The 72,089-nt window shown below is 38.6% G+C and overlaps 2 protein-coding genes across 9 annotated transcripts in view; one reads left to right on the forward strand and one right to left on the reverse strand.

The window, feature by feature from the left end:
* Positions 1-15,314: 15,314 nt before the first annotated feature.
* Positions 15,315-19,775, forward strand: LOC136880951 (queuine tRNA-ribosyltransferase accessory subunit 2). The gene has a single exon (XM_067153489.2). The coding sequence runs from the start codon at positions 15,656-15,658 to the stop codon at positions 16,970-16,972; it is 1,317 nt and encodes a 438-aa protein (XP_067009590.2). The 5' UTR covers positions 15,315-15,655; the 3' UTR covers positions 16,973-19,775.
* A 31,623-nt stretch (positions 19,776-51,398) lies between these two features.
* Positions 51,399-72,089, reverse strand: part of LOC136881241 (signal-induced proliferation-associated 1-like protein 2) — a 697,164-nt gene continuing 676,473 nt past the window's right edge. For 3 of the 8 annotated variants that reach the window (XM_068229254.1, XM_068229251.1, XM_067153984.2), the window contains exons 18-22: positions 69,729-69,879; positions 67,164-67,447; positions 65,330-65,622; positions 55,779-56,036; positions 51,401-52,470 (exon numbers count right to left, since the gene is read on the reverse strand). In XM_068229254.1, the coding sequence (XP_068085355.1) occupies positions 52,248-52,470; positions 55,779-56,036; positions 65,330-65,622; positions 67,164-67,447; positions 69,729-69,879 (1,209 nt within the window). In that variant the 3' untranslated portion in view covers positions 51,401-52,247. Of the gene's footprint in view, positions 52,471-55,778; positions 56,037-65,329; positions 65,623-67,163; positions 67,448-69,728; positions 69,880-72,089 lie in introns of all 8 variants that reach the window. The other 5 variants (XM_068229258.1, XM_068229256.1, XM_068229257.1 and 2 more) reach the window with 3 other exon arrangements.

Genomic DNA, 72,089 nt, shown 5'->3' on the forward strand with positions numbered 1-72,089 from the left:
TAGGACTTGTACAATGTCATTTTTGTTTTCATAGGTATTTACTTATTCCACAGCAGGTGTCTTACCTGGTGGTAAAATTGTGTTGCCTTATTGATTCGATTGTTCACCTCATGTTTTGCTAGGTTGTCATTTGATATAACGCTACCCAAGTATTTGAAAACTGGAACGCTGTCCAGTTGGGCTTCATTTAACATGACTATTGGCTCTGCTCCTTCCCCTTACACCGTTCTGGTCTTACTGATGTTTAAACCATATTTCTTAAACTCCTCATTCCATCTTTGCATTCTCTGTCCTAAATCCTCTTCTGAGTCACTCCAGACTGCAACATCATCTGCAAATGTGAAGGCTTTGCTATCTCCATGTTCTTTCCTTTTAATAGATTTCATTACTACATCCATCACAATAATAAACAGAAGTGGTGACAATGAGCTGTCCTGCTGCACTCCTCTCTTTGTTTCAAACCAGTCCGACAAACCACATCCTACTTGAATACAATTTCTATTCCCACTATACAACATTTTCACTTTGTCTATGAGGCTGTCTCGCACTTGAAGTTCTTTCATGCATTGCCAAATTCTTTCCCTTGGTACACTGTTGTAGGCTTTCTCAATGTCCAAAAATAATAGAAATAAAGGCTTGTTCTTCTCCCAGTATTTTTCCATTAGCATCCTAATTGCAAATATAAGGTCTGTAGTTGACCTTCCAGGTCTTAAACCATACTGCTCTTCTTCCAAAATATCTCTGATTCTGGTCTCTATTATTTTTTCCAATATTTTCAGGACATGAGACAGTAGTGTAATACCACGATAATTAGTACATTTTCGTTGGCTTCCTTTCTTGAACAGAGGTACAATGATGCCCATCTTCCAGTCCTCAGGAATAGTACACTCTATAACAAAAAAATGACGCACCGAGAAGGCGTTGTCCGTTTGTAAGGAAATTATGCATGCAAAGACATTTGGACCGAACATGCAAATGATTGAAGTTTTGTGTCCAATGAATGAATAGCGGGAGCCCCTGCGCATCCAAACAGCGCATGGATCAGGTGTACTTAAGGCTTGATTCTGAAGCGTATGCTCAAAGTAGCTATTGCATTCGAATGTGTTATCTTAACGTCGGCTGTAAGAATGCCACGCCAAAGGACTTGTGCTCATTACGAGCAGATGTCAGAGTTTGAAAGAGGTCGTGCGATCGGATTGAAAGAAGCTGGTTGGTCGAATCAAGCTGTCGCTGGACATTTGGGTTGAAGTGATGCGACAATCAGGCGATGCTGGCAAGCGTGGGTCAGCAACAGCAAGCATCAGCATCAGGACGGCAGTGATCGACCGGGGGCCTCAACAGCACAGGCAGACAGACCGATTGTCAGAACAGCTGTCACAGCACCGGAGCTATCGTTATCAACAATCCAGCATGTGACCCGCACAAATGTGTCCATCATGACCATCAACAGATGCCTGAGGGAGAGGAATTTGCGCTCACGCTGCCCGTTACGCCACTTACCACTCATGCCTGTTCACCGTTAAGCCAGATTACAGTGGTGCCACACTCGAGCAACATGGAACTGCGCTGACTGGGGATGTATAGTCTTTAGTGATTTGTCCCGTTTCCAATGGTGCCCTGACGACAACCGCAGACGTGTTTGGAGACGTCCAGGCCGGAGTGGGGATCCTGCCTTGACTATCGCATGCCACACAGCCCCATAACAGGAGGTGATGGTCTGAGTTGCCATCTCCTTTGATAGCCGGGCCCCTCTGGTAGTCATTCCTGGCACACTGACAACACAGCACTATGTTGATGACATTCTACGGCTGGTTGTGTTACCGTTCCTTCAGTGACATCCAGGCCTTACTTTCCAACAGGATAATGCCTGGTCGCACATGGCATGTGTTGCTATGAACTGTCTTCAAGCTTGCCCTATCCTTCCTTGGCCAGCTTGGTCGTCGGATCTCTCTCCCATAGAGCACATTTGGGACGTCATGGGAAGGCGATTGCGACCATCCCGGAATGTCGCCGATTTAGCCCCAACAGTTGGAGACCATTTGGCACGAAATTCTGCAGGACACCATCCGGGAACTGTATCAGTCTATGCCACGTCAAGTGACAGCTTGCATCCAGGCCAGGGGTGGACCAACACCTTATTGATGTCCTCAATTTGTAACGCTCTAACTCTGCAATAAATCATTCGATTGTTCTTCACTTTTGAACATTTGTGTTTCTATGTCTGTTCCTCACATCCACCAATTTTTATCACCATCAGACAATTCTTCCTGGTGTGTCATTTTTTTTGTTATACAGTGTATTTTCCTCCCATATCTTGTTGAGCCATCTGTAGAGCAACGATAAGATATCTGTAGAGCCATTGGATTCCTGGAATTCCTGCCACTTTCAGCATATATGCACTTAGTTCGTCTATGCCCACTGCCTTTCCTTTCTTCATGCTCTTGAGCGTATTTTCAACCTGAAGCTATGTAATTGGTGGTTCAGTTGTGGTTCCTCAACTTACGAGGGAACGGTACGAAGTCGGACGGCGAATTTTGATTTGATTTTTACATATTCGTGAAGGTCTTTTTAAGCTGAAACAGGTAGTGGAAGTCTAATTTTTCGCTGGTCTTTTTTAAGGGGGCATTTGGGGGCTCAAAGTTCGCGGTGCGCGCCCTGAATTGTACAGTATATGCTGGCACACGTCAGCACTCACGGCCAGCAGCTGCCCTGCCTTGCCTTCCCTCTCCACTCCTTCGGTTCTCCTCTGTCCCCTACCACATACGGCTGCCAACAGTTGAATATATGAGACGGCGAGTTCTATTCTATTCGGTCAAGTTCTCCACGGCTAATGGCTATTCTACAAACAGGAGATCGCATTGGATTCTTTACTTTGTTATGGCCGCTTGCAACATTATTGCAGCTCTTATTAATGCCTACGGTGTTAATATTCAGGAAGCTACAGGGCTTTCTGATGAAGAGCAAATCATGTATACACAAATAAATATAACGTTTGATGCAATTTTGGAGGGAAAATGCGAATTTATTCAGGAGGAAGAAGCCGTTTTCCTTGATTCAGAAGACGAAGATGGCGTTGAGGAGGGGACAATAACACCGAAAAAACGCAAACACGGAGATGAGTTTAACGAAGATAACAAGTCTTGTGATGGCCGACGAAGACTCTGTAAGTCAGTGGAAGATTATGATTCCGAATCATTGTTGGACATGTATCAAAAAATAAAGGAACGAGGACCTATGCACGCCGTACGGAAGTATAAGAAGACTCAGAGACAAATTTATGGAATCGTCAACCACATTGAACACAATGGAGAAATTAGGAAATGAGCGATGCTTCGAGCTTATGTGAAAGAAGAGTTCACCAAGGCAAGGATGCGTTGGAATGGCGTATGGCTTTTAGTGCCGGGAGTGTCCGAAGACATGTTCGGCTCGCCAGGTGCAGGTCTTTTGATTTGACTCCCGTAGGCGACCTGCGCGTCGTGATGAGGATGAAATGATGATGAAGACGACACATACACCCAGCCCCCGTGCCAGAGAAATTAACCAATGATGGTTAAAATTCCCGACCATGCCGGGAATCGAACCCGGCACCCCTGTGACCAAAGGCCAGCACGCTAACCATTTAGCCATGGAGGTTGGTTGGTGATTAACGTTTTAAGAGGAAGTACAACTAGGCAACCATCCTCTATGTAACACTAATCAGAGAGAAAAAATGGAAGGGGTCCGACAATTCGAAAAATGAAGGTATCGGCCAAAGGAAGACAAGGGCCACGAAGGGCGTGAAAATGAAAGACTCCCTAGCCCTCGCAAGCCTAATAGCGTCGGGGTCAGAAAAGAACAAGAGTTGACCAAGAGAGGTCAGATAGGAAAGATAAAAGTGAGGAGCCTGGCACAAGTAAGTGGAAGCAATGCCAGGACTCAGCTGAGGGCCCCGTGGTCGCCGGCCCACGCTCCAAAGTTCAGAGCCCCTGGAGCCCCCTTTAGTCGCCTCTTACGACAGGCAGGGGATACCGTGGGTGTTATTCTACCGCCCCCACCCACAATATACCACAATTTCATACTGTCTCATAAACGAATTTTCATTATTTGACTGATACAAAGTGTGACGGAAATGATTGTACCAATTTTTCGTTTATAAGGTGCGCACATTGCTGTCTTGTGTTTTGTTATTCACATTTTGTGTTAGATTTTCACTATCATGCCATGAACAATGGTCCAATGCCAGACTGTGTTAGAATCACTGCCTGCTTATACTGCCTGCTCATTCCATATTCAAATGTGTAACACGACCAGACGTACCCAGTTATCGCGTGAATACAGCTAGATAAGCATACAATCAAAATTTTAAATCTCAAATGAGCCCAAATCAACTTCACGAACAGAGCAGAACAAAATTTTAAATCTGAAAGTAACAGAAAAATTAAAGAATTGTATGCATAAAGTGGTACTCTAGAGAGTGATAGCTTCAGGACTTTTCGAGAAAGAGATTTCGACGAATAAGAAAACCTGTAAACTTTGTCTGTATGGTACTTCCCTACATTACTAAGTAGAGGTTTCACGAATTTGGCCACCACAGTTTCTGACACAAGTTCCTGGTGCTTATTGTTACTAACACACTTTAAAATCTTACAGTGGCACAAAGAGGGTAGAGCCGGGCTGAGTGGCTGACGGTTAAGGCGCTGGCCTTCTAACCCCAACTTGGCAGGTTCGATCCTGGCTCAGTCCGGTGGTATTTGAAGGTGCTCAAATACGACAGCCTCGTGTCGTTAGATTTACTGGCACGTAAAAGAACTCCTGCGGGACTAAATTCCGGCACCTCGGCGTCTCCGAAGACCGTAAAAGTAGTTAGTGGGACGTAAAACAAATAACATTATTATTATTATTTAAAGAAGGTAGAATATAGTTTTTTATAGTCTAGAGCAGACTTGCAGATTTCTTGCAGTACGGTAGAGCTGCCTCAACAAATTTCTGTAGCCCCATAATTAGGCCAATAAATCCTTGCTGGGGATAGCAAACGCCTCCTCTATCAGACTATCTGATTAAGTTCATCAATGGGGATGTATTAACTGAGGTGGAAACATTACTCTAGCACGTACTGCATTGTTTTTTCTTCGATTACATGCACTAAATAACCACACACTAATGCATGGGAAGCAGTTTCCAAAGTGACATACACTGACTAGGAGGCTCACGGACATCTTCCAGTAAATCAAGTACATACTCAGCGGGCATCACTGGTTCTGTTTCGTCAAGTCCGGGAGAGGATACTGACGCAGAAAATTTTGAATTTTGTTTGTGGACAACGTTAGCACCATCGGTGGACATTAAAATACGGGATTTCAAATTCTTTTTATGGAATTCTGAGTAGCCTGGGAGTCAGTCATGTCATTGCACCCTACTCCCATTCTTATAGAACTAAACATGGCTTCAACTGGATCTCCTGAAAAAGCCCGTGTCATGGAATGAAATACCACGGCATTCTGATTTCCCTTTCTTTGATTTGCAGAAAGGCATGCAGCAGTACACCATTTTCACTGTAAACAAATACAGTACTACTACTACTACCCTATTTCCCACTATTTCATTCCTACAGTTCAGGAGCCGGTTGGTGCTGCCATCTGCTGTGGGTATTTGTAAACGGAGTGTTTCATTTAGTGCCATGTTAAAATGTGGTAATGAGCAGGCAGTATAAGCAGCCATCGGATGCAGATCGAGCAGGCAGTGGTTAGAATAAAGTCATTTCCTGAACACTTTGAATGTTATGATGATGCAGATGATATTTGATTAGGTATTATTTGTATGTTTAGTAGTGATTTGTAAACAATTTTATTGTTTATTTATTCCATAATGAATTCATCTTTGTTAATAAAATGTCCCAACTAACGCCAGTCTTCACCTGCAATCCCCTGTTTACAACTTTAGGCAGCCGTATGTGGTGGGGGAGAGAAGAGAACCGAAGGAGTGGAGAGGGAAGGCGAGGCAAGACAGCCGCTGGCTGTGAGCGCTGACGTTTGCCGGCATGTACTGCACAATTCATTGCGCGCACTGCCAACTTTGAGCTCCCAAATGGCCCCTTAAAAAGGACCAGCGAAAAATTAGACTTCCACTACCTGTTTCAGCTTAAAAAGACCTTCACAAATATGTAAAAATCAAATCGAAATTCGCCGTCCGACTTCGTACAGTTCCCTCGTTAGCTCTCCTCTATCCGTTGTTATGTTTCCTGTATCTCCATTCAGCAACTTTTCAAAATAGATCCTGAGTTCCTGTTTAATTTCTCCCTCTTCTTGTGCCAGAGTTCCATCATCACGTTCTATTGCTTTTATGGTCTCTTGATCCCTTCGCTTGTTTTTCACTACTCTGTATAGCAATTTCCTATTTTCTCTACTGTCCTCTTCCAGTTTGTCTGCAAACTCATTCCATTTCTTCTCTTTTTCTTCCCTTACAATGTTCTTTACAGCATGTTTCTTGTTCCTGTATACTCCTTGGAATCTTTATATTTCTTGTTCCTTGCGTTCTTGTCCCTGTTTTTGTTTTTCCTTGTCCAGTGCCTTCTTTATTTGGTTTCTTTCTTTCATCGCTGTTTTCACTCTATCGTTCCACCATGGTGTCTCCTTTTTTCTTTTGATGGAACTTGTAACTCCACATAGGTTTTTGGCTTCTCCCACAAAGGTGTCTTTGAAAGCTTTCAACTCTTCGTTAACGTTGGTTACTTCACCCTTCGGCAGATTCTGTTGAATCCTTAGTCTGTATTCTTCCTTTATTTGGACTTCTTGCAACTTCCAAGTTTTAACCCTTGGTTTTTTCATAATAATTTTCTGCGTTTCATTAGTCTTATGTTTGAAGTCTACTACCAGCAATCTGTGGTCACTGTCCATGCTTTCATTAGAGATGACCTTTACATCTGTGATGTACCTGCCACCATCTTTATTCATTATTATACAGTCAATCAATGTTCTATACTGGCCATCCCAACTGTACCTTGTTACTCTGTGACTGATCTTTTTCTTTTTTTAAGAATATATTTTTGATTATAAGATCATTTCTTTTGCACAGATCTAATAGTTGTTCTCCTTCTGGGTTCTTTTGTCCAAATTCATGTGGACCAATGACGTTCTCGTACCCAAGTCTGTCTACCCCAACTTGCATGTTTAGATTGCCAATAATAATAATAATAATAATCATAATAATAATAATAATAATAATAATAATAATAATAATTGTACCGGGCGGTACACCTCCACGCCGCTAATTCAAAAGGTGCGCCAGTTGAAACCCCTCTGCTGGAGGAAGTCTGAACTTTATTGACGGTATTAATTTTCTACTTTCTCAGAAGATGTCACTACCTGTAAATTTTGGAGTTTTAGAACTGTGTCATTTTTGATGTGTTTTTGTTTTGCTTGAAGTAAGAAGTGTGAACTTTCTCTTCTAGAGGACACTACTGAAGAACTACAATAGTGCACCCTAGTGCAAAGAAAAAGAACTGTTCTTTGGAGAAAATTTTATTTCAAAAGTTTGTTCTTTGTTAAATTTCTTTTAGTCATTGGTTAAGTTGGCAATATTACCCCTTTCTTTCCCCTTGTTTTAAATCTAGCCAATCCCGAATTTCTGAAATTAATTTTCCACCAATAATGTGTTTCTTCTTCATCTTGTGTAGGGGTTTCTCTTTATTCTCCAATAAAGTGATTGTGGGCGGGTGTTCTCATTCCCCTAACGCCTAGAACCTTCCGCGAGAGTATATAAACTGCTGATTTTAGGGTCTCTGCGCCACTTCTGTTCCATCTTTCAGTGTGTAAAGTACATAGCAGGGGGCGGGAAGCGCCTCTTTCTTCAGCAGCGGTCAACAACAAGGTAATGGCCAATTAATAACTTCTTTCTTTGCTAGCTCAGCAGTTTAACTCTCGGGGCGGGTCCGAAGCTTTTTCCATTATGTAACCTTCCTTAAAATGTAAAGAAACTTGTATCTATTTCATCTTTTAAACTGCATATCGGGATAGAGAGTGCTTAACCCTCTCGAGCTCCCAATCATATTGTTTTGAGGTGAACTTATTTTTCTCAACCTATTCTTCGTTAATATAATGTAAATTGTTCTTTTCTGAAGTCACCTCTGTAGTATGGGATTAGCCCTTGCATTAACGGCCTAGTGCCAAGTAGGTTTTAAATAAAGTGTATTAGGAGTGCGGAGAGCCTCCTTTCAAGTTGGTATTTTAGAGGCCATATAATTAACCTTTTCTCACTTAATAGGCCTCAGTAGATTGGGTATTTTACCCCTGTGTTTATGTCTGTTGAGGACAGCTTGAAGGTGGAGTTTGGTGTGGCCTGGGAGAGGCTTAAATTTGAGAGCGAGTGGTTCTTTTCCGGAAACTGAGTCTTGTATGCCTCGAGGAGGCTTTACGGTGTAATTTGGAGCAAGTGCTCCAGGGTTTGATTGGGGTCTTCTGCCCCATTGTTGAAATTTGTATATCGTAAAGTTGGGCTAGTTGCTCAAGAATTGTGTTTTCAGGGCTCGAAGCCCAAATCCTGTAAATACTGTAATTGTACTTTGTTGTCTTGCTACTCCGTACCTGCCATTCTTGTTATTTCTGAATTTTGGAAAGAAAATATAACCTTGTTAAATTTTACATTTAACTTTAATTCCGTAGTTGGAGACCTATTCACACCCGCACCTTCTTTCACCTCTACCTACCACGGAAATCTCCGTAACAATAATAATAATAATAATAATAATAATAATAATAATAATAATAATAATAATAATAATATTTTCCTCATTAACTGTATCTTCCAGGTATTGCCGAAATTTCTCTTTGTCTTCCTCACTGCAGCCTGGCTGTGGGGCATATACTTGTATGACAGTGTACTTAGTGTTCTCCAGTTTCATGAACATTTTAATGATTCTATCACTCTTGCAGATAACTTCAGCTGTAGCATCAGTCCCTTCATTAATTAAGAATCCAACACCATTTTTCGCTACCTTCTCTTGTCCACTCCAGTACAATTTGTATCCTCCACGAAGTGTCTTACTTCCTATCCCTTTCCATTTGGTCTCACTTAATCCCAGTATTGATATTTTTCTTCTATCCATCATGTCTAGGAGTTCTTCTACCTTTCCAGTTAATAATAGAATGTTCATAGTTCCAATTCGGTATTTGAATCTCTTATTTATTTTGGGTTTCCTTTGTTTGTGGGTTACTGTAGTCACGTCCTAGTTCGTGAACCATGGGCAACGGCTGAGTGGCCTAGTAAGTGGTCCTGAGAGTCGGGATACCAGTTGCTATGGAATGGGAGTGGGCATCTCGGACATATTCTGAGTCCTGGCCCTCCTTGTGCTCAGGCGGCTAGGACTATACAATCCACCGGTGGTCCATAACCCGTTAGAGGAGAGATCCTCACTTGGACTATGTGCAAGTAGGGCAGCATCCTGCTTCATGAATCGACCGAGCTCAGAACATTTTAAGCAAGACTCGGACCTATGGGAGTAACGGAGTCCCACTCCTATTTGACAGGCGAGGGACTCCTTGGAAACAACTTGGTGAGCGAAATGGAATTCGATGGGGAGCTATCAATATTAATGGGGCTTATGGAAGAAAGAAAGTAGAACTGGTTGAGTCAGAAAAGAGGATGCATCTGGATGTGCTAGGAGTAAGTGATATTCGGGTAAGGGGAGATAACGAGGAAGAGATAGGAGATTATAAAGTGTACTTGACGGGTGTTAGAAAGGGAAGGGCAGAGTCTGGGGTAGGGCTCTTTATCAGGAATACCATTGCACGAAACATAGATTCTGTTAGGCACGTAAATGAGCGAATGATGTGGGTAGATTTGTCAGTTGGAGGAATTAGGACTAGAATTGTGTCCGTGTATTCACCATGTGAGGGTGCAGATGAGGATGAAGTTAACAAGTTTTATGAAGCATTGAGTGACATTGTAGTCAGGGTAAACAGCAAGGATAGAATAGTGCTAAAGGGCGATTTCAATGCGAGAGTTGGGAATAGAACTGAAGGATACGAAAGGGTGATTGGTAAATGTGGGGAAGATATGGAAGCTAATGGGAATGGGAAGCGTTTGCTGGACTTCTGTGCTAGTATGGGTTTAGCTGTTACGAATACATTCTTCAAGCATAAGGCTATTCACCGCTACACATGGGAGGCTAGGGTTACCAGATCCATAATAGACTATATCTTAACAGACTTTGAATTCAGGAAATCTGTTAGGAATGTACAAGTTTATTGCGGATTTTTCGATGATACAGACCACTATCTGATCTGTAGTGAACTAAGTATCTCTAGGCCTAAGGTAGAGAAAGTGAAATCTGTCTGCAAACGAATAAGGGTAGAAAATCTCCAGGATAAGGAAATTAGACGGAAGTACATGGATATGATTAGTGAGAAGTTTCGAACAGTAGACATTAAGCAGGTTCAGGATATAGAAAGTGAATGGGTGGCATACAGGGATGCTGTAGTAGAAACAGCAAGGGAATGCCTAGGAACAACTGTGTGTAAAGATGGGAAAAGGCAAACATCTTGGTGGAATGATGAAGTGAGAGCAGTTTGTAAACGTAAAAAGAAGGCTTATAAGAAATGGCTCCAAACAAGGGCCGAGGCAGATAGGGAGTTGTATGTAGATGAAAGAAACAGAGCAAAACAAATAATTGTTGAATCCAAAAAGAAGTCATGGGAAGATTTTGGTAACAACCTGGAAAGGCTAGGTTAAGCAGCAGGGATACCTTTTTGGACAGTAATAAAGAATCTTAGGAAGGGAGGGAAAAACGAAATGAACAGTGTTTTGAGTAATTCAGGTGAACTCATAATAGATCCCAGGGAATCACTGGAGAGGTGGAGGGAATATTTTGAACATCTTCTCAATGTAAAAGGAAATCATCCTGGTGGTGTTGTGAACAGCGAAACTCAAGGGGAGGAGGAAAATGATGTTGGTGAAATTATGCTTGAGGAAGTGGAAAGGATAGTAAATAAACTCCATTTTCATAAGGCAGCAGGAATAGATGAAATTAGACCTGAAATGGTGAAGTATAGTGGGAAGGCAGGGATGAAATGGCTTCATAGAGTAGTAAAATTAGCGTGGAGTGTTGGTAAGGTACCTTCAGATTGGGCAAAAGCAGTAATTGCCCCTATCTATAAGCAAGGGAACAGGAAGGATTGCAACAACTATCGAGGTATCTCATTGATTAGTATACCAGGCAAAGTATTCACTGGCATCTTGGAAGGGAGGGTGCGATCAGTCGTTGAAAGGAAGTTGGATGAAAACCAGTCAGGATCAGATTTTCAGTATGCGCCAGGTAATTGAAAAATGCTACGAGAGGAATAGGCAGTTGTGTTTATGTTTCGTAGATCTAGAGCAAGCATATGACAGGGTACCGAGGGAAAAGATGTTCGCCATAATGGGGGACTATGGAATTAAAGGCAGATTATTAAAAGCAATCAAAGGCATTTATGTTGACAATTGGGCTTCAGTGAGAATTGATGGCAGAATGAGTTCTTTGTTCAGGGTACTTACAGGGGTTAGACAAGGCTGTAATCTTTCACCTTTGCTGTTTGTAGTTTACATGGATCATCTGCTGAAAGGTATAAAATGGCAGGGAGGGATTCAATTAGGTGCAAATGTAGTAAGCAGTCTGGCCTATGCTGACGACTTGGTCTTAATGGCAGATTGTGCCGAAAGCCTGCAGTCTAATATCTTGGAACTTGAAAATAGGTGCAATGAGTATGGTATAAAAATTAGCCTCTCGAAGACTAAATTGATGTCAGTAGGTAAGAAATTCAACAGAACTGAATGTCACATTGGTGATACAATGCTAGAACAGGTCGATAATTTCAAGTATTTAGGTTGTGTGTTCTCCCAGGATGGTAATATAGTAAGTGAGATTGAATCAAGGTGCCGTAAAGCTAATGCAGTGAGCTCGCAGTGCGATCGACTGTATTCTGTAAGAAGGAAGTCAGCTCCCAGACGAAACTATCTTTACATCGGTCTGTTTTCAGACCACCTTTGCTTTACGGGAGCGAAAGCTGGGTGGACTCAGGATATCTTATTCATAAGTTAGAAGTTTCAGACATGAAAGTAGCAAGAATGATTGCTGGTACAAACAGGTGGGAACAATGGCAGGAGGGTACTCGGAATGAGGAGATAAAGGCTAATTTAGGAATGAACTCGATGGATGAAGCTGTACGCATAAACCGGCTTCGGTGGTGGGGTCACGTGAGGCGAATGGATGAGGATAGGTTACCTAGGAGAATAATGGACTCTGCTATGGAGGGTAAGAGAAGTAGAGGTAGACCAAGAACGATGGTTAGACTCGGTTTCTAATGATTTAAAGATAAGAGGTATAGAACTAAATGAGGCCACAACACTAGTTGCAAATCGAGGATTGTGGCGACGTTCAGTAAATTCACAGAGGCTTGCAGACTGAACGCTGAAAGGCATAACAGTCTATAATGATTATGTATGTATGTATGTATGTATGTATGTATGTTCAGAACATTGTATATCATCAGCCTTACGGTCATTATACTTTACAATTGTCTGAGAGGACGTGACAGTCCGGTCTATAATCATCTTTCCAAGGCTCTTTTTCTTATTGAAAGTGACTGTACTCAGTACTCTCCTGCTGACATGCTAGGCCTAACGCATAAGAGGATTTTCTTTCAGGGTTTAATCCCTTAGCCTTTGAGGATGCCTTCCTCGTCCTAAAAGGCAGTAAGTTCCATCTGTACACCCCCAGAAGAATGGGTTGCCTCTTCAGCCATCTCCATCGTACCGAAGTCCATCTTCTCCACCGTAGATGCCGTTGAGGTCTTCACCCTTAACCCAGGGCAAGGGCCCTCCATATTTATGACCCCTGGAGAGAGGGTGTCCCAGTATTCTAAAGCTCCCAAGAATTGGGCTAGCTGTTGGTTCGCGGGTTGTATTGGTTATTTCAAACCAGCCCTACATACTGTACGGACCCCCTATCCGCCACCTGGGGACGCGCTCTGCAGGGGTCAGGTTCCCCTGGTTACTTGTTGGAAGTTAACTTTTTTTTTTTGCTAGTTGTTTTACGTCGCACCGACACAGATAGGTCTTACGGCGACGATGGGACAGGAAAGAGCTAGGAGTGGGAAGGAAGTGGCCATGGCCTTAATTAAGGTACAGCCCCAGCATTTGCCTGGTGTGAAAATGGGAAACCATGGAAAACCATTTTCAGGGCTGCCGATAGTGGAGTTCGAACCTACTATCTCCCGAATACTGGATACTGGCCGCACTTAAGCGACTGGCCTGCTCTATGCCACTAGTTTAACACAGGAAGGCGCGACTACCAATATTTCTCCAAGTCGCCGTAAGAGTGCGGCAGTAGACGCACAATCTTCGCTGTCAGTGTGGGTGTAGCACTGTGTTATTGGTGCATGAATGTGTGTGAAAACCTGAGTTATTTCGTACAATGAGTAAACATGTCTGGTCACTTCCGTTCGTACAAGATATATTATTTATAGAACTGTGAAATGAATTAATCATGTTATGATTATAGATATTTCAAAAGTAATTTTAAGGTGTTGGTACTTATTTCTTTCCGTTCGTGCAAGGTATATTTTTCGTAGAACTGAAACTTCAGATTCTTTCCCAGAAATATTCAACTATTATGTACCATTTTGCCAATCTCGACAAGGTTGTTCGCAGCCAGAAAAGACAGACTCTATGAAAAACCTTCTAGAAGGGAATTAAGAGAAAAGCGGCTGTCGGCTCTATAAAGGCAAGGACCTAATAAAGGAAGTAATTGGATATCCTCAGATTACTCTCGCATCTGTGCCTTTACACCTTATTTCAGGTGATGGAGCCTCCGCGGCTCAGGTGGCAGCACACCGGCCTCTCACCGCTGAGTTCTGTGGTTCAAATCCCGGTCACTCCATGTGAGATTTGCGCTGGACAAAGCGGAGGCGGGACAGTTTTTCTCCGGATACTCCGGTTTTCCCTGTCATATTTCATTCCAGCAACATTCTCGAATATCATTTCATTTCATCTGTCATTCATTAATCATTGCCTGGAGGGGTGCGACAGGCTTCGGCAGCCAGCACAATTCCTATCCTCGCTGCTAGATGGGGCTTCATTCATTCAATTCCTGACCCGGTCGAATGACTGGTAACAGGCTGCGGATTTTTTTCCAGAAGGTGATTAAAGCCGTGGAGGATAGTGGATTCCTTGTGATAAGAAATGTGGCGGACAATCACAAAACATCTTCATGTTTAGACATTTTGGACAACCTCAGATATCCAGACGATAATACTCCAATCAAACTAGAAACAGGAAATCGAATCGTAATTTGCGGGTATTAGGTTCGTGTTGTTGAAGAGAGGATGGAGTGTGACATTTGTGTCAGCAACATCTCACTGCCTAGAGCTTCGGCACCGCTAAATGGAAGTGATTATGTATCAGGACAGTGGAGAAGTTCGATACCCAAAACCTAGTTTTGTTGCTCTGGTGAAGCATCTGCAGGAGTTCGTTTAAACTGTTGTGCCCTATTGTCGAAGTCCTTCAAACGTACGAGCGTAATACGAAGACTTGCGACGTCTTCCCTGTAAGAATACCGGGCGAGTTGGCCGTGCGGTTGGGAGCGCGCAGCTATGTGCTTGCATCCGGGAGATAGTGGGTTCGAACCCTACTGTCGGCAGCCCTGAAGATGGTTTTCCGTGGTTTCCCATTTTCACACCAGGCAAATTCTGGGGTTGTACCTTAATTAAGGGGTCGGCCGCTTCCTTCCCATTCCTAGACCTTTCCTATCCCATCATCGCCATAAGACCCATCTGTGTCGGTGCGACGTAAAAGAAATAGCAAAAAAAAACTTTGAGAATGTGTTTTGTTACAGTGTGAGGTCAAAGGACATCAGCAAACCGTTAGTGATATTATCCTAACCAAGTTCGTAAGACCTCTATTATTTGATATTCCGTTGGTAAGAACACAAAAAGTACGGTACCACTCCAAGCCTTCGTCCAGGAAAATCTTTAAATTGTGCATGAAGAGGCCAACTGCGACTTCATACAGGTAATATTGCCGATATTTAATATTACTGATGTAATTTACGAGCTTCAGTGAACATATGACCATGCTGCATAGTGGTTTGTAGGCTGTCGTCATTAGAAAAAGTTTGCGTTTATGTCTGCCATCTAGCGGAGAAATTTTGTCGCAGCGTAGTCGCAAAAAGGCTCGCATAGAGCAGGCAGTATAGGACTTCTGGTATAGGAGGATCGAGACGGCGGTGGTGAGCACTGAGCACAACTGAGCAGGTGCTGAAGATTTGGTTAGGACCAGGCGTCAGGGCCTTATTCCACCGTAAACAATGAAAGCACGTGTTTATGAAAGAAAACAACAGGGTGGTCTTCGTGCTATAACTTAGACCTAACGGAGTTAAGTTTGATGTTAGGAACAGAAGACCAAAAGTCTTCGAAAGTCACTCGTATCTTCGTTACAGATATCATGATTTTAGTAAGAACTGCTTACATATTTTCAACTGATAAGGTTATGGTTGGTGTTATTTTTATGTTCTCGTGGAATTGGAACAGTAACATGTTACGAGAATATTGTGCTGCAGAAGAGTGAGTTACAACAGGGACCATTCAAATTCAGGAGCCGTAGTTCATTCCGTTGTTACAGTGATTTGGTCGTGATTATAGTTTTCAGAATGAGGTTCATCATTAAATCTGCTGCTAACTGTGCAGGGCGAGTAGGTCGTATCTGTGATATGGATCGCCTTCCAGATCTAGTGCTGGAAACCCCTCTAATAATGATGTATACAAAGGGTGGCAGTATTCCTCACATCACTAGGGAAGTCCTGCAAATGATAACCAAAGAATCATTAGCTATTCAAGTTCCTATTTCAACAGTCATGCAGTCTGAGGAAGTCGTTTCTGAATTTAAAACGGGCCTAGGTACGTTTATTGGTTTGAGTGATAATCTGATATACTGTACTGTTCAAGACCCAGTGGTGCCCACACCTCAAGGGTTTGATGAACTAAATATGGTTGCAATTTTTAACCGTGCTGGGAAACACCTGATAGATGCTGACAAATACATGGACATTATGGAGGCTTTCAAACCTGATATGTATCAAGTTTTGTGTGATGGCAATACAAACAAGAAAAGCAGTAAGAAGAGAGTTCAGAAGGCTGCTGGTCGTACATCGCTATTCTTCAAGAAGTGTATGGAGCGTCACACGAATTCTAAGATTTTGCAGAATAAAGCCGTGCTTGGTGTTGTGGAAGGAGGTTACAGTGATTTTACTAGAAAAGCCTGTGCCAAAGAAATTTCTCAGAGTCCAGTTTCTGGGTTTGTAATTGATGGGCTACACTGTAATGGTCCTGAAGTTGAAAATCTATCATTTGAAGACGTAAAGACTGTAATAGAAAACACTTTAAAATATTTACCTGAAGATAAGTTCCGTGTAGTCCAGGGTTGTTGGAATCCAGAAGTGGTACTGGATTTAGTTGAGCTTGGAATTGATGTCTTTGATAGTTCCTATCCATTTGTGGTCTCGGAGAGAGGGAGTGCTTTAGTCTTTCCTAATCATATTTGTGGAAAGGAGATGAATGAAATCAGTACTATTGCTGATAGAGAAAGTAATCGAGAAAATCTTGTAAAATTGTTTGGCAACTCCACAAAGAGTTCCTCAGGAGAAAGTGGCGATACTAGTTTAAAGAATGAAGGTGTTGATAGTATGTTAGCACCACATTCCAAATATGAAATCAGTTTGCGAGATAAAAAGTATTTTGATGATTTTCAACCATTGTGTGCATCATGTTCATGCCTGACTTGTAAGAAACATACAAGATCATATATCCATCATCTTCTCATTACAAAAGAGTTGTTAGGATCAGTTTTACTAATGATACATAATCTACATTATTATATGGAATATTTCAAAAATATTAGGACAGCATTGCAGGAGAATTTATGGAGTAATTTCCGACACTGTGTCTCAGGGGCATGTGATAAAAGATAAGTCTAGGCCTACTAAAAATTTAGGTAACGTTATTTTATTTCTTATTTAACTACTAGTAATATAAGTTAACTAAGGGACCTGCAGGCTATTTTTTAGGTGCTACATTGCAGTGCACTGCATCTTGGTGAGACTTGATTGTTTTTCGTTGTTAGCTACTAAGTTACTTCCTACAAACCGTTGTAAACTGCAGCCCTAAAATCCTTGGCCTGCGCATATCCTGGCTAGTGACAAAACCCATTGGTCTAACACATCAGGTGTGCATAGCATAGATCCTCTGTGGGGGCACTGTTTCATGTCAGATCGTTGGTCTAACAGTAAAGTGTTTAGGAATTTTTACTGTTCAGTGGTTGGTAATAAAATCTGTCTGTTGAATTCTGAGAGTGATGCCATATTTCATGAAATTCAGCCATTGGCAGTGGTAGTAACAGTGGGAGATATCATAAATGTTGTGTAATTTATGATATTCTGTTATAGAAGTAAATAAATTTCAGTACATTCGTAATGAGCACATCACTCTGCTACGAGTTATATAAGGTAAGGTTTGCAACATTTATCTTTCGCTATGGTGTAATTTATGCTCTGGGTTCTTTAGTAAACTTATACATGAAAAACTGTGATTATGAAAGATTATAATGTAGACTACTACAAACTTAGATTTATTTTAACCATCATCTAAAATTTGATGTAGGATGTTCTTATTATAATTATGATTATTTATTTAGAGAGGTAAAACCCTCAACTAATGGGGACCCACTCAAATTGCTTCTTGAAGGGTAAATATGTACCATAAAAAACAAATCTAAATAGAGTGCTGGTGAGGTTTTTTTTGTCCTTTTTCAGTGCTGGGTAGATTACATATTCAAAATATGATTCCGTTCAGTCATGCCAGGAACTAATGTTTGTCATCCAGCTCTTTCGCCACGTGCAGTAGTGTGTTAAATCTATTGAATGCTCAGTTAGTAAGTCCATGAGTTCTTGGTGATACAGTGGTTCCTTTCACTCTAACGACGCGATTCCCGGAACAATCAACATACGTTTCATTCTAAATTCGTCCTATTGTTATATCATGCACAAATTCATTTTGTCCAGTTGGTAATCTGAGACTCTTGTGACAACTACTTGGTCCACTGGCATGCCAACTGCTTGCCTCCGCTGTCACCTACCAACTCCAATAAACAGACACTAGTACCACTTCGCCCAACTGCAGTCATATTCTGCACATGTAATACCAATCGTGTTGTATCAAATATGAAATCCAGGTTGACCTCCTTCAGGCTTGATATGAAGAATTGCCAACTTGGGTATTATGTAACTATATATTGTCATTGTGCCTAGAAAATATGCAATAGATATATTTCAGCTTAGAACTCTGACCAGAAAGATTCTGTCATCTAAGGTTTACTGTTGCATGAACTATATCAAGGATTTGTTTGTTCACCGGGCAAGCTGGCTGTGCGGTTAGGGACGCGCAGCTGTGAGCTTGCATCTGGGAGATAGTGGGTTCGAACCCCACTGTCAGCAGCCTTGAAGATGATTGTCAATAACCGTTCACTACAGTAATGGATGAAGCAAGTATCAGCAAGTATCTCCGTAGCAAGTCCCAACCAGTTAAGGGTTTTACCTGCATTTAGTTCATTATTTAATTGATAAGAACCCAGTCACCTACACAATGAAGTGCCAGTTTACATTCCAGGTTTATACACAAAGAAAGTAATATTTTTCTCTGCTGCACTGAGCACAGTTGTCAATAGGGAACAAGTTATAAGCTGCTAATTATTCACTGTTTTGCCATCACAGATTTTGAATACATTCTTGAATATAGACTTTGGTGTACCCTTGATGACACAAAGTTCTGACGTTAATCACTGCTTTGATATTGAAATCTTATTATTGTATATTTTGGTTTGGTTTAATTCAGAGAGGTTTTGGAATATATTTTGTTAACAATAAATTTATATTTTCTTGTACCTTTATCATAGATGAGACAATGATAACCCTGCCTTTATAGATAAGGATGCAAATCTATACTGGCTGTCAAAAAAGTGTAACAGTTACCCTTAGTTTTATGCCAGACAACCAAAATTTTTTGAGTGTTTTTAAGTGGAGCGTATTATTGTATGTGTTCCAGTGATGTAGGGGTAGCATGCCTGCCTCTTACGCAGACGCCCACAGTTTTCCGGTTAGTCCAAGGATTTTAATTCTGGACTGAGGTGGAACAGGGTTCACTCAACCTTGTGAGACCAATTGGAGGAGCTGTCTGATCCAAGAGGCTGCAGACCCAGTTTCCCCTTCCTTCCGCAAGTTGCTTTACGTCGCACCGACACAGATAGGTCTTATGGTGACGAAGGGACAGGAAAGGGCTAGGAGTGGGAAGGAAGCGGTCGTGGCCTGGTGTGAAAATGGGAAACCATGGAAAACCATCTTCAGGGCTGCCGACAGTGGTGTTCGAACCCACTATCTCCCGAATACTGGATACTGGCCGCACTTAAGCGACTGCAGCTATCGAGCTCGGTGGGACCAAGTTGTAAAAGCCAAGGTATACTGCTGAGGATGTCAACAAACTCCATTATTTGCAGCCCAATATCTGGCTGGGCAACAGTCATCTTGACAGACCAAGACCCTTAATAGTCTGTTGCACCGTGGATTTGTTTGTTTTTAAAAAAGAAATACTTTTAAAATTGTTACAGTCTCGGGAATAGAACCACCCAAAAGCTGGTTCTATTCCCAAGATTGTAAGATCTGCGGCCATGAAAGCCATTTTTGAAATTTTAAAATTGTGTTTCAAAGAACCATGTTTCTTTTATTATCCATCTCTAATTTTAAGGATGTGAGTTAATATTTTCCTTTGCTGTCCTCTCTTCTTGACCAATGGTGATAACTGTCATTATTATCATCATCATCATTTTACCATTTCCAGCTCCATCCAGGTCGGGATGCTAATGATGCTGTTCCATCTTCCTCTATCCAATCAACATTGCTGCTTCTTAACTATTACAATTCAGGTTCCTTATTATGCTGTTATTGATTGAGACCAGCCACCTTAGTCTAGGTCTACCTATAGTTTCCCTTCCCTCAGTTTTAGCCTCCATCATCCGCTTCAGTATTCTTCCATCTTCTTAACATGTTCAAATCTTCTCAGTTTATTTCTCTGCAATTCTGTCTGAAAGAATTTCTACTCTGATTTCCTTCCTGACATCCTAATTAGGCCTGCATCTGGATGGAGGGCCTGAACTATGTTTACTCAACCTCATAAGATTAACTCAGAAGGAACTGTCGGATTTGAGAGACAGCGGACTCAGTCATTTGTTAATCTCCATGTCCAATCCTGCATCAGTTCAATCCCTAAATACTGGTAGCTTTCCACAGTTTCAAGGTCTTGTCCCTAGTTTTTATAGCAACTTCCCCTTCTCTTACTCCTCTAGTGCATTTATGGTTAAACATCCAATCAAGGGTTCGTGCTCCAATCTTGCAATCACACACCAATAAACTGATTAAAACCCAAGCATCATAGACTTCTGTTACTTCATTTTCATCTTAGATGATGTGTTTAACCTCTCAAGTGGTACATTTTGCTATAAGCGACAGCACCCGTGGAAGCATAATTATTATTTTCTATATGGAGTTATTAAGAAGTAATTAACAGTCGATTACTGAATTCTGTATACAAGTTCTCTGGGTTTGTGGGCCATGGTCCTGAAGAAATGTGGTCTCCCTGCATGGTTTGCTGGTTTGTAGGAAAGTGCCTACCTGGTGACCATGATCGTTAAGACATCAAGTTTAACATTATGATTAGCTAATTCGAATCCCGTTGGTGGAAAGAATTTTCACCATCAGAATGTTGGCTGGCAGGGTAGGAGTGGTGGTGGTGGTGGTGGTGGTGGTGGTGGTGGTATACCATTTCTGATCACTAGATTGTGTGCCAAAAGCCTGGATTCAATTCCAAACCTCTACGTTATTCATGAGGAGTGAGGACATGATGCTGCTGATGGTAATTTTTCCGTCAGATGGAGAAGTTAAAATTTGAGCAGACCCCGTGGTGTTATTTGACATGAATAGGCTTGTGCTGACACCAGGTTTCACCCTCTCTCTACTTCAATATCATCATAATTTCACATCCGTACTTGCAGGTCGCCCATTGGTGTCAAACAGCACAAAAAGCCATAACTTAAATCAAATAAATTTCGACAAGTATTTTTAACTTCAACAGATCCACCATCCTCTGTCATAAGTAGCCTAGGTGACACTAAAGAGGCATACCCGTCTATCTCAAATGAATACCAGTTATCATTTTTAGCTGTACCAAACTTCCTGTTATCTGCTTATTGAAGTCTGGAATGGAATGTACCATCTTCTCAATGAATAGCATTGCCAGTACATTCAATCTTCAACACCAATAAACCCTTGGCGAATGTTTGTGATATATTACTTTCATTGTTTAAAATGCAAAACTGGTGACGGACCAAAGGCATTATGCTAGCATTCACGACTGTAACAGTTCTGTTAGCAGTTTTGTGGCTTCTAGTTTAGGATTCAATTTGAGTGTTGTTGAAAATCTCTCTCCTGAAATTTGTTGCAATATTGGGAAAAGTCTCAAATAAAACAGATTAAATATGCATAATTTACTTTATTTTTTTTCCTTTTTAGGCCCATAATGATAGAAGTAAAGCCATTTGTAACAAAGGAAGAAATTTCAAAATGCCATCTAACGACTGTAGAAATAACTATATGGAATGAATTATTGCTCTACCTTCAGAAACCAAAGAAACTAGTGGAATTTGTCATAAATCCCCTGTTGCCTCCCTCTGCTGAATGTATAGAATGTTGTTAAAAAAAATACGTCAGCAATGACCCTGTCTGTGTGAGGGTGCCAAGTTTACGAAGGCATACAAATCACATACATACATCCATCTTCATTATAGACTCTCTATGACTCAGTGTCCAGCCTGCAAGCCTTTGTGAATTTACTGAATGCCTCCACAATCCTCTATTTGTAACTAGCTTGTGACCTTTTTTTAGTTGCATGCCTCTTATCTTGAAATCATTCGAAACTGAGCCTAACAATTGTCGTCTTGGTCCCCCTCTACTTCTCTTATCCTCCATGACTGAGACCTTTATTTTTCTAGGTAACTTATTCGCCTCATAAGACCCCACCACAGAAGCCAGTTAATATGTACATCTTCATCAATCGACTGTATTCCTAACTTAGTCTTTATCTCCCTCATTCCGAGTACCCTCCTGTCATTGTTCCCAACTGTTTGTACTAGCGATCATTCTCGCTGCTTAAATGTCCGTTACTTCTAACTTAGGAATAAGATATCCTGAGTCCATACAGCTTTCACTTCCGTAAAGTAAGTTGGTCTTAAAACAGACCGGTGTAAAGATACACAGTTAAAAAAAATTAGGGGAACCTGTTTTTGAACGTATGCCATGCTCGACAAAACAATGTCTCACACCCAGGTATATTACCAACTAAACCTTTTTTCTTTACCGTTGAAGTATAGAAAAGAACATCGATGGATTCACGTTCATTTTCAGAACACAAACGGAAATGTCCAAAGGGGGCAAAAACAAAGTGATAACAGTCCTCCAGGGTGGATTTTTATCACAGCTGGAGAGTTTCAGTATGGTGTATGTCCTCCACGAGCATTTATCGCAGCTTGGCTCCTGCGTGGCATGCTCCGTATAAGTCTACGGAGGTCACATTGTGGTATCAGGTCCCATTCTTCAATGAAAGCCTCTTCGAGGTCTTAGAGAGTCTGTGGTGGAACAGGACACCCACAAACACTTCTGTCAAGCCTATCCCACACATGATCGATGGGATTAAGGTCAGGATTCACTGCTGGCCGTTCCATCTTGAATGTCCAGTTCTTGTAAGACAGCTCTGGTGATGCGCGCCACATGAGCCCTGGCATTGTCGTGCGTGAGTACGAATTCTGGGCCAACACAGTATGCAGCGACCAACACATGCTGTAGCAGTGTCTGCTCGATGTACCCCACAGCGGTAAGATTCCCACGGGCAACGACAAGATCCATACGGCCATCAATACTGATGCCACCCCACACCATCACAGAACCTTGTTCAAATCAGTCGACTTCCTGGACAACATTTGACATGTACTGCTCACCATGGCATTTCCATACACGTTGACGTCCATCACGCTGTGTCAGAGGAAATCTGGACTCGTCTGTGAACAACACAGGTCCCCATTGGCGAAGTTGCCAGTTGACGTGGGTACGGGCAAACAGAAGGCGAGCTGCGCAATGTTGCTGCGTTAAACAGGACGTCTGGGTCGTAAGGACACCCCTCTTAACCTGTTCCTTACTGTCTGGTCAGACATCATGACTCCAGTGACCCTCCTCAGGTCTTGTTTCAGTTCTCTGGCAGTTGCTGAATGACGCCGCAATGCACAGGTGGTCAGATATCGGTCATCCTCTGCAGTTGTCATGTGTCCACGACCTTGTCCAACCCTCCTTGTGAACTGGCCTGTCTCACTGTAGCGATTCCACAAGCGGTGAATAACTGACGGAGAGATGTTGAGATCCACAGCAACACAATGAAAAGTCCATACTTCCTGGATCAAATTGACAGCCCTTGCGACTTAATTCTTGTTAAGATGTCTCATGGGATGTGCCGGTTGACGTACAATGTGCTCAAATGACTGCAGTAATCTGTGTACCTCACGACACACGGACACACCACTATTCACCCTGTTTTGAGGGTCACCTGATAGTTTAATTCATGGCTACGCCTACAGATGGAGTATAACTTCGATTTGACATATCCTGAGTAGCTAAGGTCTCAAGGTATGCTGTACGACCATTGGAACCCCATCTATCAAATTAACGTTCACATACCAGATGTTACAAAACATGTTCACCAAATTTTTTTGAACTGTGCAGTTTCGTCCAGGAGCTAACTTCTTTCTTACTGAATACTGTTGATCGCAGATGTGAGCTCACTGCATTAGCTTTTCTGCAAACTTGATTCAATCTCACACACCCTAAATATTTGAAATGGATCTACCTGTTCCAGTTTTGTATTGCCATTCTGACATTCAGTTCTCTTAGGTTTCTTCTCTACTGATATCACGTTAGTCTTCATTCATATTCATACAATGCACCTATTTCCAAGTTCCAAGATATTAGACTGCAGGTTTCAACACAATCTGCCATGAAGACCAAATATCTGGCATAGGCCAAACTGCTTACTACATTTCCACCTAATTGAAACACTCCCTGTCACTTTATACCTTTTAGTAGATTATCCATGTTAACTATGAACAACAGAGGTGAAAGATTACAGCCTTGTCTAACCCCTGTAAGTACCTTGAACAAAGAACTTATTCTACCATCAGTTCTCACTGCAGCCCAATTGTCAACATAGATGCGTGGCTATTTCTAGCCAAGTGCAGCCCTTGTAAGGCAGACTTTCCGATGAGGGTGGACGACATCTGCCATGTGTAGGTAACTGCGTGTTATTGTGGTGGAGGATAGTATTGTGTGTGGTGTGTGAGTTGCAGGGATGTTGGGGACAGCACAAACACCCAGCTCCCGGACCATTGGAATTACTGTAGGATGCTAATTTGTTTATTAATAATATCACCTATTCAATACATTAACATTTTAAACAATTAGGAATTTATCATTATTACCATATGAATGTAAGACATTTTTAAGGCATCTTCAGTCACAGTACCTCCTCAAGGATAAATCAGGTACCTGATTTATATTTAAATTAAAATTACTAAGAATTAATATTGACATATTTACAGTAGAAGCAGTCTAACAAGAAAAACAATGTTCGGTATTAACATGAATAACAACATATCAGCCGTTGGCTGTTGATTAATAGTTGTGTAAGGCACATAACAGTATCCAGCAGCAGTGGTCCGACATGAAACTTTGACACTACACTATTAGAAATGTTAGGAAAAGTAATTACTAAGAGTTATATTAACATATTTACGTGGGAGCAAGTTTAAGGAAAAAGAATACAAATGTCCGGCACCAGTGTGTACAACTATATTTGTGCCATTGGCTAATGGTTATCAGTTGTAACAAGGTAACTACACAGTGTTTAGTAGCAGTGGTCTGACCTCAGAATTCAAATATTACATTATTTGGAATGCTAGGAAAAACATTCCAGCACTTTGAGAGATTGCCAAATGAGGCCCCATTCAGGAGCATAGTCGGAAACTGAAAAAGCTATCTGGAAGTCCCAGGTTCGAGAATTTGGCTCTCAATAAGCAAATGGTGAATTTAACTGGCGTAAAAGGAAACTTGATTGGAGTGTCTTAAAATGTTTAGGCTTAATTTAGGCGTAATTGAAAAGAAAGGTCGATAAGTACATAGGTGCATTGTGAATGACAACAATGACAGCTGTTAGTTTTTGATAATAGTTGTTTCAAGGGAACATGTTGTGGGGTTTAGAATTATTCACCTGAATTTGAGTTTTATATATTACATTTTTCAGAATGCTATGTAAAATATACAAGCGTGAGAATGGTTAATTTAGACCTTATTCGGAGATAATGTCATAAAATTGAAAAATGAAGAACACCGTGTTGAAATCTTTGGCTTGTGATGTTAGCGTAGTAAAATAAAATGGTGATTTAACATTTGGCGTAGTCTGTAGCGATGGAATCAAATGCCAAAGTACACTACGTCTTGGTCGGAGTGTCACGGCTCAGGACGAGTCATCATCAAGTCACCATTTGCTTATTGAGAGCCAAATTCTCAAACCTGGGACTTCAACCAGATAGCTTTTTCAGTTTACGACTACGCTCCTGAATGGGGCTTCATTTGGCATCTCTCAAAGTGCTCGAATGTTTTTCCTAGCATTCCAAATAATGTGATATTTGAATTCCGAGGTCAGACCACTGCTGCTAAACACTGTGTAGTTACCTTGTCACAACTGGTAATCATCAGCCAACGGCAGAAATGTAGTTATACACATTGGTGCCGGACATTTGTATTCTTTTTCCTTAAACTGCTCCCATGTAAATATGTTTATGTAAATCTTAGAAATTATTTTTCCTAACATTTCTAATAGTGTAGTATCAAAGTTTCATGTCGGACCACTGCTGCTGGACGCTGTTATGTGCCTTGCACAACTAGCAATCAACAACCAGCAGCTGATAAGTTGTAATACACATTAATACCGAGTATTGTACCTTTGTAACAACTAATGATCAGCAGCCAACAGCTGATATTGTGGTTTTACGCGTCGGACCTCTGCTGATGGACGCTGTTATATGCCTTACACAACTAGTAATCAGCAGCCAACGGCTGATATGTTGTTATTCGTGTTAATTCTGAACATTGTTTTTTTCGTTAGACTGCTCCTACTGTAAATATGTCAATATTAATTCTTAGTAATTATAATTTACTGTGACTGAAGATGCCTTCTATGAAAGGCGAAACATGCTTCACATTCATATGGTAATAATGATAAATTCCTAATTGTTTAAAATTTTAATGTATTGATTAGGTGATATTATTAATAAACTAATTAGCATCCTACAGTATAGTATCTTCAATACGGATCCATAATGATATTTATCACTTGCAACCATTGGAATTAACCAATGAAGATTAAAATCCCCGACCCGGCCGGGAATCAAACCCGGGACCCTCCGAACCGAAGGCCAGTACGCTGACCATTCAGCCAACAAGTCGGACATTGTTTTTAATAATCTACCCTTAATCCCACAGTCCCCCAGTACGGCTAACATCTTTTCCCTCTTGGTACTCTGTCATATGCCTTCTCTAGATCTACGAAACATAATTGTCTATTCCTCTCATAACATTTTTTTCAATTACCTGGAGCATACTGAAAATATGGTCTGAAACCATACTGGTTTTCATCCACTTTTACATTGAGAAGATTTTCAAAATATTCCTTCCATCTGGCCAGTGATTCTCTGGGATCTGTTACGAGTTCACCTGATTTACTCAAAACGCTATTCATTTCCTTTTTCTCCTTCCCTTTCTAAGATTCTTTTTTTTTACAGTCTAGAAGTGTTTCCATTCCGCTTGACGTAGCCTTTCCAGGTTATTACTGAAATCTTCCAACAACTTCTTGGATTCAACAGTCATTTGTTTCGCTCTATTTCTGTCATCTACGTACAATTCCCTATCTACACCAGTCCTTCTTTAGGGCCATTTCCGATACGACTTCCTTCTACATTTACAAGCCGTCTTCACGTCGTCATTCCACCAAGATGTTCTCCTTTTCCTATCTTAACACATAGTTGAGAGGTTTGATGGGATTCTCGTGATTTTGGTTGCTGACCCTAAGACTTGAGCGAGAAGAACTTCCATCCCTAGTTTTAGTTTGGTGTTACAGTTAGCTGGAATATTTAACATTGGCTTTTTCATTTCGTTAGGGTGACCAGCCTCTTTTATCCAGACATATCCTCCTTTTTAGATCACTGTCCGAGGTCCAGGTGGATTATTTTTTTTAAAAAAATGTCCTTTTTTAGTGAATCTGGTTATTTTGGGGTAATCTGTTTTACTACTGTACTTCCTTTTTACAAGTATTCTTCATTAACGTCAAGGCATCATCGATATCACATCAGTCAGTCTATCAGTCACCACTGATCTGCATTTAGGGCAGTCTCCCAGGTGGCAGAGTCCCTATCTCTTGTTTGTTTTCCTAGCCTTTTCTTAAATGATTGCAAAGAAATTGGAAATTTATTGAACATCTAACTCCCCTTCCAATAAACGAATATTTGCCCCAACTTCTCCTCTTGAATTCCAGCTTTATCTTCACATTGTATCTTTCCTACTTTTAAAAACACCACTCAAACTTATTTGTCTACTAATGTCATTCCACGCCATCTCTCCGCTGACAACTCAGAACATACCACTGAGTCGAGCAGTTCGTCTCCTTTCTCCGAAGTCTTCCCTGCCCAAACTTTGCAACATTTTTGTAACGCTATTGTTTTGTTGGAAATAACCCAGAACAGATCAAGCTGCTTTTCTTTGGATTTCTTCCAGTTCTTGAATCAAGTAATCCTGGTGACATGATTATGGATATACAGAACACTGCTATGTTAATGTGTCACAGCTGACAATGTGACAAGAGACAGATCATCTGAATTTGAAGGAAGCCTATTTTAAATGGGTGCTGAAAGCAATACTGATTATTGTGATGTTGAAAAATGTCTTCTGTATTTGGCTTTCAAATTGATGATGTGAAATCTTATGATCAGTTCTGCAATTTCTAATAATTCCTGAATGAGAGTAGTAGTGTCCCTGATTATAACAAGTTACCTTGTAGTCAGAAATGGGCAAAATTGATTGTAGTTCAGATTTATTAAAACTTGCAGAATACCTTTTTCCTACACCAGGTCACAATGCAAATGTAGAAAGAGTATTTTGATTGATCTCAGCAGAATGGACTGATAGCAGAAACCATTTCTAAATAGAATCTTTGGAAATCCTCTTAATGCTTCAATATAATAAAGGAATTTGCGTGTGTATCTTTTGACATGCTAAAACTCCTTAAGGCAACTGAATCTTCAGAAAAGTACCAGCAAGGTGTGTAAATTAGTTTCATTGTTTAAATTTTGTAAGAATCTACTGTATAATGCAGAAATGGATACATTTTCTACTGTCGGCAGCCCTGAAGATGGTTTTCCATGGTTTCCCATTTTTACACCAGGCAAATGCTGGGGCTGTACATTAATTAAGGCCACGGCCACTTCCTTCCCATTCCTAGGCCTTTCCTGTCCCATCGTTGCCATAAGACCTAGCTGTGTTGGTGCGACGCAAAGCAAATAGCAAATTTTGTTTATATATGTGAAAATTATAAGTCTAAATTCAGACTATGAATGGAGAATTTTTATGTCCTCTGTTTTTTTTCATTGTCCTGCTCTTTAAATAGTTATGTCCTCTTTTTTATCTATTTGCATCTGGTTGTCCTACATTTAGTTATCCTTATATACTCGAAAATATTGATCATTTTGTAAGTTTTCAGTCGTTAAAAAAGTGGTTCACTTGGTTGTAATTTGTTGTATTAGTATGTTTCGTGATGCCACTGGAAATATGTTCCTGTTTTGTATTAGTGGTTTGAATGTTGGCCATCATTAGAATATTTGGGTAGATTCCAAACTTCTGGAACAAACTCTGAAGGCTCTCTCATATGTCCAGCATTTCCTTGTGACAGTTATCAAGGTCCTGATTGAAGATAAAACTTGGCTAATTATAAAGTGAAGTGATTTCCTTCAATATTGCAATTGTTATTATTCAAATCATTTGTAAAAGCTGTTCAATTTATAATTTTGAAGAATTTTTAAATCTAGTCAATAATAGACTAATGTAAATGTAAACAAATGCATTTAACCACTGGCTTGGCAGAATGGGTGCTGGAGATTAAAAATAATAATAATTGTAAGCAAATGCAACTAAAATGAAGTACAATATTATGAACAGTATTAATTGTAACATTTATTGTAAAGGAAGTTTAGTGCAACATCTTGTCCCTATGGTCCAGTCTGCGGTAAGGATCAATTCATTGCTTTGTCTTACCACCCCTCGATATTCTTGTGCATTTGATCATTGCCTAATCATATTTTCTAGCACTACATTCTATTTTACACTTTTATTATACTGTATGTTTTGAACGTTGGCTTAATTGGCTAATGTACTTCAGAACTATAATCTGTTTCAGAGAAATATTTATAAGCATTGTTTAAGTACCAAATTTGGCAATAAAAGTTTTGTAATCTGTTCTGTTCTTGTGTAAATGTTTTGTCATTTTATACATATTTTTGCTGTTTATAGCTGTTAGTTTCATTTTTACTAGACTGATAATAGAATTTTAGGTAAGGCAGTGCTTCAGTCCATATAATTGAAGATGATATACAGGATGGTAGGAAGCAAAGAAAATATAGTAGGCTACTTAGTTCCTTACATTAGTAGAAATATGTTTTATGAACTATATTATTATGAGAAAAGTATCTTTTTTACTGTAGGATACATGCAAATACAACCAAAAAATCAAAATAAGCTTATGAAAATTACACAAAATTAACCAAAGGCAGCTGGCTGCCTGTTGCAGCTTGGATGTTTGAATATATATGTGAACTTTCTTAATAAAAACTATTAAAATAAATTGTCTTTCATTTATTTTAAATATACTAGTATCCAATTGAAAAGAATGCTGAAATAATATATTTCCTGCATGAAGAAAAAAAATAGGTTAATTTTTTGTGAGGAAGTAATAGAAAAATTTGTATAGAGGCAGTTGTTGCAAATAGATTAACGCTAGATCACCAACACACACAAATATTACACCAACTGGGAATGTCTGGAGGGAGGGAGTGGCCACGTTTGTTAACGTGCTATGGCTAGGGAGCCAAGCTCTGCATTTGGGAGATGAGTGGGTTCGAACCCCAAGAAAAATTTACATAGTAACTTATCTTGTGAAGATTATATTGGCAGGAAGAACTGCAGAGGAATACCTTCAGTCAAGGAGCCAAAACCATTAGTCAGATTGTGACACATCCATGGTCGGGGGATCGCTTTGTCCTGTCTGGATCATTATAAATCATAATATTGAGGGTGGCCAATGCAAAATTTACTATATGGGAAAGAAGAACTAAAGAAAGACTTTATCAAAAGGAAATTAAGATGAATAGAAACATTTCATTTTACTCTTACCAGAATTTTGTTAGTTCTCTCTGGTAGTGGACAGCAGTTTGGTCACCTTTTTCTCAGTTGTTGCCTGCAAATCCTTAGCACAAACCAGACAGTCAACAGTTGTTATTCACCTCTTCATCATCCTTACCCACAACCTGTCCTTAGGTCATGTGATAATCCTTTACCAGCTAGTCTCTGTTTCTGCCAAGGCTTAGTAAGTTTCCTTTAAACTGTTAGCTTTAAGTTCAAATGAGATATCACTTTACTGCCTGAGTTTTGTCTCACATACTGATGGGTGAAAATTACATGAGAATTAATCGATGCTATAGAATTGGCATACAGGGCACGTCATATTTTCGCCCCACACTTCATGTTCTTGCACATTTAATCAAATTTAGTCTATGATCTCTGACTTTTCTGTTGTTGGGTTTTTTTTTTTTTTCTCCATGGAATGTTAAAAGCAGAATTACAGATTTTTCAGATCTTGGTTTGTAAGAAATCAACATGACTTACACAGGTATTAGACGGGTCTACCAACAACACGTAAAATTTCCTTTCAAAGATTACATTGGAAGGAAGAACAGCAGTAATTTTACGCATAAAACAAAAATCATTACTCATAAGGCGACACATACATTGTTGTTGGGGGATTGCTTTGTCTTGTGGGCGAGGAGCAGTTGCCTTTTTAGAGTGCGCACATGTCATTCTCATGCCTTGTTGGCGTTCTTGAGTTAAAAATGTGTGATTTATAGTACTATTAACATACTTCTTCTTTGTAAGCATAGCTCCCACAGAGTACTTGTTTCTGTGGTGTACCAAATCCAAATGTATGTTTCTGCTTCTCAGAAGTCTTTCACAGGATCTCCTCCATGTCTCTTTAGGTCTTCCTCTTCTTGCAGATGATTCTTCGATGCCTAGGGACTAGGTGATTTTCACCTCTACATTGGATGTGTTTAAACCATTTCTACTCTTCTTCCTCAATTTTATCAGTTTTCGCAGACACTCCCATTGAGCCACGAACGTGATCATTTTTGATCTGATCTTCTCATGTTACACACATTGACCAGGGTAGCATTGTCATTTCGGCAATGCGCAGTTTGCAAAATCTGACACTACCAGACAGTTGTAAAGCCAGAAGTTTTATATGCATCAGAAACACTGAGCTTGGGAAATAAAACATCAAAACGAGAACTGGAAAAAGTAGAACGAAGTATAAGGAGAAAGATCTCAGGACCCATTAAAAAGGAAGGAACATGGAAGCTCAGAAAAAATGAAGAAGTGCAAAACAAGGTGGGCAAGGTAACCAACGTCATCAGGAAAAGGAGGCTGACTTTCTTCGGTCGTGTTCCATATGTCTGACAGCAGACTGATGAAACAGATCCTAACACAATTTTGAAATCTCAAAGGTAAACCCAGATGGCACCAAGGAGTGGATGATGATTTGAGACTGAGCAGGATAACGGAACAAGATGTCCTAGATAGATGCATCTTTAAACAAAAAATTCAGGATTGGAGGGTACTTGAAGATGAGATCAAACCAGCGAAACGACTTCTCTGGTCAGAGGACAGAAGAAACACTCACATTAAGAGAATGAAGGACATGTGGGCAAGGATACGTGTACATGGTTGGAAGCCTAAATAAACGTGGGCCAATGTGGCCATAACGATGTTAAAAAAAATATATTTTTTGTCCATATTGACAATAATATTGATTTGCAGTCTCTGATTATGTTCGTCCTACCTGGCCCACATCTTTGCACTACACGCCATTGCTGATCTCATCACAGTGTTATAAACCTTACCTATGATTTTCACTGACATTCTTTATTGACACATGCTGATCACTGACCACCACTTTAGGCTAACCGACGTTGATTCGGTTTGTTATCCAACATAAGTATCCACCATTGCCTTGCTGCTGATGATGAATCCTAGGTACCTACCTGAATTCTTCTACCAACACATCATCCAAGAACACTCAGTTGTGGGCCAATGTGTTGTGGACTGGAAAAGTTGAGGTACATATGCTTGGTCTTCATCCTACTCACTCTCAGTCGGCCCCAGGGGCTCTGAACTTTGGAGCGTGGGTTGGCGACCACGGGGCCCTAAGCTGAGTCCTGGCACTGCTTCCACATACTTGTGCCAGACTCCTCACTTTCATCTATCCTATCCGACCTCTCTTGGTCAACTCTTGTTCTTTTTGACCCTGACGGTATTACGTATGGGGGCCTAGGGAGTCTTTCATTTTCACGGCCTTCGTGGCCCTTGTCTTCCTTTGCCCGATACCTTCATTTTTCGAAGTGTTGGACTCCTTCCATTTTTTCCTCTCTGATTAGTGTTATATACAGGATGGTTGCCCAGTTGTACTTCCTCTTAAAACAATAATCACTCTCAGTCCATGACTCTCAAGAATCTCTTCAACGTGCTCTCTTGATTCACCAATCAATACTAGGTTGTACACACACAAAATGCTCCATAGTAGCTCATGCATGAGATTGAGATGTTCGATCAGATTGTTTATGACCAAATTAAATAACTCTGGGCTAAGCGCTGAACCCTGGTAAACACAAACCTTTACTGGAAAATTATCAGACTCCCCAGCTCTGCTCTGGAATTATTGATTTGCATTTCAAAGGTCCTTTTCACATTACTTGCCAGTCACTCCAGTACATTTTGGCTTTATAAAGTGTTCCAAACCATTATTCTCTGGGAACTTGATTACATGTTGTTTTTCTTCCAAATACCAAGCAAATGGCTGCACGGTTTGGACCATGTAACTGTCAGCTTGCATTCGGAAGTAGTGGGTTTGAACCCCATTGTCGGCAGCCCTGAAGATACGTTTTCTGTTGTTTCCCATTTGCACATCAGGTTGTACCTTAATCAAGGCTACGGTTCACTACAGTCAGGTTGTTTCACCGAGAGGAAACATCCTCGGTTTTACTTACATTGTTGATGGGATGAAGACACCCCATGGGGACCACTGTACATACCTAGGTATTAAGGTAAAGAAAGATTGTCATTGGAGTAAACACAAAAAGAACGTTGAAATTTTGTAATTAAGATGCAAGGGAAAAACTAAGAATCCAGGCCTAGTCATAATACACTTCCAAACAATGTACAGGAAAGGACAAGGGAACTGAATTAAATCCGGAAACACTTGTGGGAATAAACCTATATTGTAACAGTTTTCAAAGGTACAATGCAGACATTCTGCTTTACTATTTTATGTATACATTTATATATAAATATATTTATAAAACATCTTAACATGAGAAAGAATGGAGAAATTTATGTTATTTTCTACAAAACTTTACAATAAGTATCCAACTGTTATAACTTCCCTAGAAACCAACATCCTACAGTGTCTATGAAACTCAAAAAGTCCCAAATGTACAATATAGATCTTTTAAATACTATGAAATCAGTGCAATTTATTAATCTTCAGCCTGCAGAAATATCTATAGCTAACTACAAACAAATAAAAACAAACAACAATAACACAAACAGATATGAGAGAAGTTGAAGAAGGGTGGAATCCTAAACCACATCACTAGAATGGCAAAACAACACTGCACTAGTTGGAAAATTAATATTTATAAAACCACCAACATTTAAAAAAGGCCTGAATAATGAATTTAAGGAAAGGTATATGATACAAAAAAATTATCAAATTGGAACAGGGTATTCACTAATGAATATTTAAGGATGTTAATGGAGAGCTGCATCAAACCAGTCTATGGACTGATGACTCAAACAACAACAACAACATTACAAGTATCCTGAGAAAATTACATTTAATACATCTAAATAATACAGATATTTTTTATAATTTGGACTGGAAAATTGATAAAAACAATATATAAATTCCTTGTAATGTCCTCCTTTGCCAAACTACTCAGCAATATTTTATTTATAAATGAATACCAACACACAGCGTTTGGATGAATAATGTAGGCTTCTGTATCCAAGAACATTCTAGCTAACATTGGCATAAACTACCTTCTCACATTACCTCTCAGGATCTTTGGCCCCTTGGCTAAATTTGCATAACTAACTATATTAAGTCCAAAATAGCTTTCACATCTACCTCCATCTCACTCTTTAACCAGTCTTGACTACCAAATTCATTGCATTAACTAATCAAGTTTGCATCTTTGGTCATCCATATAAAGTACGTATGCTCCAATCATGACTACCTTCTATTCATTCAGTCTCATATAGCCTAGAAATTTACCCAACAGTGCTGCTGAGGAGGCTACTAATGTCTGGGTGGATATGGCTCAATGCTTTTTGTTGCAAACTCGTTGGTCAAATGATCAATATCAACAACTGGCTGGAATGCTCAGGATTTGATTTCCAACTATTTCAAGGATTTAAAAGTCTTGTACATAGCCTTGCGAGGGGCAATTGACGGTTTGGGTGCAAGAAACAGGTAGATCTACTTTTGGCAGAAATTTAGTTACTGGTCACAAACAGCGAGGAGAGAAACAGTGAATATTTCTGTAAGAACCATGCAGCTCCAGACAAACACATGGTAGATACAGTATACATGAAATGGAGCTGCAGCCTTGTGGGATATGATGCTCGTAAAAGGCAGCTCCAGCTGCTGAAAACTATGTTCCTCCAAGTGATAAGTGATGATACTTGTTGTTTAAAGGGGCCTAACAGCCAGTACATAGTACTGCAATAAGAATGAGGATACCACCTCAAAAAGTGATTAATGATATCAAGTAACCACTGAATACTATGTTTGTCTACCCCTTAGTCCCATTTCTCCTGATGCAAGGTTGGGGATGAGGCGAGAGTGAAATTTTAGGCCACTGTGTTTTTTATTAATATTTTGTTCAGCTGTTGCATAATGCTGATTTTGCACATTAATAATAATCTCAATATTATGATCAGCGGTGCTGAGTTTTGAAAATTAGTGGAGGTGCTCTAACTCACATTCCAAGAAAAGCAGGGGAATGGGGGAGGCCTGGGAAAATGTCAAAATTTAATCCTCATGAATATGCAGATTATTTTATTTTATTAGGTGCTTTTTCAACAATAATGAATAAATACAGGCAAAAACCACATAAAAGGTAAAGGTGTATTAAATCATGAAAATGTAAAAGTTTTTTGTTAAATATAACCCTAGTCGTGCTTCGAATGTCATGGCTCAGCAGCGTCCATTCGCAGCCATAAATGGAACTGAGACTTCAGTGGAAGCTATAATTTACTCTGGCCTGTGACAAGAGAAAGCTGAATAAATAAAAATTGTGTCTAAAATCTTGAGGTAAAAAAAAAAGTTTAGTTTTCTCTTAGAATAATACCAAACCAAGTTTAAAAAAAGTAAAATTCCTCAAATTTAGTGCTTGTTGTTAGTATAATAAAAGAACTGAAAATTTAAGGCTTTAGTACAAAATTTATAATCTTTGCAAAATTTGTAATTGACATTCATAAAGAGAAAGTTTCTATGAACAGTTCAACGTTTGATGGAAATGTTCACCACGGTATCGAGGTTCAATTTATTTCTTGATTATGAACATACATGATTCCACTGTCATTCAATTTTCCTTGCATCATGGTACTGCGCAGGTAAGTTTTCAAACTTCTCAGGGTGGAAAGAGAATGTTCTGATGTACATGTAAAAACAGGGATATTTAAAGTGATCTTTAGCAACTTAACTATTTCTGGAATCAGTTAACCTTGATGACATTTTGGATGAATCAGATCTAATTAATAAAATAAAATATACATATTATACAGTACCTCACTTGTGATTGAAAGTAAGCAAAAGTTTCTTACTGGGCTCCTCAGCCCTGCCATTGGTAAGGCATGGGACAAAAATACCTTGGTATTGCTAAGGTTTAGAACTATGGCAAAAAATTGAAATTCCTCTTCTTTCTTTTTCTTCTGTTATTACCTCCTTTTTTATCTTTTTTCTCCCTGTTTGTGGGGGTTGCTCGAGCACTGTAGCACCCCTGATTCTGATATAATTATTTTATAACTATAAAATTGTAGTTTTGATGATGATGCTAGTTGTTTAAAGGGGCCTAACATCTAGGTCATCACCCCAAATTGTAGTTTTAATGCATTAGCAATGTTTTTCTCAAACAAATTAATTTTCATCATTTTTATGCCAAAAGCAGGAGCTCGAATTGATTCCCTTCCACTATCTGTCTATTAGGTCGTCAGCCCAGAGGCTGGTTGGATACTCAAATAGCACCCCCCAAAGATTATAGCAAAACTGCAAAAACCAATGGCAGCACCAAATGAGGAGTACTAGGCAGGAAGATGAGTGAGGTAGTTTGTTTTGCCCTTGCTTTCCTTACTGCATCAGAAAGTGCTATTGCAACATAATAATTTAAATGTCTTGTTGCTGCCTTGTGAGGGGTAACTGACAGATTGAGTGCAAGAACCAGGTAGTTCCAGTTCTGGTTGAAATTTAGTTACTGGTCGCAAACAGTGAGGAGAAAAACACTGCATATTCCTCTGTAAGAACCTTGCAGCTCCAGACACACATTTTGTGAAATACTTTTTGTAACACGCAGACACAGTAGTCATGCTCCAAATGTCATTACTCAGCAGCGCCCATACTTTTCCAGCCATAAATGGGATCGAGACTTCAGTGGAAGCTACATTTTTACTCTGGCCTGAGCCAAGAGACAGATGCAATAACACACTCTCCATCAATGAATAAATAGCAACAGGTGGATCCTTTGCTCTAAAGGGCAATAAATATAAAACTTCATATTTCCCTGTTGGATATAGCAATATTAACCCAATGACTAAGAACAGTGCACAAGTATTAAAGCATAGAAATGTAATATGAAGTTTTTAAACTTTTTTTTTCTCCTACACATTTTCTGTAAAATATGTAAAAGTAGAGCTGCCCAGTTACTAAACCCAATCCTTCAATTTGGAACTCTCCATTCTATAGTATAATACTGAATCCTCAGCTAAAAGGCAGATCAGATTTCCAATGATTCCAATGTTCTGATTTGGGAAAAAAGTTGTAGTTTTATAGGAAGTCAGGAAACTTTTGATAGTGAGAATGACACAGAACTGTTTGATTAGTTTGCTTGCATTATTAAATATGTTACAGCAGAGAAAAGAGCTGTTTGGAATAACTTGGCTGTTCCAGTAGACAAATGGACAAATAATAATGATACTATTATTTATTTATATTTTTGGGTTTTTCGAATTGAGCCTCTATGGACTGCGTGTTAACAACCAATCTCATTTTCAGTGTCTGTGTCTTGTTCGTCCGCTGACTTTGACATCCTGCCAGTATCTCTTGAGCCCATCGATCAGTGCTTTCTTCCGCTCCTCTGGTAAAGGGCCTCTCCGTCTTCTGGGTTCTGTCTCCTTCATAAAACCCTGATAGCTTTTCACCATCCTTCTGAAACTAACCCTGTCATTGATTTTATCCTCTGTAATGCTCACCTCTCTCAGATCTTTCTCACACTATTATTTTATTATTTAATATTGGGCAGAAATCTTCCGTCACTTCAAAGAACAAAACATCAGTCACAATCAACTCTCATTGTTAACACAACTTTTTTCTTCTCTCTCTCTCTCTCTTCCTGGAACAAATGCTTTTGTAGAAAGAGTTTTCTTACAAATGTACAAACTCTGGACATCTAAAAACTTCCATTTAACAGTTCTTAAAGCTTTTGCAATGCCAAGATGAATTTTTCACATAATTGCTTCCATTTCTTTGAATACTTGAAAGCATCTTCAGAGTTGTTAAACAAATTGTGTCTAGTGGCAAGATGTGTCAAGTGTCAGTACGCATATGACTACAGTATTATTATACACCTATTAAAAATTGTTTATGCTAAAATTCATTCTTCAGTTTTTTAAATTTAACTGTCTTATTCTGTCCCTCTTAACAATTGTCAGTTTCACCAAATGCGCCACTTTAAGCCTTAAAAAATATTGTCAAAGATGAAGATGAAACTGAGAGACCAGACGAGTTCGCCGTGCGGTTAGGGGCATGCAGCTGTGGGCTTACATCCGGTAGATAGTGGGTTCGAACCCCACTGTTGGCAGCCCTGAAAATGATTTTCCATGGCTTCCCATTTTCACATCAGGCAAATGCTGGGGCTGTACCCTAATTAACGCCATGGCTGCTTCCTTCCCACTCCTAGGCCTTTCCTGTCCCATCGTCGCCATAAGATCTGTGTCGGTGCAGCGTAAAAAAAAAAAAAATAGTAGAAACTGAGAGAGATTGACGTAACAAACTTCTCTTCCCTATACTAGAAGATCTGGTGCACCGTGAATACTGAATCATGCCAGAGATCAATCTGGGTTGTGACCTATGATATGAAAAAAGAACTGTTTGCCCTTCTACGTGTTCAAGATGCCTGTCTTGTGGCATTAACAGCCTTAATCAGACCCTCAAACTAATTCACTGAGCATGAGTGTGACTTTGGCCACAAGTACACTACAATAATTTAAAGTATACTCGGTTATTATTGGTCTGATGAGAGATTACCTGTAGCTACAAACAGAGTGACCACAGTGTGAATGATACAATCATGATTTTGTGGAACACTAGTGAATCGTCTTTGTAATAATATTGCTGTTATTTGAAGGCAGTGAAATGCTATGTGATTTCAGTTTGTTTTTGGGTGTTACTTAATAGAACTTTAGCTCTTTATAAAATGAAAATACTCCCAAAGAAATTACACAAAGTGAGACATATGAGAGCACAAAGATTATATATGTTGTAGCCTAGTATTCTCTATATATACATTTAAAAAAAAATATGAATATGACTTCAAAGCTGTGAAAAGGCATGCATGTAAAAGTGACAAGGCAATGTGAAAAAGTAGAGGAGGATAGAAATCAAATCCTAAATCCAAGTAATGATCAACCACAAACAAAGAAGATGGAACTCAACAATTTTGACAGAAACTTGCAAGATTTTGATGGCCATCTTACTTGACACGGAGAAGATAGTGTTGTAAAAGCAAGTATTTTGTACTTTTGTAAAGTGAGATATTTTGGTGTCAATGGATTGAGCAAGTTCATTATGCAGTTTGGGACACATCAGCTTGCATTCGGAAGATAGTGGATTTGAACCTCACTATCAGCAGCCCTGAAGATGGTTTTCTGCGGTTTCACACTTTTTACACCACGCAAATGTTAGGTCTATACCTTAATTAAGGCCACGACCGCTTCCTTCCCTGTTCTACCCTATGGCTGCCATAAGACCTGTCTGTGCTGGTGAGACGTAAATTATTATTAGATGTTGCCAAGTTGACTCCTGGCAACTGCATGGATGGAGCATCTCCAGATTTTTGTTTTCCATGAATTCTTTAATTTCTTCCAATGATATAATCATTTTATCTGTGATGAAGTTACCTATCTCAGTGTCGACTGCTCTTGTCTTAGAGCTCCTTCCACTTTTCCAAGCATAGTCATTCTTTCCAAAGAACCAGATCATCTCATTATATACCCAAGGTATGACAGCTGTAAGCTTATGATAAATGCCTCAAGAGACATATCTGGACTGATTTTCTGAACTGCCCATTTGTTTGTAATCTTGGCCATCCAAGGTATTATATATATGTACACGTACAATTCTTTTCCAGCACCATTGATCAAGCACATCAATGTGTTTTCTATCTTTTTGATGGACCAAATTTCACAACCATATGTGACTATGGGAAAAACTATTCTGACCTTGGTGTGCATGTACACATCTGAGCATTTGATGATCTTGTCTAGGTCTGTATGTGCTGCGGTGCCAAGTGTTCACTTGCAGAAAATTTCTGGACTGCTAGAGCTGTTACAATGGATAATTATTCCCTGCAGACAGAAATTGTCCACCACTTTGATAACTTCCTTATTTATTTTTATATCTGACTAGCAATAACCCGTGGCTTCGCTCGCGTGGATTTTGTAATTTGATCAAAGTAATTGTTCCTCGGCATTGTACTAAGACATTATCTGAAAATTCCTAAAGTATAAAAAATTCACCCAAAAATTGAGTTTCATTTACCCCATAAATTCTTTGTAAACCATGCTTTTGATATTACCTTTTGGGGCTAAGACGACCATGCGACATAGAACTGTACATGTGAGAAACAGTCTTCTCTCAAGTCGAAAAAATAAATACATGTTACTTTATTTTTAAAGGAGATTCCAAATACCTATTCCCACATCTGTAACATCTTCAGTTTTTGAGATGTACATAAGTATCCCCATAAAAAGAATTCAAACCCTTGATCAGTCCTTCCCCCACCCTCATTTAAGTGTATTTTCCGAAAACAAAAGACATGTTTCTTTATTTTTAAAGGAGATTCTAAATATCAATTTTCACGTCTGTAACATCTTCAGTTTTTGAGATATAAGTATCCTCATAAAAAATAATTCAACTATTTTTCACTTCTTTTCACCTCCCGTTACGTGCCTTCTCCGAAAATCAAGAGGTGCATGTTCCTGTATTTTTAAAGGACTTTCCAAATACCAAGTTTCTTGTCTCTAACATGTTAAGTTTTTGACATATAATGTAGATATACCGGTACTCATTTTAAAAATTCGCCCACTTTTCCAATTCCTTTCAGCCCCTTAACTGGATTTTCCTAAAACAATAAAATACGTGTTTCATAATTTTTAAAGGGGATTTCAAATACAGTTTTCATGCCTGTACATCTGTAACACCTTCAGTTTTTGAGATAAATGTTTACTAATAAAAAGAATTCAACTTCTTTTTCATCACTTCTTTCGACCCCTCTCCCGCCTCAAGTGGACTTTCCACAAACAAAAAATACGTGTTTCTTTATTTTGAAAGGAAATTCAAAATACTAACTTTCACGTCTGTAACAGCTTCAGTTTTTAAGATAAAGTATCCTCATAAACATATTTCAACTCCTTATTTACTTATTTTCAACACCACACCCCTTACTTCGATTTTCCCAACAACAACAACAACAACAACAAAACAAACCCAAATGCGTGCTCCTTTATTTTTAAGGAAATTCCAGATACTAATTTTCACGCCTCTAACATCTTCATTTTTTGAGATATAAGTATCCTCTTAAACGTAATTCAACTCCTTTTTCACCCCCCCTCCCCCTTCCTACCCATTAAGCTGATTCCCCCTCCCCAAAAGTGTGTGTTTCTTTATTTTTAAAGGAGATTCCAAATACCAATTTTCACATCTTTAACCTTTATTTTTTGAGATATAAGTATCTTCATACAAAGAGTTCAACTAATTTTTCAATTCATTAACCCCCCTTAAGTGGATTTTCCGAAGACAAAAGTACATGTGTTTCTTTACTTTGAAAGAAGATTCCAGATACAAATGTTCATGCCTCTAACATCTTCATGTTTTGAGATATAAGTATCCTCATAAAAAGAATTCAAATCCTTTTCCACCCCAGCCCGTTAAGTTGACCCCCCCCCCCCAAAATGCATGTTTCTTTAATTTTGAAGTAGATTTCAAATACAAATTTCATGTGTGTAACATCTTTTGGATTATCCAAAGACAAAAGATTATGTGTTTCTTTACTTTGAAAGAAAATTCCAAATACAAATTTTCATGTCTGTAACATCATCAGTTATTTTATATAAGTATCCTCATGAAAAGAATTCAACTCCTTTTTCACTACACCCCTGCCCATTAAGTTGGTTTCACCCCACCCTAAAAAATGCGTGTTTCTTTATTTTTCAAGGAGATTCCAAATACCAATTTCCATATCTGTAACCTTCAGTTTTGATATATAAGTTTCTCCACAAAAAAAAATTTCAATTTTTTTCACTTCCTTTCACACTCCCCACTTAAGTGAATTTTCCAAAAATAAACAGTAACCGTTTCTTTAAAAGAGCTTCCAAATACGAATATCACGAATGTAACATCTTCAGTTTTTGAGATATATGTATCCTCGTAAAAGGAATTCATCTCCATTTTCATCCCCCTCTACCAAGTTGATTCCCCCCCCAAATGCGTGTTTATTTGGAGATTCCAAATATCAGTTTTCACATTTGTAACATCTTTAGATTTTTTGGTACATATATTCATACCAATAATTCAACTAATTTTTTCAATTCTTTCACCCCCCACCCCTGTTAAGGGTTTTTCGGAAAACAAAAGAATACGTGTTTCCTTATTTTTAAAGGAGATTCCAAATACAATTTTTACATCTGCAACATGTTAAGTTTTTGAGATATATTATAGATATGCTCATTTTAAAAATTCACCCCCTTTTTCAGTTCCCCTTAAGTGGATTTTCCAAAAGAAAATATTTGTTTCTTTACTTTTACAGGGAATTCCAAATACTAGTTTTCAAATCTGTAATGCGTTACATGTCTGAGATAATTTGCAGATATAGTTTGTCACTCCTTTTCACCCCCTATTCATCGGATTACCGGTATCCAAAAACACAAAAATACATGTTTCTTTATTTTCAAAGGAGATTCCAAGTACCAACTTTTATGTTTATAACTCTTTCAGTTTTTGAGATAAGTCTCCACATAAAAGGTGTTCAATCCCTTTTCCCCCCATTTTTCACTGCCCTTAATGGGATTTTCAGAAAAACAAAAAAAAATTGTGTTTCTTTATTTTCAAAGGAGGTTCCAAATACCAATTTTCATGTCTGCAACATCTTCAGTTTTTGAGATATAAGTCTCTTCATAAAAGGTGTTCAACCCTTTTTCCCCATTTTTCACCCCACTTAATGGGATTTTCCGAAAACAAAAAAAATACGTGTTTCTTAATTTTTAAAGGAGATTCCAAATACCAATTTTAACGTCTGTAAACATTTAAGTTTTTGAGATACAGATATCCTCATTTTAAAAATTCACCCCCTTACCGCCGGAATATCCGAAAATCCTCTCTTAGTGAGCACCTACACCCTAATACAAATGTATCCCCAAAATTTCATTTCTTTATGTCCAGTAGTTTTGGCCCGGCGATGATGAATCAGTCAGTCAGGATATGTTATTTTATATATATAGATAGTGAACCTGTCATTGAAATCTTTGTCTTGCTAACATTAAGTATCAATCTCATCCTTTTGCTCTATCTTTAACTTTCATTATGTTGTCCAAATCATCCTTATTTTCATCAAACGAAGGGGCCGATGACCTAAATGTTAGGCCCCTTTAAACAACAAGCATCATCATCTAACGAAGTGGTGTCATCTGCATACCGCAGGTTGTTTGTATTCAGACCAGCTATATTAAACGCATAAGTGGTCTTGCGTAGAACAAATATCAAATGGTATCAATATGTCATGATGTATTCTGAGTAAAGTATACTTTTATAAGAATGGTGGAGAATTTGTAAGTTGATGGGCCACAGTTCTATAAAATGGAAACATGGATAATAATACAGCATACAAGTCGAGCAAAGAAATGCATAACGAGTTACGGTTAATTTATAAGTAGGGGCAGAGGCAGGTTTATGGTTTATGCATGTGAATTTTGTCTTTTAAAATTAATTGCGACTGATCTATAATAGGTTCTAGCTGTTTATCACTTGTGGATGGAAACAGGGATGCATGTTTACTCCAATGCTCTTTGGTCTATATTTGGTTGCCATGTTATGAAATGCCTACAAGCAACCCAGATATGAAGGTCAGGTATTGTTTTGATAGACGACTCTTCAGTCTGGCTAGACTTTGCTCCCAAAGGCTAATTAAGATTACAACATAAACAGAAATGCAGTATGCAGATGATTTTCATGGCCTGTTTTAACACCTGATGAGTAGTCAAAAAGATAAAGAGTGCTTATGATAAATATTTAGCCTCACCATTAATGTTCAAAAAACCAAGGTACCAGCACAACCTGCACCAGGTACAACCCTCCCTTATTTCAACATCTACAATACACATAAAATTTTTTTTTTTTTTTTTTTACACCTTGGAAGTATCCTGTCCAAGAGGTGTATCTGTGAACAGGATGTGGAGAAGAGAATTGGTGCTGCCCACTTGGCATTTGAATGATTAATACACTGCATCTTCATGAATAAAGACCTAACAGTACATACCAAACTCATAGTGCACCATACTGTTGTTATCTCTATGCTACTTTATGACTATGAAACGTGGACCCTTTATCGTCAAGACATCAAGAAGCTTGAGCGCTTCCATCAACAGAAATTTTCATCCATCTTCAACATCAAATTGCAAGACAACACCACCAAACTCACAGTTCTTGAGAAAGTGCACACCCATAGTACAAAAGCCTCCAGCATTGGCCATCAGCCTACATGGATAGGGCATCTCCATTGTAGGACTGACACCAGGTTTCCTTGCCAATCCTTTAAGTGCAAACTCTGTTCTGACACAAGACCTCATGTTGCCCCGTTGCAAGTGTTGCAAAGACCAGTTAAAACACACAATTAAGATGACAGGAATCAACTTGCAAACTGGGTGTACTTGCTGAAAATCGTTCATTTTGGTAGAGTACTGTCTCCATAGCCATCAGTATGTTCAAAGGAAAATGTCACAGATATGAAGAGACTAAGCAACAAATGCATAACTTCCTTCAACATCAACCACACCTTCTTCCAGCTATTCAGTGCAGATTGTGTCAATGCATGTTTCACGCTAAAATCAGCCTATTCAGTCATCAGAAACATATCCACGAGAGACACAGAGTATGAGGAACATTGCTGGAAGAAGATGTTTAGTCGGTAATAAGCTCCAAATGATGAAAATCATCACTGGTCTGCTTACAGCTGATGAGAGATTAGATTTTATTGACTTGAGAGGCATGACTATCACAACCATATAAGGAACTTTTATCCCAGGGCACACTCTCATTACAGACAATTGTACAAAATGAAAGTATTATGTAGCTCAAGGCATCCAGTATAAGAAACATAATTACAGTATTTTGTTCTTCTCCAAGACTTCATCAGCTTTTAGCATGTACACATTACCCTTTACTGTTCATGAACCCACATCACTGCTCACTTACCTCATACAAGTTGTTCCATCTGCCTGAACACTAGAAACTGACAGCAATTTAACATTTGCAGATCACTGGTAAATGCAATAGACTACATTCTCTAAGAGTGATGAAGATATAACATTCAAATATTTGTATTTCTTGAGTCATCCTACTCTATTACGTGTGAGCCTTACATGTACTTTCCTAGAATAAATAAGTTTATCTATCTAGGTTTCATTCACAGAATAAAAATATCAAAATTTTAAAATCATTTTTTACATTATATAGTTATATCTAAAGAACTGAACTATCAGATAAGTATAACATTAACTCATAACAAATTCACGATGAAGCCAACTTCATATAACAACTTTAAAGTTTAGAAATGGCTAAAAGATGGTTGGGAGTAGGAAAATTCCTACAGCCAAAACTCACAGTTAGTACAGGTTTCCTTTGTATTATACATCAGTCTTAGCACAGACAGTTCAGGTTACAATGTAAAATACTTAAGTTGCAACAAAATTCGCTATCGGATCTCTTTTCTGTTTCTCCATTCTTCCTCCAATAAAGACTTTCACAAGTCGGAATACATATACAAACATATTATTTAAATTGGTGTTAATATATTTAGGAGTTATATATAGTTGTACAAGTTTTTTCTTTGTCTATTCTGTTACCATTAAGTTCAGACTGATACTTCCATAGTCTGTAGTTCTTTGTACAAGTCTGCTTTCTGTTTTGGACTGTGTTATAATATTATATACTCAAAATGTTTCACTGTCAACATCTCAAATTCACTGGAGTATACATTATCAAGGTGTCTGAATACTGTAAAGGAGAAACTTTTGATTTCATGCATCCTGTGATTTTTATGACATCTCCACTGGTGCCTTTCTAGGTTAAATTTTATTTTATAAATATTCTTACTGTGGTACCTGTGGAAAAGAATTCAGATCTGGAAGATTTTCTCCTTCTGCAGAGGATTATCTAGGTGACACTGAATGTTGAGCTGAGCTGTCTTTACTTCTCAAGCTATTCTGACTTTTAATCTTACCATCAGTTTCTTTAGCCATGCCACTTGCACACCTAATACTGTTGGTCTCTAATTGTATAAGCATAGTAAATCACCTGTGGACCATGAGACAAGTTACAAGAATAAAGAATACAGAGATAATTTTAATAAAGCCTTCATTGTGTCTATGCTATAGGAAACCATACCAAAAGTTGAAATATTAATATTTGCTAGTTTCTTCTTTTTTTAAAAAAATTATGGAACTGCAGTAAGGACATATTTCTGGGCAATCTGGAAAACAAATCAGGGTTCTAGCCCTCCAAAAATATAGTTTTTTAAATGAATATTTAAATTCTGGGCATATGAAAATCCTACTGGGAGGGAAAAAACCCCTATTTCTATGCAGTTTCTCATGTAACTTTCTATCCATATCTTATGTCCGGCTCCATGTCTAAATGGTTAGCGTGCTGGCCTTTAGTCACAGGGATCCCGGGTTTGATTCCTGGCAGGATCGGGAATTTTAACCACCATTGGTTGATTTCTCTGGCATGGGGGCTGGCTGTATGTGTCTTCTTCATCATCATTACATTTTCATCATGACGTGCAGGTCGCCTACGGGTGTCAAATCGAAAGACCTGCACCTGGCAAGCCAAACATGTCCTCGGACACTCCCCGCACTAAAAGCCATACGCCATTCCATATCATTTCCATATCTTATGTACTGCCACACTGAGGACGTAGTTCAAGGATTAAACTAACAGATGAGGTGCAATATATAAACTTGATCATTCTGAGTAGGCAGGTTTGATCCAGGGTCAGCCCACTGGTATTTGAAGGTACTCAAATACGCTAGCTTAATGAAAATATAACACTCAAATATTTGTATTTCTTAAGTCATCCTACTCTATTACTTGCGAGTCTTTTGTGTGCTTGCCTATGATAAATAAATTTATCTATCTAGGTTTCATTCACAGAAAGAATACTAAAATCAAGTGAGGTGACTTTTGGCACGGTCTTGCTTGCTTTGAATATTTTCCTATGCAGTGACACAAATGTATAACTATCATAAAACAGCAAATATTATTCAACATATAGACCAGAACTAGTAACATACATATCCCAAAGTGCCTATGCCCTGTTACTGAAATGCTATCAATGAAGATTTATTCAAACTGGACATTCAGTGCTATTTTAATGACCCACTGATATGTAATAAATAATAGACAACCTAACAATTTATGTTGAGGAAGTAACATCCATGTGCCAATTACATCACATTTCAAAACAATATGAATATGTGTCTCCACTAGCTTAGGGTTTCAATCTTATCCAATGTTGGCGGACATTAGAAGTCAGGATAATCCAAAATTTGCCTTGAATGTCACTTGGTGCACATTAGGTTGTCTTATAAAAATCTCTCTCTTAAATATTCTAATCAGCCTACTGGGAAATCATGATATGACTACAGAAGTGTAATGTAAAAACAACAATGGAACACAAAGATTGACAAGCCAGTCACTTAGACGACATCTGTTCAGAAAACTTGACAGATTTAGCAACTGAGCACACACAGGACATTTTCGGGAGGAACAGTAAATATTTCGAGAAGCAGTAGTATGGACTATCTCAAGTACACAAGGTCATATAGACATGCGTCCAATGTGCAATGTGTGTGGAATTAGAGCTGTTAGTATATTACACATAAGAAGAACCTCTAAAAAATATCAAAGACACACATATGACTTACTGATGTATTTTTTGATGTAATAATGCTACATGATGTGCAACAATTCAATGCAAATGACTTATTGATGTAAAAACCTTACATAATGTGCAACAGTTCAACACAAATGACTTATCGAATTTTGTTGATCACAAACCTAATCCTTTGGAACAGTTCCCAGTACATGTTCATAAAACCTACCACGGACTTCAAAGCACTTTTCAGCTCTTTTGGCAATATCAATCAATCAGTCAATAATGATCTGCACTTAGGGCAGTCGCCCAGGTGGCAGATTCCTTTTCTGTTGTTTTCCTAGCCTTTTCTTAAATTTTTTCAAAGAATTTGAAATTTATTGAACATCTCCCTTGGTAAGTTATTCCAAACCCTAACTCCCCTTCCTATAAATGAATATTTGCCCCAATTTGTCCTCTTGAATTGTGATCTTTCCTACTTTTAAAGACACCACTCAAATTTATTCGTCCACTAATGACATTCCACGCCATCTCTGCGCTGACAGCTAACATTGTTTCTTAGTTTTAACTGTATAAATACGGATCTATACAATGAAGTTCATAAATTGTACATACTACTTAGTTGAGCAGCTCGTCTTCTTTCTCCCAAGTCTTCCCTGCCCAAACTTTGCAACAATTTTGTAACGCTACTCTTTTGGCGGAAATCACCGCAACAAATATCAAGCTTGTAGCTTGTCGTAGGTCATTCTGGTGTACTTCTGAGGGCAGAACTGTATATAACGCCAGCAACCAATTTGGCGCTTGTGATTTCTCTTCCTCTGTAGTCCTTGCTTTTCATCTATCCCCAAGGGGAAAAAAATGTCTAATGGAGTAAGGTCTGGGGACTGTGATGCATGAAGAAATGCATCAATAAATCATCTGTGTGTTTTTAATAGCTTATGTAATGTTATTCTTATGAGTACCATACAAACGGTTATAATTCCACACACATTGCAAATTGGACACATGTTTATAAGAACGTTTTTAGTTGAAATAGTCCATAGTCCTCCCGACAAATTGACTATTTGTCCTGGAACACCCAGTATAATAAATAAATAAATAAAGACATCAGGCATGGCTATTACATCAGTCCCAAAAGACAGAAATATCCTATCAAAAGCTAGTAAAACAGAGAAAAGAAACTACCCAAGTCTTAAGAAGAATAAAAAGACAACATCATAAGGACACCCTGCAGTTAATTGAAGAACAGTTCAGTAAAACTAAATCAAGGGACTACTACAAAACCTTCAGAAAGCAGCTCCAAAAATATGAACCCCCGACCCTACTGATGAAGGATGAAGATGGTAAGCTGGCCCATAACAATAAAGACAATGCAGAAATTCTGGCTAAACATTTCAACAAGCTTTTAAATTGTGAGGAACCTACAGAACTCCTTCATTTGGACACCAATACCCCGATAAAAACATCACCAGAAAACATCAATCCCCCCACAATAAAGGAAGTATACCAGGCTCTGAATAAATTAAAAAACTACAAAGCGCCAGGAGAAGATCAGACCTTTGCGGAAATCTGGAAATATGAAGGAAACTCAGCAAAAGTTGCCCTCCATCAACAACTTGTCTCTATCTGGATTAAAGAAGAACTACCAGAACACTGGACAACAGCCCTCATTCATCCTCTGCACAAAAAAGGGGACAAAACCGACCCTAATAACTACAGGGGAATCTCTCTCCTAGATATAACATACAAAATATTTTCAATAATCATCCTTAATAGGATAAGTTTACAACTTGAGAAAGAACTAGGAGAATATCAAGGAGGTTTCAGACCCTGGAGGAGCTGTCCTGATCAGATCATGAGTCTTAAGTTGATAATGGACTATAACAGGAGAAGAAACAGAGATATGGTGATAACATTTGTAGATTTCAAGAAAGCTTATGATTGCATCCATAGAGAATCTCTGTTTAAAATTTTAAGACACCTTGGACTACACCCCAAATTAATAAACATGATAAAATTGACTCTCACCAATACCAAGTCAAAAGTGAAGTTTAGGGGTGAAACATCAGAGACATTTGAAATTAAAACTGGACTACGGCAGGGAGATGGGCTCTCACCACTATTATTTAACTGTGCTCTAGAAATGGTAATGAGGGAATGGTTTAGAAAATGTCCCCCCAAAATAAAGATTGGCCGAAAAATCAAAACAAATTGCCTGGGTTTTGCTGACGATTTAGCATTACTAGCAGTGGACATAAAAGAAGCAAAAACCCAGATATCAGAACTTCAAAACATTGCAAATAAAATTGGCCTCAAAATATCATTTGAAAAAACAGAAATTATGCCCCAAAAACCAACACAGCTAAAAGAAGTCACCATAAATGGTAATAAAATCAAAATAGTAACTCAGTTTAAATATCTTGGAGAAGTAATAACACATAACTTAAATGAAAAAATCTCAATCCAAGTAAGAACAAATAGATTAGCTAAAGCACAAAAATTAACATGGGATATCTACAAAAAGAAATGTCTATCAATAAATACAAAAATAAAACACTACAACACAGTTATAAAACCGGAAGCTACATATGCAGCAGAAACACTCTTTTACCTGAATAAACAATCAAAGACTGACAGACTTCAGAAAATTGAAAGGAGGATTGGAAGAACCTGTATCAACAAAAAATATCAGAAAGATGGACAGTGGCGGTTAATACCTAACAAAGTCGTGTACAAAGAGCTAGAACCCATTACAGATACTATGCGTAAGAGGAGACTGGGATTCTTTGGACATATCATGAGGATGCAGGACTCGAGACTTCTGAAACAACTAGTACAACACAATCTCGTCTCAAAAAATACCACAACAGGATGTAAATGGATCAGAGAAGTAAGAGAGGATCTGAAGGAAATAGGCCTTACAACAGAAGACACCAAAAATAAGATAAAATTGAATACAAAACTCAAGAATACAAACCTCCGCTTTACCCTTACACAAAACAAACCAACAACACGCACATTTTCAACTGAGGAAAGGGCACGAAGATCGGAGCGTCTGAAGAAGTACTGGGAGGACCGCAAAGCCCGAACAATCCCTTCAAAGAGACCTGAACGACGGACTGACTAAAGTGATCCTATGTGGTCATAAAAGAAGAAGAAGAAGAAGAAGAAATAAATAAATAAATAAATAAATAAATAAATAAATACCTAAATGAATAAGTGCAAGTGCAACTGGAACAAATTAGTTAATGACCGAGTTAAAGTCTCTACTACTGGTCATGTTGTTATTGTGCCCACAAAAATCAATTTATTACGGTCACTACACTCCCATGGTGCTGAGAGGTTCAGTGTCTATATTCCTAAAGACTCAACTTCTCACTATTATATCACTTACAGAACTGTAATCTGTATTTACTTTAGATAGAAAACTTTGTTTCATATATGAACATTTTATTGATTCCTTTTTTTTTTTTTTTTTCAATTTCCAAAACACAATTGTCGTTATTAATTTACATGGTATATTTTGGTATAATTTGTCGTATATCAATCTCTGATATGGAGAAAGTATTAAGAGAAAATAAATATTTTAATATACACAGTAGGCAGTAAGAATTTTGTTTAGAAGTATTGGAAAATTCTCATGAATTGAGTAACATCAGTCTCGGAAGTCTTCATGTCTCCGTTTCCATTCAACTCAAGAGATATTTAGTTCTTGTAGTAACTACAACAGGATAAAGAGAAACAGTAGTCATGCACCTTGATAGCGAACACGGCACAATAAAGGAAACATTGATGGACAGATTAAAGGTACATAACACTAAGTCACAGTCCAGCAGAGGCAATACATTAAGTCCAATATACAAAATTCTATGATGAAGTTTCTGTGATATAATAGCTCAATCACACACATTCACTCATTTGTAATTGATCAGTGGTCTGTGAAATGAACACACGCACACACATACGCAGTCACTGAAACACGTTCGCTGCACTAGTGATTATTTACCGACAGTACCACATATAAATGTTCACTGGCGATCGATGGTCTGGAAGAACCACTCTGTAAATCGCCTCAATTGCTGCGCTGCTGCCTGAGACTCTTCTTGAAGACGTCGATTCTCGTCTCTGAGCCGGCGAACTTCCTCTTCAAGTGACAGGCGACGTCTTGTTTCTCGAGCTACCCGAGACTCCAGCTGTACTACATGGCTTTGAAGGTCAGACATGCGTCGCCCGCTACTACCATTACTGCTGCTGGAATTAATATGGTATACTCTCATTAGCAAACAAAGACACATACAAATACACAAATAATCAGTAAGGCTCATTATGAATTAGTTAGTAAATGTAGATTTTAAAGGCTGTTAATTGGCTGAATCTAGTCGTTAATGGAAGTGTCCCTTTATTCAGCCTCTTGTTCCCTGTCCCGAGAAAAATGCACTTGGGATGCCAAATACCTTTTTTAAATGGTGTACTCTATTTCTCTATATTATTTTTAAAAAAAGATGTTTGTAGAAGTGAAGTGGCAGAAGAATTGAAAGAACATATTTCCTATAAAAAGAGCATGTTTTTTATGTCTGCTATGTTGAAATTTTTTTTAAGAAATCATAGAAGCTGAATTTGAAGAAACAGTTAACAGCTTCTATGATAATTTCTTTTAATATATAAAATCAAAAATTGAACACTGAAAGGAATGTGGTGTCAAAAGTAGAGATAGATGACTGAACCATTATGAAAAATAAAGAAATTAATATTAGGAACATATTCCAGATTGTGAGTTTTGTGCTGGGAATACCTGCCACCAATACGTCATCAGAAAGGGATTTTCACTGATGAATTCTATTTGGTCTGACAATGTGAGAAATGATATTTCAATTCAAACTGTAAATTACAAAACATTTCAAAAATGCCTCTTTCATAGATTTCCATAATAGTTTCCTGAAGGAAAGGCCAACAGAATAGAGAGAATTCATTCATGGTGTGCCATACATTGTAGTTTATCTTACTGGAGAACGTTAAAAGAAATTTTAGTTATTATGGAACAAGTTCAGAATCCAGTGACATGTATAGGAATTAACCAACTTTAAAAGCCTAACCTATCCTGGTTGTAATATAATGTCGACAATGGCTTAAGTCAAGTGTCCCTGCTACATAGGTAGTATTTATTATTTTATTGTAAATACCAGTAAAACACAGCACTTGTTGCTCAATGTATAAATGCATAGCAATAATAAAGATAACATTTTGATTCGTATCAATGTTTTTTTTATTTGTTTTTTTTAAATCTGGTAGCCCTAATCTAGTGTGTAATGTTAGCTAACATGTTGTCATCCTCAGTCCCTTTTAAAAGACACTCAGAAGTTGTCATGTTCTTTTTGTTCCTTCATGTAAGAAACTTGAGACATCTTAATCAGCTCTCTGTATTTAGAATATGTGTGATTTTATCTGAAGACCTGTATCAATGTAGTGTCTGTACTGGTGTATTTATAACTAACTGGGGCTTGGATTGGATTGAAAGTAACTAGGGGATTAAGGCATTTGGTTGATCAGGATGAGGATAGGGATTGAAAGACTGGTGCTTACAGGTACTACAAGCACTATAGCGCAGGTGGTCACACAGGGCATTTCGCCAAATGGGCGTACAATACAGCAGACAGGCAGGTAGAGGTAGCGTGTTACTTACAGTCAAGGTTGTCTCGTGGCAGTTAGCCAAATACCACTGACAGCTGGTATTGTAAATGTGGATATGACAGAGAAGAGATCGGGTACCAGTGAAAGTTGTTGGTTTTTTTCTTTATGTCGCACCAACACAAATAGGTCTTTTGACAGTGATGGGATAGGAAAGGGCTAGAAGCAGAAGGAAGCAACTGTGGCCTTGATTAAAGTACAGCCCCAGCATTTGCCAGTGAAAGTATAGTAACACAAGAATTCCTATGGAAAGAACAATAGCTTTTTGTGCAAATTGGAAAATGTGCCAAATGTTTAGTATGTGGTGGGCTATTTGTCCTATCTAAAAAATATATTGCTGAGTGGCCCTAAAATTCCAAACATGTTCGGACAGATAGTGTAGTGGGAGATGAGTGTTTGCGACCAACTGCAACAATGAAGTAAGCTGTTTTATTCGAACATAATTTAACATCGGCATCATCATAATCTGTTACTGTGCAGCTGTGCAGTCTTATTTACAGGATATTGAAGCTACAAATGATGTGCAATGATGGCCAGATACAAAATCACTCACATAATTATTCTCTACAATAGTACCAACCAAACTTGTGTAATTTATAATGATGTTACAAAGAAATTTATGTTCAAACATCACACTGGGATTCAATGCTGGAACTGTAACCCTGAACCCCACCCATTTCCAGAAAGCCTGCTCTAATCACATTTCTTGACCAGCAGAAACTGGGCACGCCCAATTTTCTGCCCATTTGATTTATCTCTACAGAATTATGGTATTATCAGGTAAAACTCCACATTTACAGTATATTTCATTTTTATTCTTATCAGAATAACATTGTTTTAGTAAAATGGAACATGTTTCATCCCACGGGGAAATCCACAGCTATTATAGCAGGACAAAGTATTCACCATATAAAACAAGAATACATTAAAATTCACACGTTAAAAAGCACTGGGAACTTCTTGATGTCCTCCCCTGGAGGGAGAGGTGGTCCTCTTAGATGGTGACGCCATCCCTCAGGCCAGGAGATTCGTTACGGTGAAGGAGATGTGCAGAGAAGGTGAGCGGGTTGGCGGCTGTGGCCTAGACTAGGAACTGTCCCAGCATTTGCTTTAGTGCAGGAGAATGGAAAATCACGGAGAACCATTCTCAGGACAGTCGACGGTGGGGACCAGCCCCTCTTTGTCTCCCGAATGCAGAGATGTAGAGCCACGGCAGAGCTGCGACCATCCCTCCTCTGGTCGGTCGGCGTGCAGAGCCATCGCACCAGCCGAAGCCCACTCTGCAACCGCCGACCTTGATATGTTATGTCCAAAGCTAATTAAAAACATAACCATTGTCAACTTGCATTTGGTATTAAGGCATTGGACATAATACATCCAGGGCTTTTTAACGTGCGAATTCTAATGTATCCTTGTTTTATATTGTGAAAATACTTTGCCCTAATGGAATGGCTGAAGATGTCCCATTGGGATGAAAGATGCTCCATTTTACTAAAATAATGTTATTCTGATAAGAATAAAAACATGTACTGTAAAGGTAGAATTTTACCTGATAATACCGTAATGCTGTTAAGGTGACAACACAGGTTTTAAATATGAGATTAATCTCTTGTAATGATCTTCCCTACACCAAAGTGCTAGAAAATAGGCCAATGGGCTGATCAGATCCCTTCTGATAGAAAAGGGTTCATGAATCATAATGCGTGTGATGACCCAGGAGATTGAGGAGAGTGTGAGTAGCGAGTGTAGATGATGTTTCCAATACAGGTTGAGTAGGAAAAGTGGAGGAAGACATTTGGGGGCTGGAAGATAAGATCTGCCAGATATGAAAGATTGATGATAACAAGATGGAAGAGACTAAATAGAATACTCACTTGCTTGTTGGACTGGTCTCCAGGGCAATACGCTCAGCAACATCATCCTCCCATGGCCCGAGCGTTTCCCCATTTCTCGCTGCCTCAGGAACCTGCAGCATAGCACGAGTGGCTGTATCCACCAAACTAGGCCAGTCCATTTCACGGGCGTCAGGTAGTGGCAGAGGTTCTGCCAACTTTGAGCCAGGAGATTTGGTCACTCGTGGAGACAGCCTGCAATACAAGGTTATGGTCTCAGGCATCAGGGCCACAGCACGACTGAAAGAAAAATGCATTAAAGATGTAGATGTAACCTGAGAGGAAGATTTTGTTCTAAAAGCCTATGAAAAAAAATTATATACAATTTTGAATTATAGGCATCCACCAAAACTATAAAATGTTTTGAACAGCCCACTGCCCAAATAAAAAATCTATATATACAAAAATGAATGTTTGTATGTATGTCTTGAATGGACTCAAACACTACTGGAGCAATCTGGCTGAAAATTTCACAATTTGTTCTGGGAAAGTTTAGGAAGTGTTTTGAATGAAATCTGATGGGTAGTTCGGCATAGGGGGTGAGAAGGTTGAGAAAAAGGAAATAGAGGAAGGTAAGTAAAGCGTATGACAAGTCCGATCAGCAGGTTGCCTAACCAACAGTATGTGAAGATTATGATGTGTTTCTTAAAACTTATCTTCTTTTCCTATAAACAGTATATAAAAATAAAAAGTCCAAGCTCAGTCCCCATGGCATAGGGGGTGAGAAGGAGTGAAGTAAGAAAATTTCTAACATGACAGATTATGGGTGAATGTGTGTGTGTATGTTTCAGCATAGCTCTCAACCAAACTAGATACACATATAACTTACTATCTGGAAAAATTACTGTAGGGGCAAGAAAGCCGTAGCACCCCTAAAGGAAGGGGTGAAATATAAAAATCCGAAAAATGACCGATATTAGTGGCGAGTTCATAGTCTTTGTGGTAGCTGAGATGAACCGTGACACTCTGGATACCGTTTGAGCCAAAGTTTATTCCCAATCGGGATGGGGGTTAGAAGGGGTGAAAGGAATGTCCAAAATGACCCAGATCATGCAAGTACGTGTGAATGTTCCAGCATAGCTCTCAACCAAACATGATACTCATATGACTTATTGTCTGGGAAAGAAAACTGTAGGGTAAAACACTCCTACGGGCAGGGATGGAAAGGGGGTGAAATATTAAAATAATAGAAAATGACCAATATTAAAAGTGAAAACGATGTATGTTAGTAAATACAGTTTTTCTTTTTCATTTAATTAAATGGTTTAGAAACATCTAACGCGGTTGAATTAATAAACACGGGCGAAGCCATGGGTACCAGTAAAAATGAAACAAGACAAATACACTCCAATAACCACTTTAAACTCGATCCAAGCTAAATAGACCGCCAGTGCTGCCCTAGAACTCAATTTACTTGAAATGTGTTTGTTTGTTTGTTTGTTTGTTTGTTTGTTACTGTGATCTGTTTGCTATATTTTTTAAAAATTTATTTGTTTATGTGTAGTCAACAGTGGCAAATAGTTTATTTTCAGTTCTGTTATGCATCATAGCTTCCACACGTGACTGTAGGATGTGTCCCGAGGAAATCCTTCCAATTTTGGCGGAGATTAATTCGGATGTGTATTTCAGCAGTGGTGAAAGTGATGTAGGGGAAGTTGAGGAAATTGTGGAAAGTGATTAGTGATGATGAAGTACCAGCCACGGGATAGGGAGAGAATTGGTTGTGAAGTCGATGAGCCTTTCACATGGTCTGATGATGAGATTGCGGCTGCAGCCGAACCCAGGTATATCGAATACTAATTTGACTCCAGAATCCTCAGAACCAGACTATTTTTAAAGGAGGTTATAGATGAAACTAACCAATTTTATAAACAAGCAGTAGAGGGTAAGCCAAACAGTCCAGCACCGAGAGTGCACAATCTTGTCTGAGAATGCAGCAGTGAAAAGATTAAGAGCCATACCCTGCCAAGGCAACTGCTACCCAGCCAGATAGCTTATAGATACTGAAGTTTTTTGTCAGCATGATGATATCCTCAGTCATATTACTAGGCTTTCTTGACTGGGTCCGCTGTCTCTATATCAAATAGCCCCTCATTTGAACTAGCATGGCAGAGCGAAACCTGTTCTGATCCTCAGGCTTCTAGGTATCCCTAAAGCAGAGGCCTGGTGTCCAATTAAACTACAGGACCTAAATTGCAATCCACCCTTTGTAAAACTGTTTGACAAGGATGAAGTGAATGAATAAGAGTAAAAAGTTCTCATCTTCATATTTACCATATATGCAGTAAAACCTCGTTAAGACGTTTCTGCAGGGGAAAACAAAAACAAACGTATTAAGCGAGAAAACGTACTACTGAATACATAAATGAAAACTATCCAACAGGGATATGGAAACACTAGATAAGATTTTTTTTTTCTGTAATGAGGGCATTTTACGTTGTGTTTCTGCAGGTACAGTGAAAACTTATCAACCATTTTTAAAGATGAGAAGAAAGTATTAAGAGGTGTTAAAAACACAAGAGAACAAATGTGAGAACCTTTTCTGCGGAGGCTTATAAAATAACAAGTGCAACGAAAGGTATGAAGAACACCAAACAACGAATATGAAAATGTGCATGGAGGCCAATAAAAATATCAAAGTATTATTGCAGATCACACTCTTTCTAAAACAAATGTTAGTAGAAACTTTTTATTTTGGACCAGTGAGTTATTAAACATTATTTTCTGACCACACTCTTAGACACTGAACCGGAGGTTACACTCGAGGAATAATTTTGGGCACCATTTTTAATAAACTTCGATCCACTCAAGTGATCGAGCCGAAACTAGAAGGTGCGAGTTCAACATTCGCGACCTAGGCACGCTTTAAGATGCGCACGCCAGTCCACTTTCAGACAGATTTTAATTTTGTCTTCATTAGTAAGGAATTTCATGGCCTTTCCCATATCCATAACTAGGCTATCATAAGACAAATATACAACACACTACTCAATGTCACACGATTATGTTCCTAATTCAGACAAAGGCTACTGTACCACATGACAAATTCGCTACATTTCACTGTACCACTCAACACAAAATAAACTTCTAACATTTGAATGGAATGCAAAACACAAGCACAAATAGGCTCACTGTGTTATTCATCAATCTTGCTGCTAACCGGCAAGCAAAACTGAACTTTCCTGGGGCTGACAGCTTGCTTCCCAGAGGTGCAACTTATCCTGTGAAGTTCAAGAATTCAAGGCCTTTTCCCGTAATCACACAATTGTGGGGCAATGGCTCTTACCTGAGTTGGAAATCACGTTTCTGTCACAAGGGATGACAAATAACATTTTCAGGGCTAGGAATAATTTGATCGTACTTAGCGGTAATAGCAAAAATTCGTGACGTGATAAGTGACTTATTTTTATATACATTTAATACGATGAGAATCGGGACTTTGAATTTACGACATGCTAAGTGGGAAAACGTGTTAATGAGGAAGGCACTAACGAGGTTTCACTGTATTTCCGAACATAAGTATAAGGCACACCTTAAATACAGAGATGTCGAAAGCGAGAAAGTAACAAGCAGAACGTGAAAATATTTTAGTATTATGTAAAATGTTTTATGTTCAATCTTCTGTTTGCTATCATCCTGACTGTCTCTAGCAAGCATATATTGTTGAATGCAAGGCTTATGAACAACAACATGAATTATCATTATATTTGCCAATAATAGAAAAGATAATTTATCGAGTTTGTACAGTCGCATGGTATTGTATTAATTCCTCAAAGGTATATTTTTCTCAGAAACAGCTGAACCTATAGATATAATGTTTGTTGTGGGTATCTGCAGGGTTTGCATCTACATGAGAGGTAATTTAAAATTGTCTGATAAAATAATAAATGTGAGAAACATACAATATCATGTGCTCATTCTTTAGGTAGCTTGTCATAGATACAGTAAAACCTCATTTATCCAGCCCTCATTGATCCGGATCTCTGGATAATCTGTATCAGATTTGTAGACATATTTTAAAATTTACTGTTCACATTAGATAATACTTTTTTAACTATGATCGCAAGAATGTAACTATAAGTACGCCCAATATTCTTTTTTTTTTTTTTTTTTTGCTAGTTGCTTTACGTCGCACCGACACAGATAGGTCTTATGGCGACGATGGGACAGGAAAGGCCTAGGAGTTGGAAGGAAGCGGCCGTGGCCTTAATTAAGGTACAGCCCCAGCATTTGCCTGGTGTGAAAATGGGAAACCACAGAAAACCATCTTCAGGGCTGCCGATCGTGGGGCTCGAACCCACGATCTCCCGGATGAAAATTCACAGCCACGCGCCTCTACGCGCACGGCCAACTCACCGGGTAGCCCAATATTCGCCTTTTAGTTTGACTCAATGTACAGTTCCTGCATAGATTGCAGAATTGTTATGGTAATACTGTACTGTAAAGTGCTTTTTGTTTAGTTTAAGAAAGATTTACTAGTGTCACAGGGCGCAGACGCGGTATGATAGTGGCTACGGCACTATGACGGAAGAAGAAATTGTAGCGACATGCACATCAAAAATAGACAATGAGAAAGAAGATGACGTGGACGAGGAGGGAGTGATAACACCGCAACAGTGGACGACACGAGCAGATGCTGTGCACTACATCATGGCATACTTGGAGCATTAGCCCAACACCACTCCAGCTGAACTATTAATGATAAAGCGTTTGCATGACCGTGGTTCATTCAAATTTAACGAGGTTTCACACAAATGCCACACGTGTTTGGAAAAGAAGACAGTGGACCAATTCTTTGTTAAGAAATGATGTGATTTTACGTGATTAAGACATTAGTCTTTCAAACAATGCTATGTATACCATTTTGTTACAAAACATAGCTTTTTATAGTCATAAAAGAAGTTCAGAGGTTTGGGTCTAGTACAAGAGTCTTGGTAGGCTTACCTTCAAAAGTGTAATATTATTAGTTTATTGATCTGTAAAAAACCCCCTTTGAAAATCTTAAGGCCTCCAGAAGAAGAACTTAAAGGATTATGTAATCATCTGGGCCTCCTCTGTCCAACAGAGTATCGTAAATCAGCTTCTAGGAACCTAAGGGAAAAACTTTGTCAGAGGGAGTATGACATTTGGAAAGCATTGCCTGTAAAGTGCAAAAGGATCGAATTATACCGCGAGGTCACCAAAGCTAATAATTGGATTGCCAACAAGTCAGGACTTTCTACCTCTGAATGAGTTACCTGTTTGAAAATGAATGGCAATGTTGTGGCAATAAGAGTAGTTCCCAGTCAGTCCTTGGATGGTTCCCGGTGCAGATATGGATGCCCGGAGAATGAAACCCTTGCTCACGTTCAAGGGCAATGTGACCATGGTTTATTATTCAGGAATGCTCGACACCATCAAGTAATTTAAAGATAAAAATTTCATAATGTTCCGTATTGAAATGTATCACAATGAAATTGAAATAATAAATAAGGTAGTTCAACCTATTCAATACAAATAAATATGAAATGTAGTATTACATTCCTATTTAATTAAAAGCGGAAGCGGTACCGGTTTCGACCCTAATCTGGGTCATCATCAGCCGAATAAAATGCAAAAAACAATGCATAGGTAAATAAGAAATTAAAGAGTGAGTCTTTCACAAAAACAGTTGAAGAGGCAAAATATGTTAATGGGGATTGGCACTGTGCAATTTTAAATCGTAAAATCTAGAAGAAGTAGAAAGTCACTTATAAGAAGTAAGGCGCGATCTTCTGAATAGTAGCACAACACACGCAAATTTCAGCACTGTCTCATAATGTTTACAAGAAGAGGTGAAAAGTTAAATGAGCCAGCAAATGAGGCGCGAAGTGTTGCGCTGATCTTCAGGAGCTAGCAATTTGCTTCAATCAAGCGACTCGTCTTCGACTTCTAAACAACTGGGACTTCATATTCATTAATTTTTTTTTTGCTAGTTGCTTTACGTCGCACCGACACAGATAGGTCTTAAGGCGACGATAGGACAGGGAAGGGCTAGGAGTTGGAATGAAGCGGCCGTGGCCTTAATTAAGGTACAGCCCCAGCATTTGCCTGGTGTGAAAATGGGAAACCACGGAAAACCATTTTCAGGGCTGCCGACAGTGGGGTTCGAACCTACTATCACCCGAATACTGGATACTGCCCGCACTTAAGCGACTGCAGCTATCGAGCTCGGTTCATTAATTATATTGTGACTTCATGCCTCATTCGCTGGCTCATTTAACTTTTCACCTCTTCTTGTAAACATTATGAGACAGTGCTGAAATTTGCATATGTTGTGCTACTATTCAGAAGCTCGCGCCTTACTTCTTATAAGTGACTGACTTTCTACTTCTTCTAGATTTTACGATTTAAAATTGCACAGTGCCAATCCCCATTAACATATTTTGCCTCTTCAACTGTTTTTGTGAAAGACTCACTCTTTAATTTCTTATTTACCTATGCATTGTTTTTTGCATTTTATTCAGCAGATGATGACCCAGATTAGGGTCGAAACTGGTACCGCTTCCGCTTTTAATTAAATAGGAATGTAATACTACATTTCATATTTATTTGTATTGAATAGGTTGAACTACCTTATTTATTATTTATATTTCAATTTCACCATCAAGTAAGGAAACTAATAGCAACAGCACTGAAAGACAAATAGTGGGAAGTTGAGGAGGAAGTATCCTGTATTACAACAAACAGCTCCAATAGACGAATAGACATTTTGGCATATTAAAAGGTCACCAGAAATGGATTCATTTTAGACTCAACAATTAGATTTGAAATGGGAAGAAATCAGCCAGAAGAAGTAAATGCTAAAAAGAAGAACATATATGAGCCAACAATTGGATATTTCAAGGAAAAATATAATCTGAAACATCAAGAAATAACAGGACTTCCAACAGGGTATCGCGGTGTTATTCCGAAATTTTTTTAATCATTTCGGAAGAAATTTGGTTTACCACAATCTTTATGAGACAAAATTGTCACAGTGCTGCTGAAGAAATCATGCCAAATTTTAGTTGATCACCTACATAAATGAAAATTTGCTCATTGTAAATATATATATTGAGAGTACTGTATACTGAGTCCAGTGGGACTACCTCCAATGGGAGACAGTTTTCAAATAAAAACTTTTTTTAGGATTTTGTTTTGCTTATTATCCATATAACCCAGATTATCCATATTTTCTATTGTCCAGTTTGCCTTTGGTCCCAGTTAGTCCTGATAAACGAGGTTTTACTGTACCAACTAAGTGAACGTCATTCACTGTGTGTTTCAAAATAAAAGTTATCTTACATGCCAAATAAATATGGAAACCGACATGCTAGTTCTATGTTCTGTGTTACAAAAATAAACGTCCGTCAACCAAGACTTAAGCATGATGCTTTGTTTTATTGCAACAAAAATAGCCTGATGCAGCTCTTGTAAGGAAGACCCTCCAACGAGAGTGGGCTGCATCTGCCAAGTATCGGAAACTGCATATTACCGTGGTGGAGAATAGTGCTGTGTATGAGGTACAGGAATGTTGGGGACCACACAAACACCCAGTCTCTGAGCCAAGGGTATTAACCATTTAAGATTAAAATACCGGCCCAGTCAGGAATCGAACCTAGTGCCCTCTACACCGAAGGCCAGTATGCTGACCATTCAGCCAAGGAATTGGACAACAGAACATTATTCAGAGGGCGAACAAAAGGATGTGTCCCAAAATCGAAGCACAAGCTGTCACATGTTCAACTGTTGCACATGTGAACTAATATTACCATATATTGTCTATGTGAATATGTACATCAGTTTGAGAATGCTCACTTTGTATGCATATATAAGGCACATCCCACTTTTGAGCAGCCAATAACTGGATCAAAGGGACAGCTTGCATTCGGAGATGTATGGTACCTGAGGTGATGGTAGATTTTTTCAAGAGAAGCTAGATGAATGTAGCTTTTCAATGACATGCCACCTCCCCTACTACATTACATCTTTGACAGGGTTTGAAGCAAACCTACACCTCTGCGGATGTGCAGCTAATAGCAGTAAACATTACATTATAGACATGGACACCTAACAGGAAATCAAGCTGTTCTTGTTCTGTTGAACTATTGTTTAAATAACTGTCGAACTTAAATAGGTATTAATTTTTAAAGGTAGCAATAAATGTTTCCTGATTATTATTTGTAATTCAAAATACATGACTCACCTTTCAAATGTTCCTTTCCTGTGATTATGCTAACTAATTAACAGAACTTGTGTATTAATATACAGCTGGTGTGAATGAAACAAAGTATTTATAACAAAATACCCAATAAGTAAAAAATTAAATATGAAGCTTAATTTTTAAACTGGTAGCAATCCACCTTCAACTTTTAATAAAACCGAGTTGTTATTGAAAAATAATAATTTTGGTGGAATTTTTAATTATCAATTATCAGATACAAATGCATCCCCAGAGCAAAGGTATGGGAAGTCATGAAACAGAAAGGATTTGGAAAACAAAATGATCGAGTACATGCAAGCAATGAACAATAATATTGTTGCAGCAGTGTCCATACCTCCGTGGGTAGGAAAGAATGGTTTTGAAACGTAACTGGACAGATGGGGAAGTGTGCTGTCGCCATTGTTGTTCATAATGGTATAGATTGAAACTATGAAGGAGACAAAGGAAAAATATGATGGAGTAGGTAGCTGAAAGTGGTGGTGTTTGCAGATGACACTGCAGTAAGGGAAGCAAATGGAGAGGAAGTACAAGTCAACTGGGCAGAGTGAGCAAGTGAGTGTGTTTGTTTGTTTGCTTGCTTGTTTGTTTGTTTGTTTGTTTGTTTAGCCAAAGAGTGAGATGCTAAATTACACAGTTCTGCAGTGAAATGGATATTTACAATGAAGCAGCACAATGCAAACTTACAAAATATAAATGAAAGAGCAGCAACAAATAAACAATCAACTAATAACAAAAGTAGCAAGAAGAAAATTAAAAATATGACAATAAAAAAATAATGGCAAATGAGAAAATGAGGAAATTTAAAAATCGAAATTAAAATGAAGAGAAGAACTTATAGCCAAGCACAGTGAGATAAATGCTGATATGAAACATCTATAACAATATGACACAGTAAAAAAAAATTACTTTATGTACAATACAGGGAACATCAAAGAGAAGAAAAATGGAACAAAAATAAGAGCAGAAAAAAATCAAGACAACAGTGTTGACTAAAGGAGAAAGAGAGGATGAGTACTGTAAAAATTGGGGAACAAGACCTTGGAATGTTTCAAGTACTCTGGTGGAAGCGAACTGATGTAGGATTGGACATTGAGATCAGTAAAGTATACAACAGGGAAATGCCTTTTATCTCAGTGTGAGGAACTTGATCTAGAAGAAGGAAGTGTTGAAGGAGGCGATGTATAAGATGTATTACTGCCCCATGCTGACATACGCAGCAGGGAAATTTAATACTGATAACTGGCAAATGTCATCAGTATGAAGGCTGGTTCTACTGCTTCATCCGTTTTAAGAATAGAAATGTTCGTACCTCTCTTCTTTACTGAGTTTATTCTCACTTGGAGCAGGACTTGAGGCAGTGCTAGCATTGGAGATCACAGTTGCTGGACGAGCCATGGTGAGGATCACTTCTCCACGTTCATTGCTGCTAACACTGTTGGAATGCTGATCTACCTGAGTCGTTGGTAGGACACTCAGCCCAGTGTTATTGCTGCTGCACAGATTCTCACGGGATCTTGAACGAACAGACCCATCCGACGTATGAAGACCGTTTGAATTACTACTGCTATGTACTTTACCAACAGGAGTACTCCCATGATTGTCCTGAAAAAAAAAAAAAAAATTGATATTACTTCATTAACATATAAAGACTGTTTTAATGTTTCAACAGTGTTCTACTGCTATAACTGTAACATAATAGTACAAAAAGTCAAGGGATGCTCAAAAAGATAACTAAACTTAAAAAATACCACACAAATGCGAAGTCAGCGAGTTCTGGTAAGAAGTGCTCTATAGTGGTATCCTTCCTAAGTAACTAGATATTTGCTGTGTATTTCTAGAATATTTAGTTACGGTAACACTTAACAGCTATAAGTTTGAGTGTGTTGAGTATGTGTTATGGTTGTTGAGATGTCTGAATATTACAAGCAACATATCAACATACCAAATGATGAAAACAAAAGTGTAATCATCATGATAATGTAGAAAAAATTCTCCAAGACCAAAGAAAGCATGACAGGTCAGGTAAAACAAGCGTTCACCATGACAGTGTGCCAGCTCATGCTTCGCTGTTGGTTCATGAATTTTAGACAATCACAAAGACAACTGTGATCCCTCATCCAAAACTCACCTGACCTAGCGCCGGCAGACTTTGTACTATTTCCCAAACTGAAATTCAACCTGAAAGGATGAGGATTTCAGTCAATTGAACAGATCGATCACAAATTGCAGGAAGAACTATGTGTGACTGCCCAAATTGTTACCAGAACTGCTTCCGTAAGTGGAAACAACATTGTATTAATGGAGGAGCAGAGTACTTCAAAAAAGACAAAGCCGACTACGCTGCAGGTAAGCTCTCACCCAAAAAGTTATTTTCAAACTGTGGTTACATTTTAACAGGCCTCATATTTAGCACCATAGATTCAAGTAAATATGTATAGCATAAGAAAAAAAATAATTGATTCTCAACAATAATTCTACAAGAGAATGAAATACTGTAATGATAATTTATATAAAAGAATATTTTTGTCACTCCTGTTTTGATTTGGGACCAAAAAAATAGCATATGTAAATTATTCCATATTCATGGATAAACCTAACCTAACCCCACAGCACTACAGCCCTGAAGGGTCTTGGCCTACCAAGCGAGCGCTGCTCAGTCCAAAGGCCTGAAGATTACGAGGTGTGTCATATAGTCAGCATGAGGAATCCTCTTGGCCATTATTCTTGGCTTTCTAGACCAGATATTCATGGATAATCAGGATTAAATTAAGGAATCTTACTTGACAGAAAATATACACATGGACACTAAATTAGTCTTTTATTTATTGTTGCAATTCATAGACTACCAATTCATTAGCAAACAGTGGAGAAATAAAGAGAATGTTATTTGAAATGACTCAGCTCTCGATGCTCTGTTTACATCAATACCCTTGATTCACATTTACTGAAAAGAGATCAGAAATATTTTAGGACTTACTACAGTACATACTGTATTAAATAGAAGAAAACAGCACACAACATCTGAATAAATATAATTCTCCATTTCAGACACATGTAAACAAAGAATATAAAATGTATAAGGAAGCAAGTTTCTTATTATTTTCCTAACAATTTTCTATAAGCAGTTAAAACTAATAATTTACCTTTGAATTATTGTTTGAGCCAGCTTCTTCCCGCTCCGTCATGTAATCAGGATTAATGAGCCTCATCAAATCCTCTTGCAACGTACTCGATGTCAGATTGGCACTATTCCGATTAGTTGCTGAACGAGGCGTAACACCAGGCCGTAGTCTTGCCTCACCCGTGTCTCTATTTGCTGGGCGTGGACTCTGATTCCGACTGCTTCCACTTGAAGGAGTCAGAGTACCAGCGTGGTGTTTCCTCCGCAGCCGAGGGGACACATTGCTGCTGCCAGCTGACAACTCATCTGTGAGTCATGAAACCACAAAAAGGCAAGAACTATAAAATATTTATAAAATTTATGAATATTTTTTTACAATCTAAAATGGAGCAGAAATGTGTACTACTAATTTCAGAGAGGAAAGCAGGATCCAGGGAGTGAAAATTTAAGTTTTTGAGAAACATGCTAAGAAAACAACGAAGGATCATATAAAGAACACCAAGGTACAAAATGATGAATGAACAGAGACTGATAGACTGAAGTGTTCTGATCAGGTCATCAGAAAGGAAAAAAGAAGCCAGCAACAATGCTCGAATATGAGGTGACTGAAGCACGATCAAGGGGTAAGGAAAAGGTAACGAATAAAAAGAGAAGAGGCAAGGGAGAGAACAGGTGTAGACTGATTGAGATTATTCATATAGGAATGAGGAAAGAATAGGCAGAAATGGAAGTCACTGATCAATTACCCTGCCCAAATAAGGGCTGAGTAATAAGAACGGAAGAAGAGGACAAAAATAAAATTTCTGAAACTGTTATTACCTTTCATTCACTGCATTCGGAGGGGGATTGTGGATCGAAATATCATCAGCAGCCTTGATGATGAATTTCTGTGACTTCATATTTTCATGCCCAGCCAATAACAAATATGAGGACATAAATATGCAAAAGCTGCCAAGTCCAGTTTCTGACATTTTGAAGCTGTATACGCCACTATGTGCGCAAAGTTTCAAGCAATAACCGCCAAGTCCTTAGGAGCCAATGAAACTGCTCATCTGTCTCACGTGACATAGTATATAGGTTTCATTTCATAGATGTTTATCAGGTCGTAAGATCACATACTTTTGTTTGAATTATCAAGAAATATATTAAAAACATGGAAGACTGTTCTATTAAAATAATTCCATGTCAAATAAAGAGAAAAATACTGAGAAAAACAAGCAGTGGAGTTATAGTTCAGGGTGAAGCACATTACCGCACTGATCTATGTATCCCTAAAAGTATTCTGAAGAAGTGAAAGAGATTAGGAAACACTACTCTTAATATTCTTCCAAATGGTGTTCAAGTGAAAGACGAAAAGCGCACAGACATAGACAAACTGCTGAAAAAGCAATGGAATGGAATGGAATAGCAAGAATTGGAGAGTCTCAAATTCTACAAGGACCTCATCGATGCTTCCAGTGAAACTCTACCTGAATTAGCAGAAGATGAGCCTGCCTGTGCAGGGAATGGGAGTGAATGTGTGCCTGATCTGAGAGTTTAAAACAATGTGAATGTTTTTTGATTGTCAAGATCTATTTGGTGAACCATAACTAATTCAATTAAACATTAGTCTTGAGTCTACCCCTGTAAAACGCTTTCTATTATTGAAATATTTGTTTGTTAACACAAAATACTTGATTGCAGAGACTTAGCTCCTCATTCATCTTCATGACAGAATTCTGAATTGATGATTACTATCACGTTCCAACCAAAACCCTCCAAGTTCAAAATAAATTGACATTTACAGCAAAAATAATAGGTATATGTTTATTTTTCTTTGCTCCTATTATTCCCAAACTCCTTACATATCTCTTGTCCAATGCAAGCACAATAAGAACAAATTTTAAAGCAGAGGCACGTTTTTCTCAATTTCTGAAAATTTCGTCAATATGGACTTGGCGGCTTTTGCATCTTATGTCCTCATATCTTCTATAATGCTAAAACAATCTATATTTGATGTTTGGTGACATAAATTACTATGTCACAATAGCAATTTTGTAATATGCTATGATCAAGCATTTCTCCCTCAATCTTGTGTTTCAGTTGATCAAGGGAACTATGATACTCCAGCACAATCCTGTCAACTTTTAAGAACTTTCAAACATTTAGTAGCTCTTCAAAAGTTAGCTTTATAGGATTATTTTCAAAACAAAATTAAATTAATTCTATTTCTCTTACTGTATGCTACTGAAATGAATGTGAACAAGCTTGGCTGAAGGTGCAAAAAGTTGCAGCCTTTATTTAGGATTAGCAAAAAATGATAACATACAGTTCATGATTGTAATATTTCAAGAGAAATTTGATAGATAAATGAAACCAAAATCTGAGAAATTACTGCTTAAAACAAATTTATGGCCACATACTCACATGGCCATAATTAAGGTACGTTTGCCTGATGTGAAAATGGGAAATTAAGGAAAACCATCTTCAGGGCTTCCGCGAGTGGGGTTTGAACCCACTATCTCCCAGATGCAAGCTCACAACCGCGCACCCCTAACCACACGGCCAACTCACCCGGTTCAAAAGAAGTGTATGGTACACAACATACCTTCACTAGGTGCACCAACAAGTCTATCACTAGCTGAGCTGGTATCTGTCGAATGACCATCACTCAAAGTTAATCCTCGGACAGGACATTCAGGTGGTAAGCTAGTTGATTTCACTTCATTCGGATGCTGAAGATTGGTAAAATCGGTTATCTGGAAAAAGTAAAAAGAAACAATATTAAAAAACTAGTTGTCACCTAATAGCACTAGTCAACAAGGCTTTTATAACAGATAACAATGGTCTAATTTTAATCATGTGTACATGCTGACCACAAAAATTGACTGCAAAAGTTCCAGCTCACAAAATACGTATCTCCTATAAAATGTGTTATGTTAAAACCAATGAATATAAAACCTGGTTTCTGTCTTTAACGTGGGTCTTTTACAATTTTATAAATAGAAAGGAACAAACAAGTGACAAAGCAAGTCATATACAGGGTGTCCTAGGAGGAAGGGTCAATATTCAGGAATATGACAAGAACAATCATTTGAGGCAAAAAAAAATCATACGGAAATATGCCCTATTCCGAATGACTTCCGAGATAGAACACATTTAATGTACATTTGTTTTTGGGCTAGAGGCGTGCATGTATGTGCCTTACCCACCCAACATCTTCAGCGTTTCGAAATGGGTACAAGTTCGCTGTGTGTAATGTTCGCCATACATATGTTTGTGAGACATTGATACGTGCAGAAAGTCACCGTGTGCTGGTAGTAGGACTACGCTGCACCATTTCAACAACATGTTGCTGTTCCTGTACAGGTTGTTGAATTATACATTCAGAAGAAAAATGGGAACTTGCAAGAATACCTGTTTCACACATCATCATCATCATCATCATCATCATGAATTCCTTCCAGCGAGCCAGGTAGGATGTTTAAGAACGATGTGCCTCCATTTATTACAGTCCTGGTATGCTTCTTTTCTCTCTAGGGCATCCCATGTTTCTCCTCTCATCTCTAGGTCTTCTCTTATCTGATCTAACCACCTTTATCTAGGGCTGGTCTTCATTCTGGAACATTTTTTTTTTTTTTTTTTCTTCAAGATATTTCCTTGGTGTTCAAGTCTCCTGCATTCGCTTAACATGTCCTAGCCACTTCAACCTTGCAACACTCAGCCTTTCTTCCAGGGTCACGTTGACCTGCAGGTCTCTTTGCCTCTTCGTAATGATCATTCCTATTTCTGTCCTTCCACGTTCTCTGTACAGCTGATCTAAGGAACTTCATTTCAACAGCTTGCAGTTGACTTACTTCTCTTTTATGTATGACGCAACTTTCCAGACTATACGTCATGACAGGCAGGAGATAAGTCTTAAAAAGGGTCTGTTCAGCCCTCTGAGGAACTGCCTTGTCCCATACTATGTTCTGTACTTGATGGAAGAAGTTGGATCAATTTTTGCACCCTGTTCAACACTTCGTTCTTGGCACTTCCGTCATTTGACATTGTACTCCCCAGATATTTAAAGGTATTCACACATTCAATCTTCTCTCCCTTGAGGGTGAGGTTACAAGGTGCATTTGTCCTACTAACTTTCATTACCACTGGTTTGCTCTTGCTCACAGTTAACTTATATTCTTTAACCTTGGTGTTCCAAAGATCCAGTCTCTGAACAGCTCTCTCAGTTTCTCCCCAAATGGCAACATCATCAGCAAAAACAAATGCATTAAGATCTTCCTTATCTATTTCTTTGAGTTCCTTTATAATAGTATCCATGACTGAAAACTCTGGTACACATTCTTCGAACAGGAATCGATATGTCGGAAAGTGCCGACGGTATTCCTCGACAGCAGCAGGAGCATTTCCATCGCAGAAGCCGTGCATCTTCTTCGTTAGTGTAGATGTGTGGCATTTTAACCAGAGCGTGTACAAACACCATTAAATGATGCTTCTCTCTGATACTCTCTCATTCCCTCGCACTACTTCACTCATAACACACTATGGATAACTAAGCGTTCAATGGGCTAGTTCAATGGCAGAAAGACATCTCGAGCAAAGAGGTTGAAAGCAACGAGGTAGGTTGGGTGGATAAGACACATATTGTGTGCGCCACTAGCCCAAAAACAAATGTACAATAAATATGTTCTATCTCGGAAACCATACAGAATAGGGCATATTATGTCCATCTGAAGATATTTGCTTCAAATGATCATTCCTGTCATATCCCTGAATACTGACCATTCGTCCTTGGACATCCTGTATAGAAAGACAGGAACATGAGAAGGAACAAATAATAGGATAAACACAACACAGATCAATGTAGGAAGGGCAAGCTATAGAAAGAGGAGACAAGGACAAACATGAAAACAAAAATGGACAAGGACAATCTTCATATCTTCATAATTGGCATCCTCACTTAATCCAG

The sequence above is a fragment of the Anabrus simplex genome, chromosome 9, assembly GCF_040414725.1.
Source record: "Anabrus simplex isolate iqAnaSimp1 chromosome 9, ASM4041472v1, whole genome shotgun sequence".
Lineage (NCBI taxonomy): Eukaryota > Metazoa > Arthropoda > Insecta > Orthoptera > Tettigoniidae > Anabrus > Anabrus simplex.

Bases quoted from the DNA above. Each gene is read 5' to 3' on its own strand.
- LOC136880951 (XM_067153489.2), top strand. From the start codon at position 15,656: ATGAGGTTCATCATTAAATCTGCTGCTAACTGTGCAGGGCGAGTAGGT.